General features: G+C 35.5%; 1 protein-coding gene across 2 annotated transcripts; it reads left to right on the forward strand.

Annotated features, from left to right (window-relative positions):
* The first annotated feature begins 28,421 nt into the window (after nucleotides 1-28,421).
* LOC120081330 (hydroxyproline-rich glycoprotein family protein) lies at nucleotides 28,422-42,373 on the forward strand. Of its 2 annotated transcripts, none has more exons than XM_039036083.2 (9): nucleotides 28,422-28,787; nucleotides 29,026-29,713; nucleotides 30,648-30,770; nucleotides 31,011-31,108; nucleotides 31,249-31,366; nucleotides 40,435-40,554; nucleotides 40,683-40,795; nucleotides 40,882-41,036; nucleotides 41,143-42,373. In XM_039036083.2, the coding sequence occupies exons 2-9, from the start codon at nucleotides 29,086-29,088 to the stop codon at nucleotides 41,873-41,875; spliced, it is 2,088 nt and encodes a 695-aa protein (XP_038892011.1). In that variant the 5' UTR covers nucleotides 28,422-28,787; nucleotides 29,026-29,085; the 3' UTR covers nucleotides 41,876-42,373. The 2 variants fall into 2 exon arrangements, with proteins under 2 accessions (XP_038892011.1, XP_038892010.1); XM_039036082.2 differs by having other exon boundaries at nucleotides 28,423-28,787; nucleotides 40,671-40,795.
* The last annotated feature ends 29,716 nt before the right edge of the window (nucleotides 42,374-72,089 follow it).

A 72,089-nucleotide genomic window follows, 5' to 3' on the forward strand; every position in this document is an offset into this window, starting at 1 on the left:
TCGGGCAGCCCATGGTTAGCTGTGTGGGCTGTGGAGATCCCCATTCCTATGCTGATTACCTACAAAACTCGCAATCAGTATGCTTCATTAAAAACAACCCATTTTCCAATACATATAATCCTGGATGGAGGAACCATCCAAATTTTTCTTGGACAGGAAACCAACAGGAGCACCACCCAAGGGCGAACCAACAGCAAAGGCAAGGACCGCCACCTGCATTCCAACCAACGCATCAGCCACACCAATATTCCTTTAATAGAGGAGGTCAGGGGTCGATTTCAGGATCTCCGCTTGAGAACCTATTGAAGGAGTACATCGCCAAGAATGATACGTTGTTGAAAAGCCAGGCGTTGTCTATCAGAAACCTGGAGATATAGGTAGGGTAGATAGCGAGCGAGTTAAAGAATAGGCAGCCCGGAGTTTTGCCTAGTAACACTGAAACTCTTGGGAACAACAATGGAAAGGAGCAATGTTACGCGGTGACATTGCGAAGTGGCAAAGCTCTTGAAGAAAGAAGAATGAATCCAAGAAACAACAGTCCTTCAAAAGAAAGCAACACACGTTCAATGGCACTAGAAGATCAAGAAGAAAGAACGCCTGAAACAACAAGCCATTCAGAGCCAAGCACGTTTAGCATGGGAAAACCTGTGGTGCCGCTGAACGCACCATTCCCTAGATGCTTGATGAAGAAAAATGATGAACAACAATTTAAGCATTTTCTTGAACTCTTGAGGAGTGCAATGCGTTAGTAAGCAATAGTCTACCCAAGAAACAGAAGGACCCTGGGAGCTTCAAAGTCCCGTGCTCGATAGGAGGGTTGGATGTGGGACATGCGTTATGCGATTTGGGAGCAAGCATTAATCTCATGCCACTCTCAATTTTCAAGAAATTGGGAATAGGTGAAGCACAACCCACTTCTGTTACTCTTTAACTCGTTGACAGAACAATCAAGTACCCTGAAGGAAAGATTGAAGACGTTCTGGTAAAAGTTGACAACTTCATATTCCCAACATATTTTATCATCTTAGACTATGAAGCGGATAAGGATGTACCAATTATCCTTGGATGCCACTTTCTAGCCACTGGGAAAGTTTTAATAGACGTGCATAAAGGAGAATTGACTATGCGCGTAGACAATCAAGAGGTGAAGTTTAATGTGTTAAACGCATTAAAGTTCCTGGTCAGTGAAGAATGTCAACTGAATAGTATAGAGTTGCCTGAAGAAGTGACCCAAGTGTGCAAGGTCGTCGTGTTGAAGGAAAGCATGAAAGAACCTGAGCTGCCAAGTTTGAGTGAGCGGCAGACGAAACCAACACATCCATCACTAGAGGAACCACCAGAACTTGAGTTGAAACCGTTACCTAGTCACCTGAAATATGCCTTCCTTGGAACAAACAAAGCTTTACCTGTAATTATTTACGCGAATCTTACTGAGCCTAATGAACATTCTCTTTTGCAGATGCTGCAAAAGCACATGCGTGCAATAGGTTGGACGCTAGCAGATATCCGTGGCATCAACCCATCTTATTGCATGCATAAAATCAGGCTGGAAGAAAGGAAGTCGGGATCGATTGAGCCTCAAAGAAGGCTGAACCCCATAATGAAGGAAGTGGTCAAGAAAGAAATCTTAAAATGGTTGGACGCAGGAGTGATCTATCCTATATCCGATAGCAGCTGGGTAAGCCCAGTCCAATGCGTTCCCAAGAATAACTGTGATAGTCAATAGAAATAATGAACTCATTCCTTCAAGAACTATCACGGGCTGACGCATTTGTATGGACTATAGGAAGCTCAACGCGGCAAACAAGAAAGACGACTTCCCTCTTCCTTTCATTGACCAAAGCTTGACAGACTTTCTGGAAAAGAATTTTATTGTTTCCTTGATGGATACTCTGGTTATAACCTGATTTTGATTGACCCAGAAGATCAGAAAAAGACAACATTCACCTGTCCCTTTGGAACATTCGCGTTTAGACACATGCCCTTTGGGCTATGCAACGCACCTGGAATATTCCAAAGGTGTATAATGGCAATTTTCTTTGACTTCTTGGAGAAGATCGTTGAAGTCTTCATGGACGATTTCTCAATCTTTGGAGACTCATTCCAATCATGCTTAGATAATTTGGAGGCCGTCCTTGCTCGATGCGAGAAAACGAACCTTGTGCTAAATTGAAAAAAAATGTCACTTCATGGTGACTGAAGGAATTGTCTTAGGCCAGAAAGTATCTAAAGCTGGGTTGGAAATTGATGAATCCAAGATAGATGTCATAGCTAAACTTCCACCACCATCAAATGTTAAAGTTCTATGAAGTTTTCTAGGACATGCTGGCTTCTATCGAAGGTTTGTTAGAGGATTCTCTCAAATTGCGCGACCTCTGAGCGCATTACTAGAAGCGAACCAGCCCTACGATTTCAATGACGACTGCTGTGACGCATTTGAGACATTGAAATATGCATTGACTACAGCTCCGGTACTAATAGCACCGAATTGGACGCAACGTTTTGTTCTCATGTGCGACGCGAGTGATGTTGCAGTAGGTACCATGCTGGGGCAGAAGAAAGGAAATTTGATACATCCCATCTCTTACGCATCCAAAACACTGAATGACTCTCAGGAACACTACACAATCACGGAAAAAAAATGTTGGCTGTAGTGTTTGGCATCGAGAAGTTTAGATCTTATTTAGTTGTTGCGTCAGCCACCATCTATACAGATCACTATACATAAAGTTTCTGATGTGTAAAAAGGACGCGAAACCAAGATTAATAAGATGGGTGCTGCTATTACAGGAATTTGACGTTGATATTCAGGATAGAAAGGGAACTAAGAATCAGGTGGTTGACCACCTGTCCAGGTTAGAAAATCAGGAAATGCAAGATCAAGAAAGTGAAATCAAAGATTCATTTCTTGATGAAAGCATGTTCAGAGTTGAAGGCAGGGAACCTGATATGCAGACATAGTTAATTATTTAAATACCAAGCAATTCCCTGGGAACTTTAACTCTCAGCAAAAGAAACGGTTAGTACACAACAGTAAATTTTATTTTTGGAATGAACCATTTCTCTATAAACAAGGCCCTAACTCCATAATGCGTCGATGCGTTCCAGAAGAAGAGTCACAACACATCTTGGCTGAGTGTCATGACTCTCCTTACGGAGGGCATTTTGGTGGGCAAAGAACTGCTGCGAAGATCCTTCAAAGTGGATACTTTTGGCCCACCCTCTTCAAAGACGCGAGGGAGTATGTTTGTAAATGTGACCCCTGCCAACGCACCGGGAATATATATCAAGGGACGCAATGCCCTTGAACAATATTCTTGAAGTTGAATTATTTGATGTTTGGGGCATTGATTTTATGGGACTTTTTCCCCTGTCCTGCGACCAACAATATATCCTGCTTGCAGTAGATATGTATCAAAGTGGGTTGAAGTAGTAGCTTGTGCTAGAAATGATGCGTCCACTGTTTCTAAGTTTCTTACTAGGAACATCTTCACACGCTTTGGAACGCCAAGAGCCCTGATAAGTGATGAAGGTACGCATTTCATTAATCGCATCATTTCTAAATTACTTGCCAAATATAATGTTAGGCATAAGATCGCTACCGCCTACCACACATAAACGAATGGTCAAGCTGAGGTATCCAATCAGAAAATAAAATCTATCTTGGAGAAAGTTGTCAATGCATCGCGAAAAGACTGGGCACAGAGGCTGGATGAAGCACTCTAGGCTTACAAGACTGCCTACAAGACCCCTATAGATATGTCTTCATACTCTTTAGTATTTGGAAAAGCTTGTCATTTACCCCTAGAATTGGAGCATAAAGCTTTTTGGGCAGTAAAGAAGCTAAATTTAAACTTGGACGCCGCGGGCGATCAACGCAAACTTCAGCTCAATGAGCTTGAGGAGTGACGGTTGAATGCATACGAGAACAACAAGCTCTACAAGGAGAAGATCAAACGCTGGCATGACCAACACATTGGTAAGAAAGAGTTTGTTGTTGGCCAAAAAGTTTTATTATTCAATTCACGATTGCGTTTGTTCCCAGGGAAGTTAAAGTCAAGGTGGTCAGAATCATTCATCATTAAAACAGTCTTTCCTCATGGAGCAGTAGAATTAACGCGGGAGGATGGCACAAACGCGTTCAAAGTAAATGGCCAAAGAGTGAAGTCATACTTCAAAGATGGCATAGAACGTCAAAAGTCATCTCTCGTACTACGCGAAGCCAGTTGAGGCTCGCGTCGAATCATCCCTGCGTTCACATCGACACATATTCCAAGGACCCTTCCTCTTTTCTAATTCCTTTTGCATTGCGTATTTTATTGCTGCGTTTGAATTTACTTTGTTTGTTTGTCTGCGTTTTAAGATTGATTGTTCATTGTTATTGCCTTCATAGTTAGAGATTTACTTGTTTTAAATAAAAAAAAAAATGTTGTGTATAATCGGGATAGGAATAAACGAACACGTTAGACTTAAGTCTAACGCATGGCCCAAGTCGAAAGGACGCGTCTCAAAAATGCAAAGCACTCGAGTGCTTGGAAACCTAAGAAACATCCCTTCGACTTTGCATTAATTGCAGACGTCAGGCACTGCCTGACGTCACCCTTCTCTCTCTCCCCAGCTTATAAAAATCAAGACCCTTCATTTTCTTCTTCTTCATTGCCCTCGAGCACTTTGTGAAAGAAAAAAAGAAAAACCCTAGCGCCTCTCGTTTCTCTCACCGTCGTTCGCTCAAGCATTTCTCTGGCCACTCTTCAACCACGATGTCGTCAGCGTCTGATAGTCAGAATCAATCAATGAGCTTTGGGGACGTCTCGTTGGTAAGCTCATTTTCCTCCTCGTCTGTTTCAACATCGCCTCCCCCAAGCCCTCGACAGACCTCAAAAACCACTATCCCAATCAAACTTCTGCTTAGTGGAGCATTCTCCACTTCCCAGCGACCGTCTTGGTCGAAGCCTACCAAAGCCATCATAACCCTTCCTTCTAAGACCACCCAACAGCCTAAAACCACCCCTAAACCAAAACCTAAAACTCCTTCAAAACCAAGGCAGCGTCCTTCGTCATCCACGGCTGCCAAGAAGCCATATACCAAGCCCGCCCCACCACTATTCATTCCAAACATCACTCAGGTGGGTGCGACGCATGACCCCATCCCAGTCTACCTCCATAATGCCCCATCGCCAGCAGTGCGTCCACCTCCTCCATTGTCAATCCAACCTTTGGCCACCATCTACTCAATTGAAGTAGATGCGTCCAGCCAACCGTCGCGTTCACCCATCATCATTTCATCCTCTGGGTCACCGCATACCCCATCAGGCACCCCACCAATTACTCCACCTCGGCCCAGCTCTGACAGTCCTGCGTCAGAGCATAACCTCGAAGAATTAGCGAAATTGGCTCGACGGGACGAGCAAGAAGTGTTTGGAGCTATCTTGGCAAGTCTGAATCAAGGCCAAAAAGAAGAGCAAGTGATGCGTTCCGACCCACCTAACGCATCACTTGAATTGGACGAAGTAGAGCGTTACGCAATGATGCTCAAAGCAGAGTTATAAGAAGAAGATAAAGAAAGAGGATTTGGCCCAGCGCGTCGCAATCATGTTAAACTGACGTGAATGAAGGGCCCTCAAAAGAAAAGAGAGTGACAAGAAAGAGAAAATTAATCTTGGAAGAAGAAGATGAGCAGTCAGCATCCGGTCTTGAGGATGCAACGCGTGGGAGCTGCTCAAGGCACAACGCATTAGAGAAGGAATTGGAAGATTATTAGCCCTCAAGGCAGGGGGCGAAGGAAGTCAACTCTCCAAAGGGAATTGGAGAACGAATTTAGAGAGCTGGCACAGGAAGCCAAGGAACATGTTGCGGGCAAGCGCAAGGTAATCGACGCGTTACCTAAAAAGACCACGGGAAGGAAGCGCCAGTTCAATGATATTCTTGCAGAGAAAGGCTTCTTTCCCGAATGCAACCCACTACCAGCATACATAATTGAAACCATAGATGCAATGGGTTGGGGTCAGTTCTGCGTTGGGCACACAAGAATTTGGCCAAACCTTGTTCGCCAGTTCTCAGTAGTGAGTTCGACATGGAGAAGAATTCAACATTTGTTGACGGGGTATTGGTGCGCTTCTCATCCGATAAGATCAATGAAATGTTCAACATCAGGAGTAATCCGGACGCAGAAGGCAACCGCATCTTGGAACAACCAACACCGAGCCAACTTGAAGATACGTTAAAAGTGGTAGCCAAGCTTGGAATGGAGCAAAGATGCTATCTTCCAGGAACCTAAACCCTGACGCGAATCTATGGTATTATCTGATTAAGAGAAGCATCATGCCTACAACGCATGATGAAACATTGTCGAAAAAACGCGTCTTGGCTACCTATTGTATCATGCAGTGCATCTCTTTAGATGTTGGGAGAATAATAAAGGATCAGATCAAAGCCATCAAAACCAATCCATGTCTGATCTGCGCATTGTGTGAACACGGGGGCATCCCTCTGGGGGATGATCATGAAGAGATCAACGGTCTGATGGACATCAAGTTAATCAGGCATTTACTTCGCGGTTCGCCATATTAGCCTGCTTTACCTCCCAAAGAAGTGGCAGCCAGACCTCGATCATCTAAACGCACCCCCAAAAGAAGACGCGTCTGGATAATTGAACACAACGATAAAGCTTCAGAGCATGAAGATTACGAAGTAGAGCTTGAACTTTCGAATGAAGAAGCACGGTCAACCCTAAACCTCACTCTCCAAAAATCACCAGTGGCCCCGTCAGAAGGGAGTCTTGATCCAACGCACCAAGAACCTACTGATATAGATCAAGACATCCTTTACCCCCTTCCTTCGCCCTCACCAAGTTCAATTTCTAATTTTGTGCCTCCTCGAACCGTTTTTGAACCAAGTGGGTTAGGGTCGAGTAACGCAGTAAATTTTGAAGACCCAGTTGAAAGAAGTGAAGAGCCAGCACCACTTCAACGCAGCACTGACATTGAAAAGTTGAAAACTTTCATCAGTGATTAGCTCAGACCATTGGCCGCGTCCATTGATGGTCTTCAACAACAAAACAGGGTTCTAAGAGATTACTTAAGGCAACAAACAAGAAGGATGCAAGACCAATTTGTTTATACAACGTAGTACATTAATGATGTCTTGGTTGGAATGTTTGCCCTGCCTCTGCTACCTGCTCATCTTAGAAACCTTTTGCGCTTTATGGATGAAGACCTTGCAGAAGAACACAAGGATGATGCGCCAGCACAATAAAGTTTTGGAGTGTTGGTTATTTTGTATTTTGATCTATTTGATGATCTTTTGTATTTGTTTGACTTGTTGTTTATTTCATGTTATTCTATGAAAATGAATGAAAAATTTCTATCATTTTTTTTTCTTGCATTTGACCTTAGCATACTTTTTTTGTTCTTTAGCTATTTTCTAGTCTTGTGTTTTGCCTTACCTCAATGATATCAACAATATGAAATCTATAAGTATAGAGTAGGCATTAGGAAAATCAACAAAGCCTGAGCTTCTCTAAAAAGACTACATGTTTTCTTTCTAACGCATGCAAGCTTTAATTCAAAACTCCTTTCGGAATTCTTAAAGCCTTTTCGAAATTTTGTTTCTCTTTTAGCAATGAGGATTTAGCTCATCTCCAAATTTGAGGATGAGGAAAATCTGAGTTTAGACGCATTGACTGAATACATAAAAAAGAAAGGGAACAAAATAGAAAAATGTTAAACGCAACTTCTCTGTCATTACTTCAAAAGAAAAACTTTAAAGTGACTTGAGTTAAAAAGTTAGAATAGGCACTTAGCCGTAGTTGGATTCTCGCATGACACCCATGGGGGCAAGCCAAAACGAAGTTAAGCCTTCTAGACCAATGCGTCCCATAAAACTCCTCTATCTAGTCTAAAGAACTTGTGTCTTGAAATGAATGAATATTAGATATGAGTTTAGTTGTGAAGGATTCTCACCCGTAGTTGGTTGCTCACATGACACCCGTGGGGGCAAGCCAAAACGAAAGTGGGATACTTGGAACAACGCACGGGTAAAATAAAATTCATATTTTTTCTTTTTATCCGGCATCTATCTTAAGAAGAGCATCTAACGCATTGTTGGTTTAGAAAAAAAGGGAATGTTTTGAGAAACGAAAGAAGTTGTTGATAAAAGGCTTACTGCACCTGAAACTAAACATTATTCCTTTTAGAAAAGAGTCAATCTGTGTTACATTTTCCAAACTCTTGTCTCAAGCTTATAATTGAATATGATGAGAGGCGAACTCTACACATTAAAGATAAGGGAGATAACAAAGAATTATTTATGGAATGCTTGAGGACAAGAATTGTTCAAATTTAGGGGTGGTGATAACTTGTAGAAATATAAGTTATTTTGGCTCTTAAGTTGGAACAACTCAGGTTTTTAATGATAAAATCTCCTCATTTTTAGAAGAAACGCATGGAATTACTCAAACATTAGCAAACTCATGCAAAAGAATGTTTATTACTAAATACTGCGGCACTAACGCGTTATATTGCAGGATTTCAACAAGAAGCTAACGCATGATTAAGAAGTGTTGCAGGCAAAGTTCTAACGCATGGGCCATGCGTCGGAGGGATTTAACGCAAAGAAGATTCATTGATTTAGGATGTTTGTGTCAAATCACCACTTGCAAGTATGGGCACCTGCAGCAGGCGGCGTCTGAAAAGCTTCCGAGTGTCAGGCGGCTAACAACGGCATGGACTTTAATGCTGCCCATCACCAAGCTGGAGATGACCAACGCCTATAAATAGATGAAATCCCTCCAGAGTTTGAAGTACACAGAAAATTTCAAGTTCTCACTCTCATAATTAGCGTAGTCATAGTGTTAGATCTTTAGAAGTTGTGCTGTAGTGCCAAGAAGAGCAGAAGGGTAGAGAACCACCATCACCGCCGGTCAAGGAGCGGAGGAAGCCAAGCTTGAGAGAGACACTTCATCCAATTCTTATACAAGTGATTGTACACAACTAGAATTGAGCCAAAGTGATACAAGAGATTGTACTCTGCGTCTTGACTCAGTTCCTTTCATCTCATTTATCGGTTTCATTTCATCTAATTAAATATTGCTTTTGTAAAGACAATCTGCTTCTTTATAAATTCATATATTTGATCTATCACACTTTGCCATTGTTTATTTCTTGTTTATGTTGAATGCATCTATGCTTTATGCAAAACTTCATTTCAAACGCCTAAGCTAACTTGATCAATTGGTAAAAGCATCCTTACCTTAGACTATTCGAAAGAGTAAATAAGCCAGCATCAAGTAGGGCCTAATACATCTAAAGATAGACTTACTGGTGTTTATTGCATTTTGTGTTTGACGCATGCATCCTAGAGATAGGTTTTGTATGTTATTCGTATTGAGAAGTGTTGAATAAAGTCTAACGCATTAATAAAGATAAACAAATCATCCACATCACATTCTAGCTCGTGTACATTCATCTTAGATCGACGCATACCACGTACATTAAAATCCATTTTCACATGATCCATCACTCACTACTCAACTCTTTTGTATCTTCTTGCATAAGCATAACACCTTTGTGTAAATAATACATTTCTTCATACAATTAGGAAATCCCTACAACAGCTACAATGCAAGGTCTGCGTTAGCTTAACCTGAATCTCTGAGTTTGACCCTGGACTTACCAGGAACCTAAATTGGATTTATACTTGGGTCTGATTTAGGAAAACTTGAACGTCAATAGTGGAGTGTCATACATTCTGTTGCACATCTATAATGCACCAACGCGTTACAAATACATAAACGCATCAACACATTAATGATATATTTGACCCATCCCATATAACAAATTTTGATGTGGCGGACTTCTTTGAATCTCCTAAAGAGAAGATTGACGCAATTGATGGAACATCAAGTATTTTTTTTTTTTATTTTGAGACTATTGATAACTGGTATAAATACAAGTTATTACAGCTCAAAGAAGTAAAACAGTGAGAGAGTGTGATCAGTAAAATAGACAATATCATGTCCGAAAGTGCTAAACTGAAAGGAATTGTGATCGCAAGCGCTCATCGCATAAAAACAGTTAATTTACTTATTTTGTGCAGGTACAATGCGATGACGCATATAAAATTGCGATCCAAGGGCACAATGCGTCAGCGTGCTTGAAGTTGCGATCGCAAGACATGCGATCGTGAGAAGTTTTCTTGAAAAGGAAATCGCATAAAGACATCGCATCAAGGTGACAGCATAATAAATCATGATGGGACAGAAAGCTAATAACGGTTGATTCTGAATTTAGTTGACAAGTTGTTAAAAGCCACACTGTAGCAAGTACATTCAACTTTCAGTGACTATTAAATGGCGCAACAGAATAGGGGAATTAATGCTGCCCATCATTGCAATCATTAGCAAGAAAAGCTACTTCACCTTGAAATCTATAAATACCGAAGGCCACCAGAGAAAAAAGGGGGGTTAGTTAGTTAGTCTGTCCACGCACATATTCATACATATACATAGAGGACAGAGAGGGAGCAAGGAGATGAGAAAAAGCCAAGAGAATCGCTCTCGGACAGATCGAGAGACTGTCAGAAAGCAACACAAAGGAGAGAGGGACAACACTTGCGAGAGCAAGAATACACACGAGAATAGAGTTAAAGTGACAAAGAGCAGTGTAAAAGGCCATGGGAAGCAAGACATTGCTTACCCGGGCTTTTCATTTCTCAAATCCATTTGTTATTTTGTATTCAGTACTTTGTTTGTAGAAAATGGAAACTTCATTTCAATCTATGTTCAATCTCTCCATACCACGCATGAGTAGCTAAATTTCTGAATGGGTTGAGAAGTACTTAGCTAGCATGACTTAAGATTTTTATTTTATGCGATCATCTTGTCTTATGTATGCATCATTCACCCTTCGGACATACTTAAGAGAGTAGTCTAAAGATAGAATCTAGGCTTGAAAGAGTCAGATTAGAATCTAGGCTTGAGAGAGCCGGATTAGAATTGCATAAGCAAAAGGTAGAAACTTCACATAAGTTCTATTGCTATTTACACATCGCATGCGCCCTAGAAATAGGATATGATGGTATGTGATCATCTTGTTTTATGTATGCAGCATTCATCATCACATAAGCAAGAGTAGAGACTTAGAAATAAGTCCTATCGATTGTTTCACATATATATCGCATGCATCCTAGAAATAGAAATTGAGGCATTCTGCATTGAGAAATGTAATACTGAAATTTGTGTGTAGCATGATCGCATAACTTGTACACAATCTTAGGAAATGTTAGCTAAAACCCTTCTCAACCCCTTCATCGCATACTCATTGTAACTCTACGCTTTCATCACTCCATATTCTACTCCGTCACATAGGAAAAATCTGAATCAAAATACTATCCATTTCATTTATTTTTACCACCACAATAGAATCAAAGTGTTATCGCATATCTACTTAGTAGTCCTTGTGTTCGACCTTGGACTTACCAGGAAACCTAAGGAGGCTTATACTTGGTCCTTGTTAGAAAAACTTGCATGATCACCGCATAACACACATCACCGCAAACTCACACCATAACACATCATAATTTCACGCATCAACTATCTAGACTTAGTGTTATTGTTTTCTTTTACCTATCTTCATATTTTTTTAGTAACTTTTGTATATTTTAATTGTTTTTCTTATTGTAATTATTTTCTTTTAATGAAGCAACATGGATCATTTCATATGTTGGGTGATTAAAAAATAAGTAAAGAAGATCTATGTCTGGCAGATAGTGCAACTACATATACAATACTTACAAATAAAAAAAATACTTTTCCAAATTGACAATGTTGAAAGCAAAAGTAAATACAATATTAGATTTTGCAAACTTGATCGAAGGTTTTGGAAAAACAAATATTATTTTTCCTAGAGGAACAAAATTTACAATTGAGAATGTATTGTTCTCTAGTCAATCAAAGAGAAATCTTCTAAGTTTTAAAGATATACGTTGCAATGGTTATCTTATTCAGACTGATAGTAAGAATAATGTGGAAAATCTATATATCATATCCACCGTCTCAAATGAAAAACATATATTGGAAGAGTTGTCTGCTTTATCTTCGGGATTGTATTATACTCATATACGAGTAATTGAAACATATGCAACAATAAACCTAAAGTTCATGAATCCAGATATATTTACAATTTAGCATGATCGATTGGGTCATCCAGGATCTATAATGATGAGGAGAATTATTGAGAATTCAAATGGATACCCATTGAAGAACCAGAAGATTCTTCAATCTAATGAATTATTATGTGATGCTTGCGCTCAAGGAAAATCTATAATTAGACCATCACCAACTAAAGTGAGGACTGAATTACCTACATTTTTTGAACGAATTCATGGTGATATATATGGACCCATTAACCCACCAAGTGGACCATTTAGATATTTTATGGTATTAATAGATGCATCCAGCAGATGGTGACATGTGTGCTTATTATCAAGTCGAAATCTTGCATTTGCAAGATTACTTGCCCAAATAATTAAGTGAAGAGCACAATTTCCTGATTATACAATTAAGGCCATTCGTCTTAATAATGCTAGTGAATTTACATCCCAAGCTTTTGATAATTATTGTATGTCAATTGAGATAAGTGTTGAACATCCTGTAGCTCATGTTCATACACAAAATGGTTTAGCAAAATCATTTACAAAACGTTTGCAATTAATTGCAAGACCATAACTTATGAGAGCTAAGCTTCCTTCATTTGTATGGGGACATGCTATTTTGCATGCAACGTCACTTGTACTCGTTAGACCAGTTGCTTATCATAAGTACTCGCTATTACAATTATCTTATGGTCATAAGCAAAATATTTTCCATCGGAGAATTTTTGGATGTGTAGTATATGTATCAATTGTTCCACCACAACGTACTAAGATGGGTCCTCAAAGGAGGTTAGGAATATATGTTGGATATGATTCCCCATCAATTATTAAATAACTTGAACATCTGACGGGTGATGTATTTACTACATGATTTGCTTATTGTCATTTTAGTGAAACAAATTTTCCAACATTAAGGAGAGGAATTAAGAAGTTGGAAAAAGAAATTACATGGAATGCATTTTTATTATCTCATTTAGATCCCCGTACAGATGAATGCGAACTTGAAGTTCAGAAAATAATTCATTTGCAAAATATAGCAAATCAATTACCAGATGCATTTATAGATGAAAAGAAAATAACTAAATCACATATACCAGCTGCAAATGTTCTAGAAAAAATTGATATCTCAACACAATAAGTTGTCATTAATGAGTCTAGAACATGCTAGAAGCGTGGTAGACCAATGAGTTCCAAAAATAAACATCCTCGGAAAAGAAAAATATTTAATAATCAAGCAAACTTGGCTGAGGATGTAAATACCCATAAAGCAATTCTTGATATGACTAGTGAGGAAGGTAAAATACCTAAAGATAATAATGAGATTTCAATAAACTATGTCATGACAGGAAAAAGATGGAATCAAACTAATGTAATTATTGACAACATTTTTGCGTATAATGTTGCTCTTGATATTATATCTAAAAATGAGGATCCTGAACCAAAATCTGTTAAAGGATGTCGACATAGAAAAGATTGGCTTTAGTGGAAAGAAGCAATCGAGGCAGAATTAAACTCACTTTCAAAACCTCAAGTTTTTGGACCAGTAGTCCGAACACTAGAAGGTGTTAAACCTGTGGGATACAAATGGGCATTTGTGAGGAAAAGAAATGAAAATAATGAGGTCACAAGATATAAAGCAAGACTAGTTGTACAAGGTTTTTCACAAATACTTGGTATTGATTTTGAGGGGACGTATTCTCCGGTGGTGGATGCAATTATATTAAGATATTTAATTGGTTTGATTGTGTATAAAAGTCTGGATATGCATTAGTCACAACATATTTATATGGATCTCTTGATAATGATATTTATATGAGAATCCCAGAAGGATTTAAGGTACCTAAAACATATACATCAAATTCTCGGGAATAGTATTCAATAAAGTTACAGAAATCACTATATGAATTGAAACAATCAGGGCACATGTGAAATAATTGTCTAAGTGGATATTTATTGAAAGAAAGATATCAAAATAACCTAATATGTTTGTGTGTTTTTATAAAGAAATCACAATCAGGATTTGCAATTATAACTGTATATGTTGATGACTTGAATATAATTGGAACTCCTGAAGAGCTTTCAAAGGCAATAGAATATTTTAAAAAAGAATTTGAGATGAAAGATCTCAGAAAATAAAATTTTGTCTTGGTTTGCAAATTGAGCATTTAGCAGATGAAATATTTATTAATGAATCAACATATACAAGAAAAATTTTGAAAAGATTTTATATGGACAAAGCACATCCATTAAATATTCCAATGGAAGTCCGTTTATTGAATATAAAGAAATATATATTTCGACCTCGAGAAGATAATGAAGAAATTCTTGGTCCTGAAGTACTATATCTTAGTGTAATTGGTGCACTTATGTATCTTGCTAATAATACAAGACCAAATATTGCATTTTCAGTAAATTTATTAACTAGATATAGTTTTTCTCCAACAAAAATACGTTGGAATGAAATTAAGCATATACTCTATTTTCTCCGAGGAACAATCGATATGAGTTTGTTTTATTCAAATAAATCAAATTTTGATCTAGTTGGTTATGCAGATTCTGGATATTTATCTGATCTCCACAAAGTTAGATCTCAAACAAGTTATTTGTTCACATGTAGAGGAACTGTTTGCTAGAGTAAATTAACGTGCAGTGGAGAAAAACATAATCAATAAGCACGTTAATTATACTTAATTTGAGTTTGAAACATGCTTTAAAGTAACAGTTACGGAAGAAGGTTTGCTAAACACAATATCTTTGAAGAATCCTCTTCAATACCAGCCGAGTTCCATGTGAAAGAGTTTCAATCTTCAAGTAAACCACCACCAAGATCTTTTCTACTATTCTCTTGCAAGCATTTTGTGATGGAAACACTAAATTGAGTGGGAAGTATATAAGATTTGAAGAGGGTTTTGAGGTTTCTGCAGAGTTCTTTTGAAGTTCTTGTAAGCGTGAATCATTATTCAGCTCAACACTTTAATTTATAGAGCTTTCACCATGCACCTTCATGGCTTACATGAAGGGCAGCTCCTACTTCATGGAGAAAATGGAGTTGAGTGAATAGGATAGTAAATCATAGTGGAGATTTCCAAATCTTCACTTTGATTTTCATTTTCCAGATGTTTTTCCAAAAAATGATTTCCAAAATCATTTTTTTAGATTAAACTTATTTAATTTCATTTATTAGTTTTATAAAAATTAATTCAATTAATTAATTTTTAAAAATACTAATTAATTAAACCTTTTAATTAATTTGATATCTAATATTAAATTATTAAATAAACAATTCCATCATAATGAAATTAATATTATACAATTAATATTTAAATCATATTTTAAACATTAATCGTTTCTCCAATTTCATTTAATTTCGATAAAATTAAACATTTTAATTGTATCGAGTACAATAAATAGAAACCCTAACTGAATTCGAACATTTCAAATTTTAAACCCTAATTTCAAATCTTATCAAGACTACTCAATTTACTAATCCAAATTACGAGCTAGTAGAGGGACCTTATGGACCTACAGATCATGAGCTCCAACTACTTGTAATTAATTAGTTAAACTCTTTAAACCGAATTAATCACTATTCGTTAACTACCAAGACATTCCACTATAGCTCAATAGTTGCACTCTCCTCACTGTAGATATATTTCTGTCCATTTTAACCATAATCGGTAAGTCAATCTTTCACATGTCGTTCGTATTTACAGTTGGGTCAAAGATTACCCTTTTACTCCAGTAAATGCATCTTGTTCCTTAAGCTCTCACTGATCCTCCATTAAATAATTTATTTATAGTCCAACTTATAAATCATAATTCTCTCTTCCATGAGAGGGTAGGACTCCATTGTTCAAGACAAGGCATCAACGCTTAAGTGAACAACCCATCTACTAACCCTAAATTGGGTAGGAGTGAATTCCATATCGCAAAGCTATGTCCCCAGCTATCTATCCAATATTATCCCAAAATGGGAGGCTTATTAAGCAGTGCTGTTGAACTACTCTCACCTATGCAGATCAAAGGATAATCCTGAATAAATAGAAGTTCATAGTTAGCTCAGGATTAAGATCGAGTTACCTAGGTCATTGAGTTTGAGATCAGTTTCAACAGTAAACGGTTGTTATAAAGAAAAGTGACTATTTCGAGGTCTGATCTTATACAACTCAATGCACAGAATGCCCACTCACATGTCTTTATATGAATGATTTTTGGATCACATCATTTGTATCGGTATACAAAATGGGCCGCATCCAATTGTGTCACCAGGATGAGGTACCCAATCTCATCCATATACTTATAGACCATTTTGGCTACACACTAAAACTTAATCCATTTTTATGTCACCACATAAAGTTAAAGTATTCATGTTATAACCATGGATTCGTTTATTGGATTTTCATAGAAGGATGCAATATCAATAGTAATTCATTGAATAAAAAACTCAACAATATTTTTATTGATAAATAGAATATGTTAACAACATTTACAAACTGCGAGTTTACGCCATTCTCAACACTGTTATATCATGACGATTGGTGAAACAGACTATAATGGCCATTTCCTCAAATGATGTTGAAATTCTTGCAATTCACGAGGCTAGTCGAGAATATTTATGGTTAAGGTCAATGTCTCAACATATTCGTAAAATGTGTTACTTGTCTTCTAATAAAAATCTTCCAACAATATTATACGAAGACAACACAGCTTGCATAGCCCAAAGCAAAAGATAATATATTAAAGGAGATAGAACAAAACATATTTCATCGAAGCTTTTCTACACTCATGATCTTAAAGAAAATGGCGACATCACTGTAGAACAAATTTGTTCAAAGAATAATCTAGCAAACTTATTTATAAAGGCAGTACCAACCACAACTTTTGAAAAATTGGTGCACAACATTAGAATGCGGAGACTCAGAGATTTTAAGTGATGTTTTCATGAGGGGAGTAAATATATTGTATTCTTTTAGGAGTATGTATTATATGAAATATGTACTATTTTTCCTTCACCAGACTTTTTTTCCATTGAATTTTTCCTAGTAAGGTTTTAAGAAGGCAAATTCATATATATATATGGGCATCTAAGGGGGAGTATTATGAATATTATAATAATAAATACATGCCCATTGCTTAGTATCCTAAAAGTCATGTGTCACCCTTCATGTTATTCATGTGCCTGTAATTATTCATACTTGGTGTCCATGTAAGTCTACATCCTACTTGCCACTTTACCTATAAATAGTGGCATTTGGTGGATCTTAAAAATACATATACATTGGTGAGAATTCCACTTCAAATTCCACTAAATTTTTTCGTTATCCAATTTTATGTTTTTAGTTATTTTATGATTTTGTTTTATATCTTGAATTATATTTTATTATTATTATATTATATTTTCTTCATATTTGTGTTTCCGTTGTGCTTCTCAATTTCACAACATATATATATGTATGTATGTATATATATAATCCTTTTTTTCCATCACCTCAAATTATCTCCCAAACAATTAAATCCACCAACTTTAAATTTCAATCCTACAATAACTTATCCAATTTTTCTTAAACTTAATTCAAATTTCCAAATCCTTTGTCCTCTACAATTTAAATTTTACCATCTCTACATAATAACTCAATGAAAATAACAATATCGCCCAATTTATTCAAGATAAATAAACTAAAATTATCTAAAAATCTGGGATGTTACAATATACCTCAACAGCTATGGTGGGCAACGTGTCAGTTGACGAAGCAGATGGGATGATGTAACCAATCCCTAACAAACAACTGAGCTAAAGCCTCAAGGCAACCACCCAAGCCATTAGAGTTTATCCTATTGTTATTTGACACCCAGAGACGTAGCATCAGACAAGGCTGGGAGTTATGAGAGGAAAGCTATTATAGCTTTTCTAAAAAACAACAAAAACATGTTTGCATGGTCGACATATGACAACCCCATAATGGACCTATAAGTGATGGTGCATCAAGTTAGCATTGATCCAAGCTACAAACAATTGCAGACAAAATTCATTCGAGAGGTCCATTACCCACAATGATTGTCCAATCCGGTATTCATAAAAAAAAAAAAAAAAAAACCAATGGCAAGTGGAGACTATGCATTAATTTCATCGACCTCAGTAAGGGTGTCCAAAAGATAGCTTTCCACTTTTGAGAATAGATAAACTTGTTAATGCTACTGTTGGCCATGAACTGTTGAGTTTCATGGATGCCTATTATATTGTTTTTAGTGTCTTAATTCTCGTGGATCTCGTAGTTTATAATTTGTAAATACAAATTATTTATTTAATAAAATAAGAATTGTTTTACTTGACATTTAGATTGCATGAACTCAATCCAATGAACTAAGATCAACGGTTACTTAATGTTGCTTGAAAAGTATGTGGTAGACATACAAGTAGCTTATGTTCAAGTAATTGTTGGGGTTGATGCCCTAAATCTCGTAGGATCCTGTAGTTTGTAAACCTTGTATGGACAAACATTTATGTGATTAATAATATATGATATTTTATTCACTTCTATCTATGAAATATATGATATTTTAGTTGCATTAACCACAAACCAATAAACTAAGATCTATGGTTATCATTGTAACTTAAACATGTATGTAGAGACATACAAGTGGATCATATTTAAGTGATAACCTAAATGATTTGTAGTATATGGATAAGGCTGGGTACCTTATCCTGGTGACATTACGAGTATGGCCCGCTTTATAGGTGTTACAAATGTTAAAGTGCTACAAATGATCTGATCCTGATCATTCATGTATTAGACATGCGAGCGGGGATATTCTATACAAAGGAGTTTGTATAAGACCAAACCACGAAATGTTTAGTTTTGTTATATAACATCGTTCATAATTGAGATTTTCATTTCACTAAGATAACCATAAGTAACATGACCTTAATCCTGAGTGAGTTGTGAACTCCTGCCTATGAGGGTGGTCCTTTGATTTGCATGGATGAGAGTGGCCAGATTGCCGACTCAACAAACCTACCATTTTGGAGATTCGTCTGATTGGGGAGCTGGGAACTCAGCTACACAAAAAGAAATTCACTTCTTCCCCGAAGTAGAGGTAAGTGGATAAATTGCTCCATTAAGGGTTGATTCCGGGTCTTAAAACAATGTGGCACCATACCCTCTCTTTGCCAGAAAAGGGTTTAGTCATAGTGGGACTATGATATATTGTTCATTAGAGGGATTAGTGGTACTTAAGGAGTTAGATGTAACTACATGGGCAAAATGGTAATTTGGCCCAACTATACTTACAAGCGATTTATGAAGAGTCATCATACTAACGGATGGTGGATAATGTGATTAAAGAGTTAATTAGTTATTCACATACCGTTGGAGCTTCAAGCTACGGGTCCATAAGGTCCCCTTGGTAGCTCAATGAATTTAAGTTGAGAATCAGTTTTTGGGTTAATTTAAAATGTTCAAATTAATAAGACGATATTTATTTATATATGATATAATTAAGTTAATTCAATTATATATGATATAATTGATATAATGTATTTGATACATTATTGTTTGATTAGAGGAAGTAATATTCTAGTATAATTCAAATATATTTTCTATGAATAAGATTCATAGTTATTAAATTTAATATAAATATGATTATATTAAATGTCATAAAATAGAGAAAAAGAACTATGGTTTATAACTTTATATATTGTGTATGATGCAATATTAAAACTATATGTTATAAATGTAATATGATAAGTTAGTTATCATATTTATTTATAATTTACTAATTATTTGATAATTAACCCTTTTTCTCTATAACCACCCTCAGTGGGTAGTTATTGGAAAAAATGGGATAAATGAAAATTGGTTTTTATTATTCCAGAAGAGACAAACATTAACAATCAAGTTGCTACACGATTACTTAAGAGACTAAATGATCGAGTAACATTGTCTATGTAATAGACTTCATCGTCTACACTACTGCATTGTTCCCTTCTCGATCGTCTTCCTCCTCCACATCAAACTTCCCCTCTAACCAAAATTAGTCAAAGCCCACCACTCCTGGATTCTCACATCGAGAATACCAATGTCACCAAGTGGTAGTGTCCATGTTGGTTCGAGGATCGAGTTTTTGCTTGTTGCTTGTTTGAGGAGTGTTCGAGTTGTTCGACGCGTTCGTAAACGAGTTCGTTAGAGGGATTATCTTGAAAAACGGTTCTTCAAAGGTATAATCTCTAAACTTTGTTTTTAATTCAGAAGCATGCTGTAATTTAGTTTTTGATGCATAATTTGTTATGTATGACTACAAATGTATGCGTTCAATCACGATGGGATTTGGACGATCCGCTTCCTCTCAAAGGTTCTCTGTAAATAGAGTTCCTTCAGTAATACCTAAAAGGTCTGCAGTATATGAATAAGGTTGGGTGCCTTATCCTGGTGACTTAACCGTGAAATTATTAGTTTCTCTTTATAACACCGTTACTTGAAGAGACTAACATACTTGAGACTAACATTTCACTAGAATGACCATAAGTGACTTGACCTTAATCTTGAATGAGTTGTGAACTCCGGTTTATGAGGGCAATCCTTTGATCTATATGGGTAAGAGTGGCCAGTTTCGTCGACTCAATAAGCCTATAATTTTGGGATTTGTCTGAGTAAGGAACTAGGAACATAGTTATACAAGATGAAACTTCCCATCTTTAGGGAAAGTAAATGAAATTTGACCCGACTGTAGTTATGAGCAATTTATGAAGGATCGACTTACTATTGATTGGTTATATCCATGGACACATAAATATAAATATATCTATAATGTGAGGAGTGTAGTTATTAATCTTTAGTGGAGTGAAGAGTTTAATTGATTAATCTCGTATCATTGGAATATGTAGGTCCATAAGGTCTCATTGTTAGGTCACTAAGGATAAAACACAAGGAATAATTGTTTTTGGAATAATTTGAATTGTTCAAATTATTTGAAGGAATTTAAGCTATTAATTATATTAATATGACCAATATAAAGTATAATGTATATTGATACATTATAATATAAAGTTAATTATAAACATGATTTACAGTTAAAACTATATACTATGTGAGAGATAAATATTTGAATAAGATTCAAATATTATTTATATGAATAAAATTCATATAAATACTATAGGTTAAAATTAATAAGAATATGTTTCATATTAAAACTATAGGTTATAAGAGAAATGTGCATTTTAATGTGATTAAAAAGCATATATAATATAATTGATCAATTAAATTAGTTATTTAATAAATCATATTATAAGGTTTGTTATTATAACATAATATAATTTTATATTATATTATAGTATAAAATTAATAACTCCCCCTACATGAGAGTTATTCTTTATGTGGATGGGAATGAGAGTAACTTTCATCCCCTCCCTCTTCATTTTAGTCTTTATTGAGAATACATACAAGGGAATAATTTTTTTAGAATGTGAAAAAAAAAAACAAAACAATTTCTCATTCTCTCATCTTCTTTGTATTCACTCCCTCTGCCAAAAACAAAGTTGGAGTCCACACATCCATCATTCCTTGTGTCTTGAGAATAACGAGGTGGTTGAGTGGTCGTGTCTTCAAGAACTTGTTTTACTAAGATCATGTTCTTGTCGGTTCAAGGGAAGACTTTTCTATTCATTAGTTAGGCTTCATGGCCAACTAGAAAGGAACTAAAGCAAATTTAGATAAGATACGAGTTGTGTTGGAGATGCAGTATCCTAAGACACCAAAGTAACTATAGAGCTTGAATGGGAAGATAGCTACCTTTAATTGATTTGTCATAAGTTGAGCTATTGATTAGTGTCTTCCCTTCTTTAAGGTAATAAGAAAAAAACCTAATTTTGAGTGGACAAAGAAATGTAAGCAAGCTTTCGAAAAACTCAAGAATTATTTGAGCTTAGTTTCGTTCCTTTTCAATCTTATTTCTAGGGAAGAGCTTTTTCTATATCTTGTTTTGTCAAATTCTATAGTCAGTTACATCCTAGTTAAGGAGGATGAAGGTCAATGATCACCAGTATACTACACAAATAAGTCAATGGTGGGGGTATAAACAAGGTATGCCAGGTAGAAAAGCTTGCCCTTACCTTACCAATGTTAGCTAAAAACTTACGCCCATATTTTCAAGTGCACAAGGTAATAATTTTAACCAGTTTTCCCTTACAAAACCGTTGTAAAAGCTAGAGGCATTGGGTAGATTGATGAAATGCGTAGTCGAGCTGAGTAAGTAAGACATCCGAGTCCATCCTCGAACTATAATGAACGTTATGCGGTAACTGATTTCATCGCCAAATTCACTCCACATGCCTTCCCTAGTGATAACATAGAAGTGTGCATGAGACTTTATGTGGATGGTCATCTAATAGAAAAACTTGCGGACCTGGTTTGCTATTACTGTGACCAGAAGAAGAGTGACTTGGATATGCTTTGAGGTTCAAGTTTGAGGCCTCTAATAATGAAGTAGAGTATGAGGCACTAACTATGGCTAGCTGTTGGAATTGGGGTCACCACCTTGATTAGTTTCAGCAACTCTCAACTAATTTTCAATCAGGTGAGTGAGGCATATCAAGCCAAATAGCACCTAATGAAGTTGAGCTTGTTTAAGTTGTGAGGCTTGTTTATGAAGTTTGAGATTCAGCAAATCCCACGATCTCGAAATTCCAACGCTGACTCCTTAGCTCAGAATGGCAACAACTTATGAAGTTGGACTTAGTAGAATTGTACCTGTGGAGGTTCTAGATGCACCTAACATATTGAAAAAGGAAGCCATGGAAATAGATGACCAAACCCAGGTCGAACATCACAGCTTGACCCCTTTATTCAAATATTTAGAATGAGGGATATTGTCGAATGACAAAGTTGAAGCTTGATGGTTGAGATGCAAGGTCACCCACTATGTGATAAATAATGGCAGGCTGAAGTATGCTGATTCAGATAAGGCAAATTACATAACGTGAAAAATTCACGAGGAAATGTGTGGCAATCACTCTATAGCTCAATTCCTTGCGAAGAAGGTAATTTGGTAGGGTTATTATTGGTCCACCAGGCTGGAGATGCATGTAACTTCACCACTTCTTGTGATCGATATTAGAGATTTACATCCTGAGTTAAGAATCCCTCAAAGTGAAACCCTTCATGAGGAAATATTAATGAACAAATAGAGCTCTACTGACACAATTCCAAGCAGATAGGACTGTGATCATAAGCATACCAATTTAAACGCACCGATTTTAATTGTATAAATAACTTATAGAACGAGACATTTCCCAAAAAATGATCTAAGTGTTTAAAAATTACCGTACCCTTTTGTCATTTATTGGACAAAGTAAAAACATTTCCCACATATCACGAATCCCTTAGATATAATTCATTCACCACCTCCCTAAATTGTTCCATATTAGGGGAGACACATGACGACCCCTTTTATATTTGCTCTCCCATAAACATTCATTCAAGTCTCTTCCCACTCACCAAGAAGAATCATCATTATTGCTCAGCTGAGTAACAAATCGAATAGATGTCTGAAAACCTCTACCTTTTTCCTTCACTAGTAACATTATAATTCATATGATTTGGAGAAAAAAAAATCTCAACATAACCTCCACCTCAAACTTCCATAACAAACAAAATCCTAAATTACAGGTGAGAAAGAGGCAGACAAGCCAACAATAGAAACTATACCAACATCCCCCCTCCCCCCTCCCTACTATCCACATTCAAAAAATCTTAAAATTCATACATCTCTTAATACTTTCCATTGTAGAACTACTACACATAGTTTCTATTAAGAAAATTACCTGGGAATTATACCGATGGACAACGTCTTTAAGATCATAGGTTTAGAATTCAACCTCCACTTGAAAGAAAACTGAAAGCAAAAATTGAGAGTATGAGAGAATGTGAACGATCCCTTAGTAAATCTGGTATATTAGGTGCCACTTGAGATATTTTAAAACTTGGGGGTAAATATGATATTTCACTTTGCAAAAAGGTCAGACATAGGTAAATATTTAGAAATGAGTTAGTCATAGAAAAGTTTTTTTATTTTTGGGTTACTTTGTGAAATTTTTCTTAAGCTTTCCTCCCACACTATTGAGAAAATGAGCGCTTGCCACGTGTCTATCACGTCTTGTTTAGCTGGCTTGAATTTCTGTATTTTCCTTTGAATTCCATCCCCGAATATTCGTAACTTTCCTCTTTCCTTTTTGGAAATGTCAACTTGGAGAGAAAAAAAATTTCTTTTCTAAATTGTAGTTAAAAAACATAATTAATAGATTTGAAACTATTAGTAATTAATGAGAAAATGTGAACTAAAACATTTTATTCAAATAAAGAAGTTTAATTTGAGAACCACATCCACTAGATATGTTCATCCAAAAGGAACATTGGACTTATTAGATGTTTATTGAAACAAAATGGAGGAGACATTCATAAAAAAGATACATTGAATTTTATATAAGGTTCCACCTCCGCTGACATTCTTGACAAATTAACTTCACACACAAATTTGTAGGTGTTCCAAGATCCGAAACTACAAAATGGAAAAAAAAAAAAAAAAAAAACCCAAATTACACAGACAAATTGCAATGGATAACACTTTTGAGGTTAATATTCAATGAAGTATGTACGGCTCCAACTTGAAATTGGTGGAATGGATTATTATAACTCATTCCATTTTTGGACTCTAATTATATAGGTAATTGCAATGAGCTAATAATTAAATGTGTAGCAATATTTATAAAGAACGTCAAATTTAGCAACATCTATTAGTTATAAACTTTGTAGTTGATAAATTCTTATCGGCGATACAACCAATAGACTCAGAGAGCTGGATCTAAATTTTGCTATATCTACAAATTTTTTTGCATTGTACTATATTTGCTAATATTTTGCACATAATTGCTATATGTGCAACTGCTCCCAATTACAATAGTTGGTGTTTTCAACTATTATAACCTGCAATTAACTACACTATTACTATTTCAAAACCCTCTTTGCTATATGTTTACTATTTGTTAAATTGTTTACTAATTTCTACTCATTCTTCCTCCTTTATACCGTGTTTATTATCAGACTATTATAACCCAAACTAAAGTAGTTTACACTCCAAAAGACATACTATATTTACATATTTTTTTGCATTGTATTATATTTGTTAGTACTTTGAATCTAATTGCTATATTTGCACTTGACCTATTTATTTAATTAAAAAATGAAAAAAAAATGGTTCCTAGTTTTTGGGTCTAGTTTCCATTTGATCCATAAATTTTAAAATGTTATATTTTAATAAATTTTGAAATTACGAACATTTTAAAACATAGGACTAAAAAGAAATTGAAACACACAAACTCTAGATACCAACAAAGTATTTTTTCTTTGGGAAAATATATGATTTTCATGAATTTTTGTAATACCATAACTCAATTGAATTATCTTTCCCATTAACATTTTTTAGTTTAAAATGAATTTTCACTATCATATAAGATTCACTATGCATAGAGAAAGAAGCTAAATAATTTGGTACCTTTGACATATTGATCAATCTCTTCCTCAAGCACTCTATAGTTTCTAAAGTTTCCAACCTAAACCCAATAAATATAAAAAGATTTAAACATAGACTAAAGTGGAAGAAAAGATCATGTTTCTTTCAAGTCATATACATATACTTACCACAAATATTAAATTTTCATTAGGATGAACCAAAAATCTCAAAAAATCATGAATGTTAATTTCTTGTCTATTTCCATCATGGTCATCAAGCAAACAACCTGTTGATATTGGGAAGAACTAAATCAAGTTAGTTTCAATTCTTTTAAAAGCTAATTCAAATAACGAGATCAAGTGAAACTTTTAATCATTCATCATCTAAAATCCGTTTTTATTCTTTCAAAATTAATTTAATAATCAATTTTCATAAAAACAAGATTTTTAAAGTAATTTTATCATCTTAAAACCATTTCGAAACACATAAATAACATACCTATTATTCGACGCTCTTGAGGAAAACGATTAAGCAAAGATTGAAAATTTGTCCTATGCCAAACAATTGCATCGTTCTCTTGTGGAACCCTATGTTGATCACTAAGTACCTCACCTGCATTCATTAGTCACAATAACCAAATAAATCAATAATCTACTAATAGTCGGATCATAGAAAAGAATAAAAAAAAGACAATAAGAAAGATTAAGGATAAATAAATAAATAAAAACTTGTCAAGAAAAAAATAATGGTTCCCATCAAGGCATAATAGTTCCAAATAATTAGTTCTAATGGGATTACTTTAACTAAGATGTTACTTTATATTTTTCTCCGAGAACAAATCTGTTCATGCTGTTGTAGTTTCAATATCCTTCTAATGTTGTTATTTGACCTGAAAAATCATATTTTTTTTAAATAGTATTCTCCTCATCATCCTAGACGAAAAAATCTATTAATGGATAAACTTTTCGATAATAAAATAGAGAACTTACGCAACATTTCTCGAAATGAATCAACATCCCAAAATGCTCGAGGAGAATGAATTTGAAGATAGCCTTGACCTCTTAGATTAATATAAAGACCACCTAATCTTCCAAAAAAATTCAAAAGGCTTGTGAAAATCACATCTACTACCTGCATATCAAGAACAACTTTTATGATAATTAAACAAAATCCTAAACTAAAATAAACTTTAATTACTTAGAATAATCAAATTTAGGTCAATTTTCACCGACATGTCGATAAGTAGCATCCAAATGTTCTACTGGATTCTCATTCAAAGGAGGGATAGCCTGAAAAACAAAAAGGAAAAAAAATTATAGTTTGTCGAAATAATTAAATAAAAAAATATAAATATTAATTCTAATTAACTTATAATAATCTTTAAAATGAAAAAAAAAAAGAGAAAATTTTGAGATTTAGAGACCCAATAATCAGGAAGAACATGACGAATATTATGAAAAATAAAAAATGCTTTTGGCTGATCAATGTGATCATTGGAGCCACTCCCTTCTTCCATAACCATGGTAAATTGAATATCTATTTTTTTTTTTCAAAATTAAGCCAATATTTTATAGATAACAAACAAACCATCAGAATCTCAACCATTTAAATATTTATTATTATTTTTTCTTTCAAAAACTAAAATTTAGTTAAGATTCGAAGATTGTTGACAAAATTAGATAAGATTTTTTTTCTTTTTTTCTTTCTTTCTTCTTTTTTTTTTTTTTTTTTTGTCAAAATCATTGGGTATGTGTGTGTTTGGAATTACTTTCCAACAAAAATACTTAAAAAATAAAATTTCTATAAGTAGCTTTGAAAAAAATTAATAATTTAAGAGGAGTTTTCTTCCGTTCAATAAAGGTTGGTGGATTTGAACGGATAGATAATATCTGTTGAGTTTTGGCTAATTTAAGGTGAATAGCAAAATTCCAATCTTTTTGACAAAGGTTGGGAGAAGTAGTGTCTATAAGTATTTTCTTTTGCTATTTCCGTAAATAACTTGACATTTTTTCTTGAAAATTTTTCTAAATAAGAAATAGTATAAAATTTTGGATTAATCTTAGTAATTTTTTTTAATCAGTGGATTATGAAAATGGTTTAAAGTGATTATTAACCAAGTAAGATATAAAAAGATATTTAGATGTATAGAAATCACTCTTGTTTATATAGGAAATCAAACAAATTACTATTTGAAATAATTTTGTAAAAAAAAAAAGGAAAAATAATACATTTTTATTGGAAAAAAATATATTTAAAAAAAAAATGTTTACTCCAACTTTCCAAGAAATATATATTTTCTAAATTAAAAAATTTTATAATTTTTTTAAAAGAAAATTTCAATACAACTTTCAAAAGTGGATTTAAAAGAAAATTAGATAAATAAGACAAAGGATAAAAAATTGGATGAATGTAAAAACCTTTTTCATACTCAGAAAACAATGGACTATAAAAAATGATTTAAAGTGATTAACAAGGTAAGAAATAGAAACATATTTAATTAGGAAATATATTTAAAATATATTTTTTAAAAAATATAAAAAGTAATAAAAATTTTATTTAAAAAATTAAAAAACAGTTACTTAAAAGTTTGAGAGTAAATTCAAGATGAATTAGATTAAGGGAGATTATCCAAAACAGTGGAGATTATTTAGTTAAAAAGATCAAATCTTTGAACTCCAAAGTCCAAAGACAATAAATTCAGAACCCTAAATGAAATTACCAGAATACCCTTTTGAAGCTGATGAATTTGAGAGTATATCCTACGTTGGTCCCAGTTTTTATTTTTCTCAGCAGTGGAGAGAGAGAGAGAGAGAGAGAGAGAGAGAGAGAGAGAGAAGCCACCATTTTAAAGGAAGTCTTAAGAACCTATGTAAATTCGTGTTCATTAAAACCATCTCCAGTTTTCACTTTCAAAACCCTAGATCTTATATTCCTAAATTTCCCTCAAATCCCACCTTTTTCTTTTGTTTCTTCTTATTTACTGAATTTCACTGTGCGTTATTCACAAGCACAGTCTAAAAAGAGCTTTTCTCAAACCCCATTTTGCAGATCTGATAATTGGGGTCCATCGCCGCCCAAATTCTTCTGTAGCTTGTTATTCAGTTCTCAGAATTTGGATTCTTAATTTTTCGGTTCAGGTAATCTCTTTTGATCGGTTGTGAATGTGTAGATATCATAAAAAGATTATAACCCAGTTGGATGGATGTTGTTTTTGTTTGAGCATTGTTATTGACTTCTGTTCATGATTGATGGGTAGTGATGATTTTAAGCAATTCTTGTGGTATTTGAGTTTATGACCTTTAATTTAGCATTTGGACTGAGTTTTTGTTTGTTTTTAAAGACATTCATTTGTACTGCTTTTTTATTGGATCTCAGATTTGAGGGTATATAACTGTATATGCGGGTTTAGTGTATTTTTCTGGTTAGAAGATTCTCATGGCAATGCCATCGGGAAATGTGGGTGTACCGGATAAAGTTTCGTATCAGAGCGGTGGTGGTGGAGTTGCGGTGAGTGGTGGCGGTGGCGAGATCCATCAGCACCACCCACGCCCCTGGTTTCCTGATGAGCGTGATGGGTTTATCTCATGGTTGCGAGGAGAATTCGCTGCCTCAAATGCTATAATTGATGCCCTTTGCCATCATTTGCGTGCTGTGGGAGAGCCTGGGGAGTATGACGTGGTTATTGGATGCATACAGCAACGGCGGTGTAATTGGACGCCGGTGCTTCATATGCAGCAGTACTTTTCAGTGGCAGAAGTGATGTATGCCCTTCAGCAGGTCACCTCGAGGAGGCAGCAGAGGTATATGGATCCTGTGAAAGTGGGGCAGAAGTTGTATAGGAGACCTGGACCAGGGTTTAAGCAGCAGCAGGGTCATCGGGTTGAAGCCACAGTCAAGGAAGAGATCAACACTTGTGCAGAGTCATGTAATGGTGCGAATTCTTCAAGTCTTGTAGGCTGTAGGAAGGTGGAGCAAGTAAGTAATACGTGTGATGAAAGTAAGGCCTCAGGGGAGGATGGTAAATTGAATGATAAAGATTCAGAGTCAGCTGAGGACAATAAAGGTAATTTTTTTGTTCCCCTATCAATTTGTAATAGCGTGCGAAAGTTATATTATAAGTTTAATCTGTGGACCGTTTGATCCTGAACTTTGAAAGTTTAAGACCTATTAGACAACATTTTTGAAAAGTTTAATAATCTATAGGATACAAGCTTTGGAAATGCTGGGACCAAACTTCTTATTTTATCTTGGTTCTGTTTAAATATATACTCTCACTTATTTATTTATTTATTTATTGCTTTCATGCTACAAGTTATATATGTTGTCACGGATTGACATTTTCCTTTTAAAGTATAGTATGGCAGTATGACTTTGAGTTTAATACATGACCTTGTTAAAATAACAATGTTTAATTGTTTCCTCATCTTATTATCATCTAATAATTCATGGAAAGGAATAAATAGTATTACATAGTTGGTATTAACTGTTCAAGGCATTGCCCTGCTGTGCATTGATAAAGAAAATTTAAAACAGAAAGGGATTGATATTTTGATTGTAAAATCTGTTTGTGTGTCTTTTGGGTTACATTATAAACTGTTTGTATGAATGTTTTAATTTTTATATGGGTTATAACTAAAAAGTATCTTTAGGACAAAAATTGAATTTCAAACTAAGATCGACGGATAAGATTATAGTAAAGGTGAGGATAGAGGTTTTCTTGAACCTGGAAAAATCTTTGTTGCATTGCACTTGAACTTGATATGCATGGTTGCTAAAGGCCTTGTAAGGTCCTATCGAGGTAATGAAAATGTCCATGTTTTCATTCACTTTTGATTTTAGTTCTACTTTATATTTTGTACCCTGCATGTATAATGTTCATGTTTCTTGTCATTTCTATTTCACGCATAGAGGTTTGAATTACTTTAGATGTAAATACTCATCAATGAAGAAGAAATTATGACGATATCTCAATTTTGACAAACTTGCTTGTTGGCTAGATACTCATGGGAAGGACCAAAGTAATAGCAAACCAAAGTGTGCAGAAAATTTAGAAGACAATGCAAGTAATAAAGAATCTCAAGTTGAACCTACTGATGATGGATGTTCTTCAAGCCACAGAGGTGAGTACTTCCTCTTTAATCGTTGTTTCAATCTGGAAAACTTAACTTATATTTAGTGGGAGTCTGCTCTTTAAGCATTGTCGGTATAGTTAGAAATCACAAATGGCCGTGTCATAATTCAAAACTAATATTAATTTTTAAGCTTTATCCTATTTGTTGTGATGAAATTATCGATTTTTTTTTTTTATCTAAAGAAAATGACATCATTGTAATTATATTATCGATCAACTCTTTCCCCAGATAAGGAGTTGCAGTCTGTTCAAAGCCAGAATGGAAAGCAGTATGCTGCCAGAACCCCGAGAACCTTTGTTGCCAATGAGATGTTTGATGGAAAGATGGTATATCTGTTTAGTTTTGCCCTAAATTTGGTTCTTGGATTCTTTGTTGTGAGATACTTTGAAAAAAAAAAGTGTTTCATATTTAGCTTGACATGGTAGACTGATTGACTTCATATTATTTTATTTTTCTTCAATTTCAGGTTAATGTGATGGATGGATTGAAATTATTTGAAGAATTATTGGATGATGCTGAGGTTTCAAAGCTTCTTTCTCTGGTGAATGATTTGAGGGCTTCCGGAAAGAGAGGGCAATTCCAAGGCAAGTTCTTGTTCTTTTCAACTCTGCTTGACAATATTCATGTTCCATGAAAAAAAAAAATGATTCTGTTTATTTAAGAAGTTATTAAAAGAAATTTCAATTAGTTTGATTTTGTGAAGGTTTATACGGTGAAACATTCATTCTGTTCGCAATTATGTTACTTATGGCTTCGAGATTATGAGTTTATGAATTGGAACAATTACTTAAACATGGTTGTTGGAAATGTTTCACAGAATTGGGCCTTGTTTGGAAATCTTGAATGAACTTTTTCTTTCTAAATAAGTACTTTCCATTGAGAACTTGATTTTCTTTTTCCTTTTTGGATAAGAAACAACTTTATTGATGTATGTAATGACCCAAAGGATGTACAAAAGTTCCCTATCATTGAAAACTTGAATTCAGACCAAAATATTTGTAGTGCTCTTGTTAGAATTGAAAATTTGGACATTTTGAATGTTCTTTATAAAAAATCTTAGGCAGCTTAGGTGATTGGTACATGTACAGGTACATTTACCTATACATGTACAGGTACATTTACCTATACATGTACAGGTACATTTACCTATTTTTAAAGATAAGAAGCCAGATTGGTACATGTACAGGTACATTTACCTATTTTTAAAGATAAGAAGCCAGATTATGTTAAGAAAGGAGAAGAAGATGAGATATCTACCCTCAAATGCCTATGAAGCTAGCTCAATATTTCTGTGTAGTTCAATTAGCATTTTTTTTCCATTTTTGGAAAAGAAAGTTTGAGGCTCCAGCCATTTTAGTTCTGCAATTATTAGGTCAGCGTAGATAGATGCAAAATAAGAGTGAATATGTTGATAACAGAGCATTACTCAAAGGTTAAGGCATCTACTCGTTTTGAAGTTAGAGGTTCAAATCTCCAACCATATTTGTTGTAAAGAAAAAAGAAAAAAAAAAAAAAAAATTAGAAAGAGTGAATATGCTGATATTTGATTTGTAGTTTGTATTCTAACCAAAGCTAGGTTCCACGGGTTCTCTGCCATCCATCTCCCTCATCTCTTCCCTATGTTCTTGGAGTGCTGCTGGTTGTCTAAAGCTGTTCTCGTTGGCCCTCATGTCTTCCCCCCCCACCCCCCAAAAAAAGACTTTTGATTGATTCATCAGGACTTGCAACGAAGAACAAATTTGAAAATCGGAACCTTCCTTCTACACTTACAATAAGACCTATGGTCTGATGGGGTCTTTGCCCTCCGAGGTTGTGGCTTGAAAGAAACTCTAGAATTTTTTGTGGTCAAGAAACTAACATGGACATTTTTGGAATGTGGTTACTTTTTTTGCTTCTACTTGGTCTTCTACTTTAATTTTCTTTTTAGTTGTAGCTTATCTCATATTTACACTAGCTGGGCTTCTTTTTTCTAGCCTGTCGGTGTGTGGGGATATCTCATCTCCTCCTTTTGTAATTTCTCCACTGACTATGAAGGTTATGTTTCTTATAAAAAAAACTTAGTTACACTTGCAATAATACCTATGCCCTTAACTGCTCGTCCACTCCCCATATTCAAGCGTAATCCATAAACTATTGTTTAAAGTTTGAGAAAGCCACTCCAATTAATGTTAATTACATCCGGAGTATCAGCAAAAACATACTCAAGAGTGAGGTACATAGTATTTTGCTATTACCGTCCCCTCCTCCCAATTTGGATGCATTTCTTCAATGGTTTCTTTTATCCATTAATCCGAAGAACTTTTAGCCCTTTTCTTAAAATTGTGCCACATAACGTTTGATGACATCATCCCTGACTGACTTTTCGAAGACCCAAGGACAACCAAGACGCTGAAACAATAAACCCGGTACTTCCATTATTAGGAGTAGTGAAGAAATAGATGTGCCTGGTCCTCCCCAACCTTCAAACAGAGATCAGCAGAAATTTGGACTTTGCCACCCCTTTTCAGTATTTGGACCTTCCTGACAAAGAATCCACACGATGATCTTTACCTTCTTAGGATCATTCATCTTCTAAATAAGCGTCAATAAAGCTCTACTCAATATAGAATGTGGTTTAGTGAGTTTCTGAAATTGAAATTTCACTAAGAATATGCACCATGGAAGTAAGTTTCTAATTTTCTCTCTTCTCCTAGCCAATATAAATTCCATTTATCTTGTCTGCCTGGGACCTCTTAAATTTCCTTCTCATCTAAGTAGTAATTCTTCAGAATAAGTACTTGCCTCCAAGTTTATTAAGTATACAATGTTGCTAAGCCTTTTTGTAGTTACCCTTGATTCTTATTTTACTTGATTTAAAGCCCTTTTTCTAGTTTACCTCCTTTTGTGGGCTTTATTTTAGTATGCCCTTGTATTCTTTCATTTTTTTCTCAATGAAAATTTGGATATTCATAAATAAATAAATATATACACACAGTAGATTTTTTTTGGCTGAAAAATGGTATGAAATTTGGGAATTGAGAATGTAGTAACTGACTTCAGGTTTTTTTTTTTAATGCCCTTTGTTTATTAGGAAAAAATCCTTATTGGGTAAAATAAATAGAAGTTATGATTTGTTTATTCTGTGTTGCAATAGGTGATAAATGTAGAAAAAGATTTCTTATCTTAAAAAAAATGCAGAAGGGTTGAATTTTGAGTTTTCACTTTGAACTTCACCATATCATTGAAATTTTACGTTTCCTTTTCAGAAAAAAGAGGAAGAAATAATACATTCTTTTTCCTGATGTTATCTGATCTGAAGTCCCTGTCATCATTGATTGGACCACCTTACTCCAACCAAATAAGTGTTTTAATTTCCACTCATTGTTTCCTTCCCAAAAAACCTTCTCAATTGATTGCAACACTCTCCAACCAGGAATGATTAGTTCAAAAGTGGTTTCCCTTCTTTCTTCAGGAATACATCTTGAGTAACTTCTTTAGAATATAGTCTATTAAAAAAAATTGAATTTCTTCATCAGTATCACTATCTTCCAAAATTCTAATTTTCTTTGAAGCAATTTGTGATTTTTTTTAAAAAAATTATGAAAATAACTTTCATTGAGGAAAAAATGAAAGAATACATGGGCATACAAAAAACCAAGCCACAATAAGGGAGCTCCCTCTATAAGAAGGGGCTCCGACTATGTAACAAAATGCCTATTGGATAATTACAAAAATCCTTTGAAATCGAAGCCCAGAGATAAACATGGAAATGAACGAAGGACCTCCAGTATGTTCTTTCACATGGAGCAATGTGAATGAATGTCCTCCACTTTTTGTATGGTTTGGTATTTACAGTAGTTCCTCTTTGGACGCAGAGACAATGTGAAAGAAAATAGTATTCTTGTCCCCTTGCTTCAGCCAAATCTTTTAACTTGTTTGATTCCTACAACACTCGTCTTCTCAAAATTGACCAAACAACATTTCGATCGTTTTATCATGGTTTGCTTCCGTACATATTTTGGACCATGGTTCCCCCACATGAAGTTATTGGACCAACATATATTTCGAACAGGGTTTCTCCTCATTTACCAAGGGATGTTATGGGGCCTGCAACACTTGTGCTGTATTGTTCTAAGCTTTGAGATAGGACTGCTGGTCTCATCAATGATATTTCAATTCTCCAGGGATTTAATGAAAGGTCTGAAAGAGAACGTTGTTCTAGGAGGGATGATACCCGAAAGAGGCCTTAGACCAGGCTTTTTTAGGACGGGCAACGGGGAGCCCGGGCCCTCGATAACCCCCGTGGAACGGGGGAGCACTCCTACAATCGAATGACTTGAAACACTTCTCCGTAAGTCGCAATCAACTTGATGCACTTTGTTGGACGGACTCATGAGTCACCCACGGGCACCGGGGATACTAGAATATTCCGTCGACTCTGTACCGAACTTGGCTTATACATTCTCGTACTATACTGCATCCGGTGGGCCAACCGACCGAGTTAGTTGGGCAGGGCGTCCATGTCACAGAACCTTTCTTCTTATAGATTTTCCTTTATTGCTCTCTTTTGTTGTAAGCAAGGACAACCCCACCCCTCAAAATTCACTGGTCAATCTCTCTTGTTGCTCTTTGATTTCTCCTTTTGTACTTTGATAGGTATCGCTAGATGATAGTAGGAAGTCTTATTGAATTGAAGAAATGCCTCGAGGCAAATTACAATCACATGGAAGTAAAGGTCCCTTCTCTCTCTCTCTCTCGAGTAAACTCAACTGAAAGATGAATAACTGAAAATGTACTGATGCCCTTTTCCCCCACGTATACTCATTCCTTTCTCCTTTTTAACTAACTGTGGGGCCCACTCTATTGCTATTGGATGAAGAAGCTACACTCCCCATTATATAAGCCATTCCCTTTTTACCCCTCCTTTGGTATTGCAATATGATCAGTGGCCTAACTTACCCATATTAAAGGGCTCTCATTTTGTATCTCTTTGGATAAGCTAATATCGTTTCTTATCCCCCCACCCCACCACCCAAAAAAGGGTAAACAGACCGAACAAATCCCCCAATAAGTTCTACCCTTTGTATTGCCAACTAATTGGCCATCTCCGTGTTTTCATATCTCAATTAGGCTTTTTCAGCATGAAGGAATTTAGTAGTCAGACCTATTTTTTAAACTTCCCGTATATAGCATATCACTGTCATGAAAACAAAATCTGTTCAACGTAAGAGTTTTCCCCCAAGCTATTCTAGTGAACCCCTTATTTTTCTTCTTTCTAACTTTTACCTTTGTTAGGAGTTCTTCCACCCTTTTCTCAATATGACTTTTCATCACTTCTAGACGGATATCCTTGTCACCTTCTACCCCTCGAAGCTACCACCTTTTTCTAGATACCCTTTTTCCCTTCTTTTTGGAACCTCCTTATTTTCCCCTTGAGAAATGGCTAAGTTTTTTCTTCATGCCTTTGGAGTTTGGATAGAGTTTATATTTCCACATATCAACCGCTTTGGTTGGAAATCTTTTAAACCTAAGAACTCCATAATCAAACCCTGTTTTCCTAAAAAAAAAAAAATTAGGTTATTTTATTATTATTATTTTTTGGGATAAAATCAACAACTTTTATGGAGAAAAAAAATGAAAGAATACCCGGTATCAAATTAAAAAAAAAAAAAAAAAGCCCACAAAACACACCACTTCCTATAGAAAGGGGCTTCAACTATGCAAAATAACTCATATAGAATAATTACAAAAGGTCTTTGAAATCGAAACTCACAAAGAAAAACGAAAGTAAACAAGGGACCAAACTTCACTAGTATCCTTATCCACCCCTCTAAAGTCATACCATTCCGCTCACCCCACAAAACCCACAAGATATAACACATCTCAGCTAACCGCAAAAAGTGCCCCTTCTCCCCACAAAAAGCGTCTCTCTAGCGAACAAATGAAAAGCCAAATGTTTGGCAAAGATGCTCCCAAATAGAACTAGTAGACTTGCACCACCAAAGAATATGATCTAGATCTTCCTTCGCCTTCCACAAAGGATACAACAAAACGGTCCAACAAGCGAGGGGAGCTTCCTGGTGAGATGATCCATCATATTCGCATGGCCATGTAAAACTTGCCAGGTAAAGAATTTCAATTTCCTAGGAACCTTAGTCCTCCAAAGAATTGAAAAGACTGACTCTAAGGGAGAGGGATCCACGAGACTATGAAGAAAGAAATGGAAAACCCCTCCAAAGAATTGAGACTCCAAACTCTCACATCCCTTCTCTCACACCTAAAAGAGTGACCCTCAAGCAAAGCAAGAAGGGAAGTCACATTAGTTGCCTTCCTATTGGAAAGGGGGAGATGAAACCCAAACAAAAAGGAACAAGAGCTCTCTGATCACACAAGGAAACCAACACCAAAGTGATTTTTAAGAGACAACAAATGAAAAAGTCTAGGATATAAAGCACAAAGGTCGCTAACCCCACCCATTGGTCCTCCCAAAAGTATCTCTCCCCTCCACCACCACACAAAAGTATCTCTCCCCTCCCAAAAGTATCTAGGAAGCATGGACAATAGATATTGTTGGTTCTAATTTTAACTTGTAAACCTTATTAGATAATAGAGATGTTGTTAGTTTCCTCTCACCTTTACAACGAATTGTTTTGAGTAGATTGAAGTATTAAATCTCTTTTTCAGTATTCATTTTTAGAAAAGGTCATAGTAAGCAAATACATACATACATATATATATATATATATATAAAAAGAACTAACATATCCCAAATGTGTCGTCTATTAATTTTTTAGAAATTGACATGCCTCCATGATATGTTCATGTGATGTCCGGTTTCTATAGAGAAATTAACCTCATTTACAATAAACCTTTCGCAGCTGAATAATAATAATGAAAGAATCCTGGTGATTTGGCCAATGGTCCTTTGCTATCGTGTAAACTAATGGCTTGTGAGAAGGAGAGCTTTTAGGGATATGGACCATATGGTTAGAATGTTTGGAATGTGGCACGTAGTAATTCTCATTGCTGGGTGTCATCAAGAATATTTACCTATCAAATGTCTTCTAGGTGTTATAGGCTCTACTTGGTAATGGATTTAGCACCATATTTTCATTTTTTAAGGTACAAATACCATTTTGGTCCCTGTACTTTGAATTTTGTTCTATTTTGGTCTCTGTAATTTCAATTGTTAAATTTTAGTCTCTATACTCAATAAATGTTAAAATTAGGCTTTCAATCCCCTTTACAAATTGTGAAAATATATTTACAATATTTAATCAATTTTGATAAAGTTAATTTTGAAGGATTAAATTTAAGATTTATTGAAAGTACAGATGCTTAAATTAGATAACAGATTGTGTTGGGACCAAATTGGAATAAAATCCAAATTATAGGACAAAAATTATATTTTATGTTGCTACAATTTTAATTGAAGCGTCCATGGAAGAAAGTTTTCTGCACTCTTTAAGTAGTAACATGTTTTAAGTTGTCTGCCAAGATAAAGAAGATTCCGAAAGATGTCGGGTAAGGTGTACAAAAAAGTTGGACCTCATTTGGTAACCATTTCGTTTTTGGTTTTTGAAAATTAAGTTTGTTTTCTCTAAGTTTCTTATAATGATTTGTATCTTTCTTAAGTAAAAGAGTTGAGTTCTTAGCCAAATTTCACAAACAAAAACAAGTTTTTAAAAATTATTTTTTTAGTTTTCAAAACATGGCTTGGTTTTAAAAACACTTGTAAAATATAGCCAACAAAACTTGAAAACTAATGGATGGAAGTGGGATTTGTTGGAAAATCTTTAATTATTCCTCGAGGCTCTTGAAGTCTTTCTGGTTGATTTCTTGAAAAACGGGTCTGAATGGATCGTTGAGCCATTTGGTTATATTTTTGCCTTCATATTCCATTCCAAACTGCCTTTAGAAATGTCATCAGAGTCACTAGAACAGTAGAGTCAAATTTTCGTTGTGGATAATGATAGGTTCTTCGAGAAAATCGGGCATGGGTAAAATTAGTATGTGGGAATTCTTCTTCTGAATCACTTGAATCAAAATTTCAGCACTATTTTTTGGAAGTGCAATTGATTTTCTTGCCCATACCAATTGTATTTTTTCTTGATGCCTTCTTTGGTCAGTAGTAGTCCATTCTTGCAAAATCTTGAAAAATCTTTCGTTTCTTCTTTCTTGGAATTTCAAGGGTTTTCCCTAATTAGATGTGTGTTGTTTGGCAATGAGCATAACTCACGAAGCTCCCTCTTGTGATTGGTGTCGTCAAGAGTTTATTGGTCTTCCACTGACGGCAGTCAAATCTTGGCCCAGGCAGTTGCTCTGATACCAATTTGATGTAGCCTAAATGCTAAAAGGAGAGAAATCTCCAAGAATCAATCAAAATCTTTATTGTTAATTAAAAGTTGTCTAATACAAGAGGGAACTCTCTATTTATAGAGAATTAGAAGAATCCTAAAAGGATATCTAAAAAGAAACTAAAAACTAATTGAGTAACTAAAATGTAACTAATCAAGGATTAATAAGATTAATTTGAATTTACCAAATTATCCCAATCATATTACATCGCTGCTAGAGGAGGGCGAACACCTCATTATACCAAAGGATCTTTGCTTGCCCTCTAAAAGATGTGCCACCAATGAGTTGAAATAGGACCTCAAATGCTTTGCGAGGCCAGCACCACACAAGGTTCAGGATGTCAAGGAGGTCTTCCCAGCATGCAGCTGCAAAAAGACAAAAGAAGAACAAATGCATCATGGTTTCGTCGCTTCCTTTACAAAGAACACACCAATATGGGGAGAGAGCCATATTCAGAAGGATTCTTTGGCGTCAACAAGTATTCAACATCTCATAAGAGAAGATCCACAAGAAAACCTTTACCCAAGGGTTTTATTTTATTTTATTTTAAAGAAACCAAACTTTCATTGAGATAGATGAAAGAATATACAAGGGCAATACAAACACAAGCCCAAAAAACAAAGCAATAAGGATTTATGCCCTTATCATGAAAACTCCCATTATCTGGAATGACATATGATATACAAAAGGCTCTCCAAAGTATACACAATCTTTGAGTTAATTTAAATCAATTATGAACAGGAATGGTGGAATTCATATTTGAAATTTGATTTTTCTCACCTATTCCTTGTAATTTGCAACGTATGAAGAATCTTGTTATCTTTCCACTAGTTAAGATTGTAAAAATAAAAATATAAGTGCATGTGAAAATTTCTTAGATCTCGAAGATGTGGAAAGAGTAGCACTAGCATTAGCATCATAATGGTACAGTTAATTTTATAGGTTTTTTATGAGACATTGTAAGCTTAGGTGTTTATACTGATTGTATAATAATAAATAAGGCGTCTATAGAATAATCTAGTTGTTTCCCAGTCAAACCAAAAGTTGAATCGCAATTGGCCCTGTTCCTTCTGATGCATGTTTACCTTATGCACACTTTTTCTTCTATTCCTTTTCTCTTTGTTTTCTGTCTTTGGAAAAATCAATGAACTAACTTTCTATCTTATTGCCCTGCAATTGTGTTAATGAATGATATGTGTAAGATGGACAATGTTTTTATATTTTATCTTTATTGAAAAACAATGTTTTTATACGTGATAAAATTTGCTTAAGAATGAACTGAATGATATAATATTTTGCTCTTGCACATAATCAGGTCAGACGTATGTGGTATTAAAAAGACCCATGAAGGGACATGGGAGAGAGATGATCCAACTAGGCTTTCCCATTGCAGATGCTCCTCATGATGATGACAATTCTTCAGGGCTCTCTAAAGGTATTTATTCATTTGAGGTTTCAATTTCTAAATTTAGTTGAGCTATGATATAGCAATATAAATATAGCTCTTTGTCAGTTTTTGTTTCATGGGGTAGTTTAGATCTTCCTTTTTAGTGAACTTTACAGATAGAAGAATAGAATCCATTCCCTCATTACTTCAAGATCTCATTGATCGTTTGGTTGGGGAGCAAGTGATGACAGTGAAACCAGATTCCTGCATCGTTGATTTTTATAATGAGGTTGTTAATTACGTTCTTGTTTTTAGCAGGTTTTAAATAGTGTATGTAAGTTCTAGACTAATATTCTTATTGGTTGATGTCCTCAGGGTGATCATTCTCAGCCTCATGTCTGGCCACCATGGTTTGGGAGGCCCGTTGGTGTCCTCCTCTTGACTGAATGTGAAATGACTTTTGGTAGAGTGATTGGTACAGACCATTCTGGCAACTATAGAGGGGCTATGAAGTTGTCTCTCACACCCGGGTAATCGTTCTATCCTTTTATCCTCGTCCTGACATGTGCTTCTTAATTTACTGTTGATCATCCTCTTCCTGATCTGTACTGCTTTTCTTCACCTTTTGAAACACAGAACCCTACTAGTGGTGCAAGGAAAATCTGCAGATTTTGCTAAGCATGCAATTCCCGCTATCCGCAAGCAACGTATACTTGTTACATTGACCAAATCACAACCAAAAAGAGCTGTACCAGCTGATGGGCAACGCACATCTCTGAATATAGGTTCATTTTCCAGTTGGGGCCCTCCATCTGTTAGATCGCCCAACCCTCGTCTTTCCCCTGGACAGAAGCCCTATCCTACAGTTCCATCGACTGGGGTGCTACCAGCGCCACCCATTCGTCCCCAAATGGCACCACCAAATGGCATCCCTCCCTTAATTGTCCCACCTGTAGCACCACCTATGCCTTTCCCTCCCGTGCCAATCCCAACTGGTCCATCCGCGTGGCCCACTGCACATCCAAGGCATCCTCCACCTCGTCTCCCTGTTCCCGGCACTGGAGTATTCCTTCCCCCTCCAGGTTCATCCAGTGCTCCAGCTCCATCTCCTCAACAACCGCCAAACTCCGCAGTTGAGACAGGTTCCCTTTCAGAAAAGGAGAATGGTTCGACGAAATCTGATCACAATTCAGGTACTTCTCCAGGTGAAAAACCAGAAGCAAAGCCGCCTCAAAGACAAGAATGCAATGGAAGTATGGATGGAAGTGGGAGTGATAAAGTGAAAGAGGAAGAGCAGCAGCCGCAGCAGCAACAGGAGGAGCAAAATGAGAATCCGCAGGCCCAAAATGCAGGAGGTGGAGCAGTTTAGAGAAGAAAATACATTATTTAAGAGAAAAGAGAGAGAAAGGAAACCAGGTAGGCTGCAGAGTTGAATGAGTTACAAGCAAAATGTAGAGAGCGGCAACATTCAAGACTGATGATTTTCACACACTAAGACAATACTACTACTACCAAGGAAAACAAGGGGAGTTCTCTTTCAAAATCCTTTTAGTTCATTCCTTTTTTTTTGTCCTGAAAAATTATTGGTTAGATGGGAAAACTCATTCCTAATGGAACTTTGGATCTTACTTATCATCTTTTAAAAAAGAGATTTTTGAGAAGTCAGAACCAGTTGGGATTATTTTTTGTGTTTAAACAGGTGAAAAGAGAAGGAAAAAAGCTAACCCCTTGAATTATCATGGACTGGATCTTCCCCCCTCGGATATGAAATTAATCAATAGTTCTATACTTTGCAAATGTAGAGAGACAAATCTTTGGCCTTTCTTGTTGATCAGAATATAATGGATTAAGATTAGCTTCTCTTTAACGCAAGTGCAAATCATCCCATTTATCCTGGCGTGGCATTTGTACATTTTTAACTAGTTGAGTTTTACTCTATGATGATAATATGAGGTCTTGTTTATTAAAGTAGGAGGTTGTTCTAACTATTTAGATGCTTTTAGAAGTACCTATATAGAAAGCTAAAATGTAAGTATTAGATATCTCTAGATTTATTTGGAAGATTGTAAATAAGTATCTCAAATGAAAAGAAGTTAGAGAAACAATAGAGGAAAAAAAAGTGAGTGAGCAAAGGGTAAAAAAATTCTCTCAAAAGTGTTATCTTGGTATTTAATACAAGCTTCTTTCTTTGAAGTGTTTCTCTTCTCATTTTGTGTTAATTTCTTCAACGAATAGTATCAAAGCTAAGCTAGCGGAGCGAAGATTAACTATTCTTTAGGACTGTGAAGCTTGTTTGGGACACTAACTACTGTCCAGGCTAGTGGGGGATGTCATGGAGTTGTTGGCTATTAGGCTATTAGGCTCTTGCTCTTGATGTTTTTGTTGATAACTAATTTGAATTTATTTACTAAACTTTTTTTTGGAGTTTTGAAGTGTTAATTGAGTATAACTTTTGAACGAGGATGAACCAAGTAATTTGGACACACGTGGTAACAAATGGAGAGCTGAACTTTTTGATTAAATATAATATTATTGTTTTGCAAATGTTAAAGCATTTTTTTCCCTTTTATTAGAGTACATTGGTTTTTTTAGTACCATCTAGAGTATAGAAATACGAACCATAGACTTCGTGATTGCTAACAGCTTGTATAGTTCAAAACTTTGTGATTGCTAACACGCTTATATGCTCATTGAACTATGCACACTTTGTTGGCTATTAAAATTAATTAATTACACATTTTTTGTTTAATTATTTATTTTTTAAAATTTAATGATTAGAAATATTTTTTCTTTGGTTTTAAACTTTTAAGAATGCCTCTATAGGGAAGCACCCGATTTTTTTTCTTTTCTTTGCTAATGTTTTTTTTTTTTGGGAAATTGCCAGTAATAACACTATTAAGTTTTTCCTTTTCAAAATGATTTAGTTAAAAAATTAACTTTTTTAATTTATTGATTGTTTTGGATCTTCTCGTTGTAATCTCAGGCAATATCAACACCGAGATTCTACTAATTTTTTAAATATTATATAATTTTTTCAAATCTTATACCAAATTTTATATATTTTCAAATTTTCTCCAAGGTCGATTATTTTTACCAAATCTTATATCAAATTTTTACATAATTTTTCAAAACTTTACCTTAATTTTTGTTTCCGCAATTATATGAATTTTCAAATTTACAAATGAATTAACCAATTATGATTTTTTAGATGGATCTCAAGTGCATTGTTTTTTAAATTTTGTAAAAGATCAAATTTTGTAAATAAAGAATTAAGATTTGAAAAAATATAAAGAAATTTTGGGGTTAACATGAGATTTCTTCCACAATATTTAGAAAACTTGATAGAATCTCGGTATTAAGTGTCCGAGATTTCACTGAAAAAGCCCAAAACAATCGATAAAGTTAGAAAAAAGTTATATTTTTGTGGAATTCTCGGGTGGGATGGATAAAAAAAACTATTGTAATAATTTTCAAAGAATATGCTAGTTTTGAAAGATAAAAATTTAGAGGCTATTTTTGACAATTTTATCTATTTTTCCCTTTTTTTTTTTTTTTTTTTTCGAAAATCTTAAAATTTTAATTGGTTTAACTATTTTTTTTTAACCTCTTTCATTGATCTAATATGTAATATCGGCAATTTTCTTATATGATTTTTTTTTCTTTTTGAGCTAATTTGTCCTCTCTACCATGTAAAATAAAAAATATAAATCACCATACTTTGAAAGATTTTAACAAATTTGTATGGATCAAACACTAACTTTAGAAACTAACATATTATAGACATAATAACCAATGTATTAAACATCAATGTCAACACAATTTGTTATCGGTTAATTTGTTCATAGGTCAAATTTCTTTTCGTAAAAAACTTTATTTTATTGAAACTAATAAGTTCAACAAAAAAATTTGCATTTTTTTTTGTTAAACGAGTAGGTGAATTACCTGAAATGAAATTGATGTTTAAATTGTAATACTTAAGTTGATAAAACTAAAAGTTCAGCTTCCAAATTGATACAACATGATAAGTTTAGGGGCAAATATGATGTTTTCTAAAAAAAATATGAAAAATTGCACAAATCCTCAATTTTGGGAGAGATGAGACTAAAAAAGTAATTTTTGCTCAAAGTATTCTTTTCAAAAAAATCTTATTAAAGTAACAAGAAAAGTTATCATGTAACTCTTTATAAATTGAGAAATGCAAGAAAATAAAAAATTGTTTACTACTTCCTAATTTGATTATTTGATGAGATTGGTCTTTTATTTATTTATGTTTTTTTTAATGAAAATTATACAACTTGACAAGTTTAGAGGTAAAAATTAATTATTTTTTAAGAATTGTTAAATTTATTTTTTCTTTAGAAAAGAGTAAAATTATTATTTATTAGTTTAAATATTTTAATATAATTTTTTGGGTTAAATTACAAATTTGGTCCCTATAGTTCTGGAGAAAGTTAGCATTTAGTCCCTATAATTTTAATGTTGGAATATAGTCCTTTTTATTTGATAAATCCCAACCATGAGGCTGAATTTCCAATTTAATGATTCTTTTGACATCAATATTTAATACATTGTTCATATGTTTATCAGGTAGTTTCTAAATTAGCATTTGATCCATACAATTATGTTAAATCTTTCAAAATATGATGTTGTGTAATGTTTATTTTAATATAATTGGATGGGAGATTCGAAACACAAATCTATTGATCATTAATACATACTTATACTTGTTGATCTAAACTCATTTGATATATGACGTTATTAATGTTTACTATAATTTTCTTATCTAATACATTCGTTTAAAATAGTGGTTTATATTTTTCTTTTTACACGGTAGAGAGGACAAATTAACCTAAAAAGAAAAAAAAATCATATAAAAATTTTGTCTATTACATATTAACAAATAAATAAACAAAAAAAAGCATTTAGAAAGAAAAGAAAAAGAAATGGGTGCTCTCTAGCACTCCTTAAAAACCAAGAAATAATATTTTTTTAATAATCCTAAACATATCGCTTTCAATCAACACCCTTTAATAACTAAAATGAGCATAGCACAATCGATATTAAGTATATACATTAACATTGAGATTAGAGATTCGATCCTCCACCATATATATACATACACACACGAACACACTCGAGTAAATTTTGTCTTTACCTAATTAGTTTCAAATCAGTTCTATTTCACAATTTAAACACTAATATTCATCTAATTCACCTCTCTATTTGAATCCTAAGAATGGAAGAAAAATGGAAAAAAATAATAAAAAAATACAACATCTTGGAAGCATTATTTTGAGCTTTTCGAGCTTCACATTTTATTTTTCATAGCCATTTAAGTAGTTTTATTCGTAAGATTTTTTCATATAGAGTGTGTAAGCTAATTTGTATACCCACCCCTAGAGAGAGCTATATATATATATTATTGAATAATTAGAATGACGAAAATACAATGAAATAAAGAATAAATAGATACCAATAGACCCAACAAAGGAAAGAAACAAAAAAGGAAAAATATTGGAAAGGAAAAACTAGATAACAAAAAGATACAAGAACAATAATAATTGAAATAAATCCTAATAACTTTAATATTTTTCATCTTCCAATCTTAAAATTTGCTCTTGATTAGAAAAAAGGGTTGTATTATATCAGCTTGATTCTCAATCATAAAGAGGATTGTATTTGTTCTTGCTCTTAGGAAAAAGAAATATTATAGTTGTTCGATTTCTAAGTCGTGAAAAGAAGTTTCTAGTGAAATACTCAAGATGTGCTTGGAAAGTGAAGTAGACTGTGTTGGGGTTGCTACCCTAAATCTCGTAGTCCTATAGTTTGTAGTTGAATTGTATAAATATATTATTTATTTAATAAAATATGAGATATTTTATTTGATATTTAGTAGCATTAAACCCACAAATCGATGAACTAACATCAAAGATTATCTTCTATAGCTTAAGCATGCATGTAGAGACATATAGATGGATCATGTTTAAGTGATAACGTAAATGGTCTATAGTAGATGGATAAGGCTGGATACTTAGATGGATAAGATGGATAAGGCTGGATGACATAACGAATACGACCCACTTTGTAGATGTTACAATTGTTGTAAAGTGTTACAAATGATATGATCCTGATAATTCATGTGGAGACTTGTGAGCTGGGGTATTCTATACAAAGGAATTTGTATAAGACCGGAGCATGAAATGACTAGTCTTATTATATAACATCGTTCATAATAGAGACTTACATTTCGTCAAGATGACCATAGGTGACATGACCTAAATCCTGAGTGAGTAGTGAACTCCTGTCTATGAAGGCGGTCCTTTGATTTGTATGGGTGAGAGTGACCAGATCACCGACTCAATAAGCCTACCATTTTGGGGATTCATCTGATTGAGAAGCTAGGAACACAGCTAAACAAGACGGAATTCACTTATTCCCCAAAGTCGGGGTAAGTAGATTTCCCTTAAGGTCTGATTCCAAGGCTTGAATAATGTGGCGTCACACCCTCTCTTGGGCCAAGAGGAGTTTGGTCATAGTTGAACTATGACTTATTATTCATTAGAGAAATCAGTGGTACTTAAGGAGTTAGATGTAACTACAGGGGAAAAACGATAATTTTTGTCTAACTGTACTTACGAGTAATTTATGAAGGATCATCGCACTGTTGACTGGTTATATCCAATGGACACAGAAATGTATCTGTAGTGCGAAGAGTGCAGCTGTTGGTCTTTAATGAAGTACTCGATAGTTAATGGATGTTGAATAATATAGTTAAAGGAGTTTAATTAATTATTCAAGTATCATTAGAGTTTCAAGCTACAGGTTCATGGGGTCCCTTCTGTAGCTCAACAAGGATTCGATGAGAATCAATTTCGGATTATTTTGAATTTTTCAAATTAATTGAGGGAATTAGTTATATGTGATATAATTAATTTAATTTAATTATATATGATATAATTACAATAATGTGTTTGATACGTTATAATATAAAATTTATTTGAGAGGAAATAAATATTTGAATATGATTCAAATATTAATTATGTGAATTGGATTCATATAATTAAATTTAATATAAATGAGATTTAAATTAAATGCCATTAATGAGAGAATTGAAACAACAGGTTATATTGTATTTGAAATGATGTAGAAACTATAGGTTATATGGTATATGTGATATAACATATAGTTATGTATACATGTATAATAAATAGTTATTGTGTGTGTATACAATAACTAATTTATTATACATACATACATACATACATACATACATACATACATACATACATACATACATACATACATACATACATACATACATACATACATACATACATACATACATACATACATATATATATATATATATAAATTAATTAAAATTAAAATTATTTTATTTTTTAAATTAAAATGAGGGAAATAACTTCTCTCCCAATCAATGTACGTGAGTGGGTGGTTGGGAAGTTATCATCTTCTTTTCATTTTGTTTTTTCATAGAGAACAATCTTACAAGATTTTCTCGAGAAAAAATTCTCAGTTCTCAACCTCTCTTCTTCCTCTAAAAAATAATTATCTTTCCCTTTCTCAAAAATCACAAAGCTCACAAAACTCTTGTGATTCTCATCCTAGAGAATGCGGAGGACTCCTATTGGTAGTGGCCATTTGGGTTAGTTCGAGGGTTCCAAGTTCGTAGCCATTTTACCGAGGAGAAATCTTATGAAAAGAAAAGTTCTTCAAGGGTTAGTGATTCTTCTTCATCTTCTCCTTTCTTTATTGATATAAGCATGTTTTAATTTATTTTGATGCTTAATTTATAATAATTTTGTAAAATTGTGCATTCTGTAAAAATTGGGATTTGGGACCAATCCTTGTTTCTGCTCAAGAACCTTCACCGGTTCCTTCAATTGGTATCAAAGCAGGGTTTTTTGCCCAAAATTTTCCAAATTTACAGTATGAGTTTAACAGTTTCATGGTGTTCATTCTGTTAATTAATTCATGTGATGAATATGTTATTGATGAATGATTGTGATTATTGGATGTTTTCGGAATTGACAGTTAGTTTTTAATTGCTTTCATTTTACAATTTAATTTATAAGGGCCCATGTTTTGAGGCATTTTGTTTGCGATCGAGTCTATAATTTAAAGTTTTGAGTCATTCATGGCTGTTACGGTGGATTTCTGGAGAAGACGGGGCCAAAATCGGAGGAGTTTCGAAGAAGTCGTGGCTGTACAGTGCTGTCTGTAATGCAGTGTTGCAACGCTGTGCCCTAGCGTTACAACACTGCAATAAGGAAGAACGATTTGTTCTTTTTGTAGCGTTGCAATGCTGGGCACAACATTGCAATGCTCCGAGATGGAAAGAACAAATCAATTCTCATTGGTTCCATTCTTGATCCATTTGGTTTGCTTGTGGTTTGGTCAGTTCAAACGGTTTGAGAAGTTCGGGTCTGGTTTGGAGGTTGGGCGGTTCGATTTCAGCGGTTCAAGGCCCGGTTCGCTTGTTTTGAACTGTAGTTATTTTGATTAATTAAATTAATATAAGTGTTATATTAATTGAATTAATTGTTTAGGTTTCTAATCCCGATCCAATAATTGTTTTAATTATGCATATGATATATGATTTTATTTTATTATATATATGTCATATAGTATAACATCCCACCATAGGTTATGCATTTAATTTCATGCATCATTTATATTATAAATGTTATAATATATAGTTGCATGATTTAATTTTTATAGCATGCTCATGCATCATATAATATAAGTGTTATAGTATATGTTTGCATGCATTAATAACATTGTCATGCATCATATATATTATAAGTATTATAATATATAGTTTTACATATATATGGATGGATGTTATTAATTATTTCATTACCTTATTATATAAGTTTTATATATAGTTAGTAATGAAATGGAATTGCATGAAGCATGACATTACCTTAGGTAATTTATAATTGTTATAATTTACTAAGTATGTCAATGAATGTAATTGCATGATTTTAATTTATTTCATTTGTTTATAAAAGTTATATTTAAATGAAATTAAAAATTAAAATCAATAATTCAGAATTCCATTTGAACCTTAGGTCAAAATCATTTTTTAAAATAGTTTTAAAATATGATTCACATAGACCTAAGATTACTTTTATAATAAGATTAAAAATTAAGTTTAATCTTTTGATCAGTTTAATAGGATTAAATTGATTCTTAATTAAAAGATTAACTTCGTAACAAATGTATCTATAAGGGACCTTTTTGTCTAAGGTTAGTTCTGTCTAGGCTGAGGTATTTAAGTTGATAGAAACATAACACCCTTACCTGAGAATTTACCTAGAAAGGTGAATTAGATAGATGTGTTACAAACATGCAATGGTTGATTGAAGTTTATTAAAGTGTTTAATAGACATTAATCAAAGTTGTTTACCCATCCAAAGTAAGTGTTACTTTTGGGCAAATTAAACAAACACTTAGTTAAAAATCAGTAGCTGGATTTTCCTAAGTTAAATAACCCTAGGTATAACACTCAGTGGGAGAAAAATTGGATATATGATACTTCATTTTATCTTTTCATGTTTCTCCCTAAAAGTTCACACCGTGAGATCTACACTCGGCCTCGAAACACCTTTTCTTGTGTCCTTCTACGAATGGTGTATAGATCAATAACAAGGTGAATGGAAAGAGTGTTTATAGTAAGTAGGAGCGGGACGTGTGTCAACATATCTCACGGTCTCTCCGATTAGTTTATAGTAAAGTTTCATGCTTGGCCTCAAGGTACCTTTGCTTGTGTCCCTTTACGAATGAAATTTGCATGATTCTTTACCTCAAACTCCAGAAATGGATAAGATTACTTTAGTTTTTGTCCCGATCGGTTTTTTCCTACGGTTGGCTAATTTGGAGCGGAACTCTAGAATAAAAAATGAGGGGTTACACTTACAAGAAATTTTTAGTGAGTTTAAAGATTTTTGGACCGACCGATGGTGACTGATAGTTACAATAACAAGGAGTTGTTTTGTTTATTGGTTGAGGTAGTCTTATTTACGTGAAGGGGCACCTGATCATCCTACAGTGGTTTTTGTCCTATCTCACTGAAACATCATTGCAAAATAGATATCACTTAGGGTGCATTAGATTATTTTGCTAAATTTGATTGATTTTTGTAAATGAGTTAATGCATAGATTACTAATATAAATCATTTGTATGGTTTCAACAATTTATTAATTATGACTTCCGTGACACTTAATTTGCTTGTCGTTGACAAACTTATGGGAAAAAATTATATAACATGGAAAAAAATCAACATGATTTTAATCATCGATGACCTCCGTTTTGTCCTTATGGAGAATTTTCCTCCTATTCCTGCTCAAAATTCCACTCGAAATGTTCAAAAGGCATACGAGCGTTGGACAAGGCCCGAGCATATATCTCATCCTCCGTAGGGATCCATGATCTCACGAGCAGTGATCATGGGTTCATATATCTTGGCAAACCTTTCAGAAGTCTTGGCCAAAAAGCATGAGTCCATGATCACTACTCGTGAGATCATGCAATCCCCGTGGGGGATGTTTGGACAATCGTTTGCACAACTCAGGCACGACGCTCTAAAACACATCTTCAATGCCCTTATGCAAGAAGAGGCATCTGTTAGAGAATACCTTCTCAACATGATGGTCCACTTCAATGTGATGGAGATGAATGGGTCTATCATTGATGAAGCTAGTCAGGTTAGCTTCATTTTTGAATCTTTACCTAAAAGTTTCCTATAGTTCCGTAGCAATGCTGTTATGAACAGGATTAACACGGATGATCAGCTCTCCCTTCTACACATCTATCAATGCTTGCCTTGTGGCCAACAATGGATACCCTAAGATGATGGGAATTTCAGCATCTGCCTCGTAATCCAAAATAATGAAATTAGTAGGGAAAATAAATTTGTCTACTTGAACAAGCACGTCTTCGATTTTCCTTTCAGGATGCGTTATGGATCGATCAGCAAGCTATAAAGTTATTGTGGTGGGTCTAGGCTCACCTATTCCTAACTTCTTGAAAATAGATAACAACATCAAGTTGATGCTTGTGCCTAAGTCACATAATGCATGGCCGACTTATTTTCCCCCAATTGAACATGACAAAGTGAAGCTTCCTAGATCCCTTGGTTTTGCAGGGATGTTATTTTTAAACAACACACTACATTCATGCATTAGCGCAACTGTTTTGAATTCACCCAACCTTCGTTTGTTCAAAAGAACATCTTTTAGGAACTTCACATAGCTCGACATTTGTTCCAGAGCTTTGATGAGAGGAATGTTGATGTAAAGTTGTTTCAAAACATCCAAGAATTTCTTGAACCAACAACTTTCATCTTTCTTTTTCAGTCTACTAGGGTAGAGAGGTGAGACTTGCAAGACTTCACTTACTTGTTTTCGTTCTTTTGTCGCATCAAGTGCTTGCGGCATATGTTCTGGACTAGTTGGTTGGGAAGAGTTTCTGTTTTGAGAATTTACATTATCGGGAGTTTGATCTAAGGATTTAGATGAAGTTACTGGAAGGTTTCTGGTTGAAGTCGAGATATTTGAGTCATGGTTGTCAGTTCTGTCTGAGGCAGATGGTGATTCAATTTCTTTTGTTGTGGGAGTATGTGATTTTACTGGTCTATCTTTCTTGGGTTCAACTTTTGCATTAGATGTTGTCTTCCCACTATACAGTGTCAATGCTTCATATTGCTCTTCCATTTCCATGGGGAGCTATAGAGTGACTTGGCAGGGTGCCTAGTTTCCTGCTTTTCAAATCGTTGGCAATTTACCCCACTTGGACCTCTAAATTTCATATGCATGAGGCTTGTGATTGGATTAGTGCATCATTTTTCTGAATGTACTCCTTGAGGAGTGCTTCCAATGATGACGATGTGTTGGAATTGAATGCCTGATTTTGATTATATTACTATCGATTCTGGTGCTGATGATGGCCTTGAGGATGCTAACTGAATCCTGGGGGATTCCCTCTATGCACTTGCTACTATTGATGCATGCTCTTTTGCCCAGACTGATCTTGGTTTCCACCCCAAGCAAAATTAGGATGGTTCCTCCAACCAGGATTATAGGTGCTATTGAACGGGTTATTGTGGATGGAAAAAACTGTCTAGGGATCATGCAGGCAAGCCTCAGCAGCGTGAAGTTCCCCACTTTGTATTCTGCTTGCTGGTGCAACTTGTGTCATGGTATTCAGCTGAGCAACATTCTTATTCAATGCACTTCGGTTTATTGCCATGGTCTGCAGAAGAGAAGTAACCATAGCCATTTGGCCAGTTAGTGCGTTCATCGCATCCGACTGTACTATTGTTCCTTCCATCTTCCTTTCTATAAGCGTTCCTGTTTCCATAACCATCATCAACCCAATCATTCGTATTCCTTAGGTCTTGTCCATAAATCCACTTGCTGCAGAGGCATCTGCTACTGTCTGCGTGGCTCTATTCAGCCCTTGTAGAAGGTCTCCATCAAAACACAATCGAGAATGCTAATGTGCAGGTAATTACGAACAAGGCACCTGAATCGAACCCAAGCGGTGCTCAGAGTTTCTGATTCTCCTTGCTCAAAATTCAAGATGTCCCTCCATCTCTTTGTGTTCACGGTCGGAGGGAAAAACTTTTTCAAGAAGAACTCAATTAACTAGTCCCAAGATAAAATTTCATTTGGTTCAAGGGAATAAGCCCATTTCTTAGCTTCATCACGGAGAGTAAGAAAAGAAAGATAGTCAAATTTCTTCTGGTGTTACGCCTGGAATGGAAAATGTGTTGCACATTTTCACAAAGCTCATGAGATGGGCGTGCGGATCTTCACCCTGCAACCCTTCAAATTGCCCGACATTTTGAATCATTTGTAACATCACTGACTTAATCTCGAACCTTGCTTTCTCATCGACGGTTGGCCTCATGATACCAAGTGAGAAGTCATAAAGATTCGACACTACATAGCTCCTCACTGGAATGTTTTGGTCAGCAGAAAAGAAGATAGGGTCTTCCTGCCCTGTCCAAATGCTCCATTTCCCCTAGCCTGGTTGTTCGGTTTATTGTTATTAACCATATTCCTTCTACGTCTATTCTTGTTTTGTCTTGCTCTATGATGGAAAGTTCTTTCTATTTCGGGGTCAATAACAAATTTAGGATTCGTACCCGTACTCATACACTATTTTTGCTTGTCGCTTAAGCTTGCAATACTCTTGAAATAGAAAGGGTGCGTGCGAAACCATAAAATTCAACACTCGATTAGTTTCCAAATCCCCAGCAACAACGTCAAAAACTTTTTGTGTTGTTAATGATGCATCTATTGAGAGCTACACTGGATTGAAGATGCGATATCAATATTATACATTTAGTTGCAGTAATCATGTGCTAATCACAAGTTTTCTCGTCATCAAGCCAAGTACAACAAGATTGCAAGTTTCTTAGGACAATCGTGAGATAGATTCTTAAAGAACTTAAGAGAAACAACAGGCTTAACGTGAAAGAAATATATGAAGAAGGCATGGTTTGGGGAAGATCAACATTGCATCATTAAGCTTATAGTGAGAATTTTTCCTGGCTCGCATTTCAGGTTATTGCACACCTCTCGGTGGTCAGCTACACTTAATATTTCTATGATACATGGATAAGATTGCTATGAGCGCAAGGTTGTTTCTATCTACAAAAATACTTCTTGCTTTGCTTAATGAGATCCACAACTACTTTCCTTCTCAGGTAGTTAGTCATGGCTACTTAACTCAATGAGTTCTCATAGGCAAGCATTTTAATACTCATACATTAAGAAAATAGGATAACTTCCACAGATTCTACCTAGAACATGGTATTAATCTTCCCCTTACTCCATTAGACTTAGCTACTCATGACAACAGATAAAGTGGAAGTGAAGATAGAGAAGATGATGAAAGTGAACATGATGATATTGAAATAGAAATACTATTGTTGGATACATAGATGAGCAATCTCTTAAACGAAATGCAATACAAGAACTAAAGAATTAAAGAGATAAGGTAAGGACTATTGTTAGTAATAACGGGCAAAAATGCACGTTATTACAACGCAAAGTCATAAAACAATACAGGTTTGTGATAATAAAAATATACAATATTGCGTCCAAAAACATTAAGTTCACAACATTGCGATCGCATGCATCCATCGCATTAAAATAGCTAACTTATGTATTTTTGTGCAGAGAATGCGTTGACGCAAGGCAGAAATGCGATCCAAAGAAATTAACGCCCGAGCACATTAAGAGATTGCGTTGATGCAAAGCTATGCGATCATTTGCGCTCGCGAATATCTGCTCAAGAAGGTTTTTACATAGAGTCGGCGCATCATGGTGAGCGTATCTGGGTGAAAAGTTTAATAAATCACGATGGACAAAAAGCTGATGACGGTCGATTTCGAATTAAGTTGACAAGCCATTAACGACCTATTGTAGGAAGTACACTCAGCTTTTTAGGGACAAATATTCGGCGCATCAGACAGAGAATTAATGCCATCCCATTAGTGCAATCATAAGAGAGAAGAGGCCTTTCACCCCGAAGCTCTATAAATATCGAAGGCCACCTTCAGTGAAAGAGTTTGCCAGTTTTGAGAGTTCACCATTTAGACGATACTTAACTTTGTTCTTAGTTTCATATACTTAGAAGGCAGAGCGAGAGATGGGAAGAGACGCCGGAAGATCGCCCTGGTCAGCTCGAGAGAGTGCCAGGGAGCATAGAAAAACAGAGAGAGGGCCGACTCTTGCGAGAGCAAGAATATCTTTTGAGCAGAGTAGAGAAGAACAGTGTAAAAGCAGGGAAGCAGGAAATTGCTACCAGGCTCTTTATTCTTATTCCGCATTGTCATTCTGTATTTCAATTATATAACTATAAAATGGAACTTGCTTATCTACATCTGTTCACTCTCTTTAAAACACGCATGAGTAGCTAAATCTATCGAATGGGTTGAGAAGTTCTTAGCTAACATGACCTAGGATCTTCATTGCATGCGATCATCTTGTCTTATGTTGCGTCCAACACCCCTTTAGAGCTACTCGAGAGAGAGTCTAAAGAAAGAACCTAAGACTTAAGAGAGCTAGGTTAGAATCTAGACTCGAGAGAGCAAGATTAGATCTGCATAAGCAAGAGATAGATATTTAGAGATAAGCTCTGTTTGTCAACATGCATCACATGCACCCTAGAGATAGGTTATGGTATTATGTGGTCGCCTTGTATGTGTGTGTGTCAATCGTCATCACATAGACAAGAATAGAGGCTTATGTGTAAATCCTATAGACATCATCGCATATATCGCATGCGTTCTAAAACTAGAAGCCGTAGCATTTGCGTTGAGAGATGATTTACTGTTGTATGTGTGTAGCATGATCGCATAACATGGATGCAATCCTAGGAAGTGTTAGCTAAACCCCTTATCAACCCGTTTCCTGCATATTCATCGCATCTTTCGTCATATTAACTATTTTCTTAACTCCGCCGCATACATTTTATACTGTAAACGACAAACCAACCAACTCTTTGATTTATTGTTACCGCAAAGTGATCTAAAAAATACCACCGCATATTATTTTTCTTAGTCCCTGAGTTTGACCCTGGGCTTACCAGGCAACTCAGTAGGGTTTATACTTGGATCTTACTGAGAAAACTTGCATGCTCAACGCATTTTCCATTAACGCAATCCCTACCATTATTCCATCGCATAAAATAACGCATCAAGTTTTTGGCGTCGTTGTCGGGGATTTCGACAATACATTGTGCTAACGGTAACTTTTTTTATTTTCTTTGCATCTTTTAATCTCTGGCAAATTACGACTCGAAGATTGAAAGAACGTTTCGATGAAGATTGAGAGACAGCCACCAACAAAAAGACAGATCTCCAAGAATGGTGGAACAACCGGAAGAGAGGGCCGCAAACGCAAATAATGTAATGGCCAACCCATCCTTCTGGTGAATGACCGCAATAGACCCATTTAGAACTATGCGTCGCCTAACCTATATGATTTCTCCCCAGGAATCATGAGGCCAGCGCTAGACGGTTCGAGGTTTGAAATGAAACCAGTTATGTTGTAGATGATTCAAATAGCCGGATAGATTGGTGGAAGGCATGGCGAGGATCTGCACGCCCATCTCCGGAGTTTTATTGAAATCTGCAACACTTTTGTGCTCCCAAATATCTCTACCGAGGAGGTTCGACTGACGTTGTTCCCGTTTTCCTTATGCGATCAAGCAAGAAAATGAGTTTATTCTCTCGAACTGGGAGAGATAACATCGTGGGAACAAGTCGTAGAAAAGTCTATGAAGAAATACTTCCCTCCAACGGAGAATGCAAGAAGGAGGAAGTTAATTACGAATTTTGAAGAGGAAATTGACGAATCGCTCAGCGACGCTTGGGTGAGGTTTAAGAGGCTGGTAAGAGATTGCTCGCATAACAACTTACCAAATTGTTTACAGATGGAAATTTTCTACCAAGTATTAAACCCTGCATCGCAGACGGCTGCCAGTGCGCCAGCAGCTGGTGGTCTGCTTGATAAAACTTACGAAGAGACAAAAAAACATACTTGATCGCATTTCAAAAAATCACGAAGACTGGAGAGAAAGCGATCAAAGATTAAGAATTAAAGACAGTGACGCAAAAAAGGGGGCCATCGCATCCCTTCAGAACCAAATGACTGCTATGATGAGTTTGATATAAGGCATTGCAATTAATAGCACGGGAGCGCAAAAAGGGTAGGTCAACGCAATTGCTCAAACATCCATAAATTGTGTCATCTGTGGAGAAGCACATCCGATGGAAGGATGCCCAGGAAATCCGCAGTCAGTATGCTTCATAAAGAACAACCCTTATTCGGATACGTACAACCCCGAGTGGAGAAACCACCCCAATTTTGCGTGGAAAAATCAATAACAAAGCTTTCAACCAGTGGCGCAAAAGGAAGGGCTACCAGGGTTTTTCCCGCGAATAAACAGTCAGATGCAGAACCAAGCCAGCAGTTCGTAGGCACCACAATCTTCATCCTTAGAGAGCTTGCTGAAGCAGTATATCGAGAAGAATTAATTAGTGCTTCAGAATCAAGCAACATCCATAAAAAATGTCGAAATTCAGCTAGGAAAAATTACGGGTGAACTCAAAAATAGACCACAAGAAGCATTGCCGAGCTCAACTGAGCTCCGTCGCAACTCTTAGGGTATAGGAAAGAAACATTGCTTAGCAGTCTCCTTGTTAAGCGAAAAAATGACAGCGGAAGTAGGGGAGGAACCCATCGTGACCAACTTGAATGCAGTAACAATCGAGGACCCGTTGACTTATGATTTAGAAGAGCCTAAGAAGATAAACCCAGAAGTTGTGTCCACCGTCAAGCCTTTAGAGTGCGAGATAGAAGAAGTTCAGCTACCACCATTCCCGCAAGATTGAAAAAGAAACAAAATGATGAAGAAAAGATCGCGACGGTGGCAGTAACGCAAAGTGCTATGATCCCACAAAAAATATCGACCCAGGAATCTTCACGATACCATGCTCAATTGGAGGAGTTTACATTGGTCAAGCACTATGCGATCTTGGGGCAAGTATAAACGTAATGCCACTATCAATCTTCAAACGATTGAATATGGGCAAACTCACGTCCACGACGGAGACTCTCCTACTTGCGGACAGATCCCAAATACATCCCGAGGGAGAGTTGAAATATGCTGCAATCTCAATTGACAAATTCATCTTGCCGGCAGACTTCATTATTTTGGACTATAGAGCGGACGAAGATGCACCCATCATATTGGGACGACCATTCCTCTCGACCGGTCGCGCTCAAATTGATGTGTACAAGGGGAAAATGTAATGAATGTCAATAAGAAAAAGCTCCAGATTAAGGCAGTCAAGATCCCAGAAGACCGAGAAAAGAAGAAAAAGCTACCGTGGACCTAAAAAAGTCCAGCTTGAAATAAGCAGTCCCTGAGTTACTATGCGACTCAACCTCATTAGGGACACAATCCTTTTGAATATCCTTTTTTTCATATCAATGCTTCATGAACTTTCATTACCTTGCTATTATCTGTTATCGCATATTTGCTTCTTTATAAAAAAAAATAATAATAAATAATGCGATCGTGTTGAACGATCGTGGTAAACGATTTTGCTAACTCTGCTATTATTTGACCCTCTCAATGTTTTTTTGCAACGATTGAGATGAACGATTGCGGAGGCGCTACACGAAGACGTAACTACTTTATTTCATCACCGCAACAAAAGAAAGCAGATTGCCGTAAAGCAGGATGAGTCCACAAATAATGCGGGCAACAACACAAATTTGGGGGTTGTATCTTTCCTTGACTTTATTCCAAAATTTGCACTATCGCATTGCATTTTAATTTTGAAAATTTTATCACTGCATCCTCTTTGGTTGGTGCAATTATTTAACATTGATTAATTTAGTAAGTCACCGCATTATTTCTCTTTACCAATTATGATTTCAATGATGAAACGCATGCCTCTATTTTTTTTTTTCATATATGCTAAAGTCAACTTAATTTTAGGACAGTTACCTCATGAAATATTTCTAGAAGTTAGTGGTTTGCTAGCTTTCTTTTAAACTGACTTTTTACGAAACTTCTTAAGAGCATCGCATGACTTCTTTCAACCTTTTAGCAATGAGGACATTGACGCATTTTAAATTTGGAGGTGCGGTATTCATTTTTCGACCTTGCTATTTTTAGCCTCACAAAAAAAAAATCATAACGTTGCAATCGGATCCTACTAGTAGTTGGATGTCCGCATGACACCCATAGGGGCAAGCCAAAACGAAAGTTGGAATCGTGATCAATGCATAAATAAATGATCACAAATCCGCTGTCAAATAGGCATGAGTTTAGACTGAGAAAGAGTGCCTTGCTTGTAGTTGGATGTCCGTATGACACACATGGGGGCAAGCCAAAACGAAGGCTAGGCCCTTGGATCAGCGCAAGGTCATAAAAAAAAATGTCTAAAATATGCAAGGATAAAAATCATTTGAAAACACCCTAGTGAATTTTTTTTTTTTATGAAATAAATCATTTGATGCCCTGGAATCTGGTAAAGTCTTTTTGAAGGTTAAACTTGCGGTCCCTAAATTTTAGAAATATTTTAAGAAGAGACCTGGATAAAAATTAAGGAAATTTTGGTGCATAGGATTTGAATAAGGCATCCTCGAGAAATCTAGGAAAGAGAATGCGGTCGACTTTCTAAAGGAAATCTTTAGCTTATGCTTGAGGACAAGCATTGTTTAAATTTGGGGATGTGATAACAGGCAGAAATGCACGTTATTACAGCGCAAAGTCATAAAACAATGCAGGATTGCAATGATAAAAATATACAATATTGCGTCCAAAAGCATTAAGTTCACAACAATGCGATCGCATGCGTCCATCCTATTGAAATACCTAACTTACGTATTTTTGTGCAGAAAATGCGTTGATGCAAGGCGGAAATGCGATCCAAAGAAATTAACGTCTGAGCGCATTAAGAGATTGCATTGACACAAGGCTATGCGATCATTCGTGCTCACGAATATCTGCTCAAGAAGGTTTCCGCATAGAGCCGGCACATCATGGTGGGCTCATTTAGGTGAAAAGCGTAATAAATCACGATGGGGCAGAAATCTGATGATGGTCGATTCCGAATTAAGCTGACAAGCTGTTAACGACCTACTATAGCAAGTACACTCAACTTTTTGGTGACAAATATTCGGCGCATCAGACAGAGAATTAATTTCATCCTATCAGTGCAATAATAAGAGAGAAGAAGCTTTTCACCCCAAAGCTCTATAAATACCAAAGGCCACCTTCAGTGAAGGAGTTCGCCAGTTTTGAGAGTTCACCATTTACACGATACTTAGCCTTGTTCTTAGTTTCATATACTTAGATGACGGAGCGAGAGACGGGAAGAGACGCCGAAAGATCGTCCTGGTCAACTCGAGAGAGTGCCAAGAAACGTGGAAAAACAGAGAGAAGGCCGACTCTTGTGAGAGCAAGAATATCTTTTGAGCAGAGTAGAGAAGAATAGTGTAAAAGCCTTGGGAAGCAAGAAATTGCTACCAGGCTCTTTATTCTTATTTCGCATTGTCATTCTGTATTTCAATTATATAACTATAAAATGGAACTTGCTTATCTACATCTGTTCACTCTCTTTAAAACACGCATGAGTAGCTAAATCTATCGAATGGGTTGAGAAGTTCTTAGCTAACATGACCTAGGATCTTCATTGCATGCGATCATCTTGTCTTATGTTGCGTTCAACACCCCTTTAGAGCTTCTCAAGAGAGAGTCTAAAGAAATAACCTAAGACTAGAGAGAGCTAGGTTAGAATCTAGACTCGAGAGAGCAAGATTAGATCTGCATAAGCAAGAGATAGAGACTTAGAGATAAGCTCTGTTTGTCAACATGCATCGCATGCACCCTAGAGATAGGTTATGGTATTATGTGGTCGCCTTGTATGTGTGTGTGTCAATCGTCATCGCATAGACAAGAATAGAGGCTTATGTGTAAATCCTATAGACATCATAGCATATATCGTATGCATTCTAAAACTAGAAGCCATAGCATTTGCGTTGATAGATGATTTGTTGTTGTATGTGTGTAGCATGATCGCATAACATGAACGCAATCCTAGGAAGTGTTAGCTAAACCCTTTCTCAACATGTTCCCCCGCATATTCATCGCATCTTTCATGATATTAACTCTTTTCTTAACTCCGTCGCATACATTTTATACTGTAAACAACAAACCAACCAACTCTTTGATTTATTGTTACCGCAAAGTGATCTAAAAAGTACCACCACATATTGTTTTCCTTAGTCCCTGAGTTCGACCCTGGGCTTATCAGGCAACTCAGTAGGGTTTATACTTGAATCTTACTGAGAAAACTTGCATGCTCAATGATAACTTGTAGAAATACAAGTTATTTATACTATTTTGTTTAGATATTACAGCTAAAAGAAAGGAAAGTTGAGTCGATAGTATAGAAATTTGCTAAGAAATGCGAAAATTATAAAATGTCGTCAATACACCTACTAACACCATTGCGATGGTAGAATAGAATGTTTCAGTTTCTATTTGCAAGAAATCAGTCATTGCATGTGTTCATGGCTCAAAGATAAAGTGATCAACGCATCTACGTCGCATTGCGCCCATCAATCAAGAACGAAAAATGATCAATGCAATGACGGCGCATGGAACAATCGATCAAGAGCTCTAGTGATCAACGTAATTTCAACCGCATGCGGTAATAAAAATAACAACGCATGCAGCGATCGATCGAAGATGTAAAGAGCAATGCATTTGCGGAGGATTCTGACAAGTGTACAACTTTCAGTTGTGCTTTTCTGGCGAGTTGATTACGTAACAGAAGAAATTTCTCATTATGCCATTTTAGAAACTACCATAACCATACAGTGGGGACCACACATTCAAAGAGCCAAGCCACACCTATAAATAGCTTCTGCAAATTCACTAAAAGATATACATGAATACATAGAGACGTGCATATACTAATTCTGTGAGAGAGGTTGGTCTGAAGCGCCTTACAGAGTAGATCCGGGCGAACGACAAGACAAGGCCGAGAGTGAGTCTTCAAGTAGAGAATCCTTTCAATTCCCGTAGCTGAAGCTCTGTACGAAGGTCAATTCTACCAGGAAAGCAAGCCTGAGAGTGGAGCTTTCCTCTCCACTACTTCCACATGCCGACAAGCACAACCTCCGTTTAGGATCTATGTCAAGACGTTGACACTCTTTCTATATTTATTGCTAATCTCTATTTCATCATCTGTATTCATCTTCTTTACTCTTTCATTCACAACATGTATTAGACGCTTAATTTTAGTATTAAATGTTATGAAATTTCAATTGCCATCTCTCTGTCTCTTTTCGTACATCCATAATCCATTTTCTCCATGATCTGTTCTTAATCCTATGGGTAAATAGCAAGAATTAAGCGAGTGAGTTAAATTGTGTTAGGGAAATAATTAAGTTTAGCTAAAGCATGCTCGACGACATCTTCACCTGTGAGAGCAGAAGTGAAGATGTTATTCCACCTATTGAGAGAAGGTTGGAAGAATGCGTTAACTAAAGCAAGAAGTATTTCCAGAGATGGAAACAACCTTGCGTTCATCACGTTCATCCCTGTTTCACCATAGAGATATGGGAACGCGGCCAATCACCGAGAGGTGTACGCCAAGGGAAAGCGGAACCTTAGTTGCATCTTTAACGCAATTGAAAAACTTGCGATGTTTTTACTATTTACTCTTTCTGTTCCTGCTTCATTCATAAAGACTTGCGATCGCATACATTGAATCTTTGTACAACTTCACAGTCAATTCTCGACCTCAGTATTGTGTATCATGTATCTTGTATCGTGTATCATATTAGTTTAGGATTTATTTTATTAACACATTTTTACTTTCTCCGCAATCTATATTTCTGTATAAACCCAAATTCTTTATTCATTGTTAAAAATCGGTCGCATGTATCACAATAGTAGTGCATTAATGAAAGCAATCCCTGTGTTCGACCTCGGATTATTTTGAGAAACTTGCATTGGAATTATACATGGTTTCAACGTAAGGAAACTTGTGACACGCACTACTACATCGCATACTACGAACATATCATTAACAACGCATATACTTAGACGTAGTATCGCATAGAAATTCTCTTTATCCAAAGCACTTGAGAGCAAATAGAGCAGTGTTAGAGTTAGATAAAGAGACTAAATTTTATGTCATCAAGTTTATGGCGCCGTTGCTGGGGACGTGAGCTTATAGCACATTATCTATCATCACAGTGCATGCATAACAAGGAAGTAATTTTTATGTCATCAAGTTTATGGCACTGTTGCCGAGGATTGGTAATGGTTAGTGTTGAATATTTTTGTGGTATGTTGCAGAACAGATCTCTTTGTATTGTCTGTTTATCGCGAAGAGCAGATTGACGGTTTATGAGTATTGAAATTGATCCAGAAATTCTAAGCTGACCCAGTGATCAAGTGTATTTTTCGCGCAGGAACACATTAGAACCAAATTAAGTGCCGAAATTTTCGGAGGTCTACGAGGAGAAGACCTGTATGCTCATTTGACCAGCTTCGTAGAAATGTGCAATGCATTCTCCATACCTGGTGTGACTCCCTAAGGAATTAGATTGTATCTCTTTCCGTATACACTATGGGATGAGGCAAGGAGGTGAACAATGTCCTTGATGACATTATGCAGGCAAGTTTGACCGCATGTAGAGGTGTGGATTGCAGTAATCGTGAGAAATTTCTTTCAATCGGTATCTCTAAAATCTATGTTTAATTGCTTTCTTAATTGCTGTCCTTTATTACTTTATGCATTACGTTATTTATTGCTTTCTTAAACTAGCTTTTATTGCTTTATGAATTTACTTTTCATTTAATTCAATTGCGTTAATTTTCGTGCTTTATTTAATTTGCTTACTTTCTGCATTAATTGCATTATTCTTAATTTTCGTGAATGATTAATAAGAACGCAAAGTCCTAGTGACTTGCGTTTGTAAAAAAAAATAAAAAATAAAAAAATAAAAAATAAAAATTTTCATACAAACTCCAAAGTCAGCGCAAGGGAAAATCAAAATCCCAACCTGATAAGAGTTAAGTCATGAAAGGAACTTGCTCGTAGTTGGATGTTCGCATGATACCCATGGGAGTAAGCCAAAATGAAGGTGGGTTTCCAAGAACGATGCAATATGAAAAGAAAAAAAAAATGAGAGAAAAATAAAAGAATATAAGAGACAACTCCTCTAATTAGCGAAAGTTAAACTTAGTTGAAGTTGAGATTGACACACAACCGTAGTTGGATGTTCGCATGACACCCATGGGAACAAGCCAAAACAAAGGGTGTAACCATGATCAACAGTCTCTAATAAAATGACGCAAACTAGACCACCGCATACAGACACACCAAGTTGTTTTTGCATGAAGAGGTAAACATTTTTTTCAAAACAAGAAGGAAATTTTTGAATAGAGATTTGTTGTATAAAAGAATAAAGTAGGGTATGTTTATGAATTATTAAAGGATAGAAGAAAATTGTGTTGTTAAGTAATGTTGCCTAGGTGGAGCATTCGGAGCAACTAATCAACGCAAAGTAAGGATAGAAATTGAACAATATTGCCTTAGTTGAAGATATCCTTGAGGACAAGCATATATCTAAATTTGGGGGTGTGATAACTTATAGAAATACAAGTTATTTATACTATTTTGTTTCGATATTGCGGCTAAAAGAAAGGAAAGTTGCGTCGATAGTATAGAAATTGGCTAAGAAATACAAAAAGCCCATTAACACCATTGCGATGGTAGAATAGAATGTTTCAGTTTCTGTTTGCAGGAAATCAGTTACCGCATGCATTCATTGGCTCAAAGATAAAGTGATTAAAACAGCTACGTCGCATTGCATTCATCAATCAAGAACGAAGAAATGATCAACGCAATGATAGCGCATGCGACAATCGATCAAAAGCTCTAGCGATCAATGCAATTTAAACCGAATTCAGTAATAAAAAATAACACCGCATGTGGCGATCGATTGAAGATGTAAAGAGCAATGCATTTGCGCAGGATTCTGACAAGTGTACAGCTTTCAGTTTTGCATTTCTGACAGGTTGATTGCGTAACAGAAGGAATTTCTCATTACGTCATTTCAGAAACTACCATAACCATACAGTGGGGACCACACATTTAAAGAGCCCAGCCTCATCTATAAATAGCTTTTGCAAATTCACTAAAAGATATACATGAATACATAGAGACGTGCATATACTAATTCTGAGAGAGAGGCTGGTCTAAAGTGACTTACAGAGTAGATCTGGGCGAACCACGAGATAGGGGTGAGTCTCCGAGCAGAGAATCCTTCCTATCCCCGTAGCTGAAGCTTTGTACGAAGGTCAATTCTACCAGGAAAGCAAGCCTGAGAGGGAAGCTTTCCTCTCCACTACTTCCACATGCCGGCAAGCACAACCCCCGTTCAAGATCTGTGTCAAGACATTGACACTCTTTCTATATTTGTTGCTAATCTCTATTTCATCATCTGTATTCATCTTCTTTACTCTTTCATTCACAACATGTATTAGATGCTTAATTTTAGTATTAAATGTTATGATAATTTCCATTTTCATCTCTCTGTCTCTTTTCGTACATCCATAATCCATTTTCTCCATGATCTGTTTTTAATCCTATGGGTAAATAGCAAGAATTAAGGGAGTGAGTTAAATTGTGTTAAGGAAATAATTAAGTTTAGCTAAAGCATGCTCGACGGCATCTTCACCTGTGAGAGCAGAAGTGAAGATGTTATTCCATCTATCGAGAGAAGGTTGGAAGAATGCGTTAACTAAAACAAAAAGTATTTTCAGAGATGGAAACAACCTTGCGTTCATCACGTTCATCCCTGTTTCACCATAGAGATATGGGAACGCGGCCGATCACCGAGAGGTGTATGCCAAGGGAAAGCGGAACCTTAGTTGCATCTTTAACACAATTGACAAACTTGCGATGTTTTTACTATTTACTCTTTTTCTTTCTGCTTCATTCATAAAGACTTGCCATCGTATACATCGAATCTTTGTACAACTTCACAGTCAGTTCTCAACCTCAGTATCGTGTATCATGTATCTTGTATCGTGTATCATATTAGTTTAGGATTTATTTTATTAACGCATTTTTACTTTCACCGCAATTTATATTTCTGTATAAACTCAAATTCTTTATTCATTGTTAAAAACCGGTCACATGTATCAAAATAGTAGCGCATTAACGAAAACAATCCCTATGTTCGACCTCAGATTATTCTGAGAAATTTGCGTTGGAATTATACTTGATTTCAGCGCAAGAAAACTTATGACACACACTACTATATCGCATACTACGAACATAACATTAACAATGCATATACTTAGACGTAGTATCACATAGAAATTCTCTTTATCGCAAAGCACTTGAGCGCAATTAGAGCAACGTTAGAATTAGATAAAGAGACTAAATTTTATGTCATCAAGTTTATGGCTCCATTGTCGGGGACATGAGCTTGTAGCACATTATCTATCATCACAGTGCATGCATAACAAGGAAGTAATTTTTATGTCATCAAGTTTATGGCGCCATTTCCGGGGATTGGTAACGGTTAGTGTTGAATACTTTTGTGGTATGTTGCAGGATAGATCTCTTTGTTCTGTCTGTTTATCGCGAAGAGTAGGCTGACGTTTTATGAGTACTGGAATTAATCCAGAAATTCTAAACTGACCCAGAGATCAAGTGTATTTTTCGCACAGGAACACATCAGAACAAAATTAAGCGCCAAAATTTTCGAAGGTCTATGAGGAAAAGACCCGCATGCTCATTTGACTAGCTTCGTAGAAATGTGCAATGCATTCTCCATACTTGGTGTGACTCTCGAAGGAATTAGATTGTATCTCTTCCCGTACACACTACGGGATGAGGCAAGGAGGTGAACAATGTCCTTGATGACATTGTGCAGGCAACTTTGACCGCCTGCAGAGGTGTGGATTGCGGTAATCGTGAGAAATTTCTTTCAATTAGCACATTTCAATCGTGAGAAATTTCTTTCAATCAATACATTTCTTTCAATTAGCACATTTCAATCAGGCAAGTTTGATCTCGTACACACTACTGTTATCATGGTCAATCTTCTTAATACTTGCGAGGCTATCTGCTAGTGCCGGCTCAAAGATCCTGAGGCATGCGGCCAATTGTTTATTCACTGGATAAGTGTTTCGCACATGCGATGAAGTCTTGCGATTAGTATGAAAAATAGACACTTTGGCGCAACATAACTTATGGTATGCTGTCAATGGGTGTTTATGAGATACTTCAGTGCAAGTTTAATATGTAACATGAATTCTTAACAAAATTGGCACATATTCTTCTTATCTATCCTTATTATTCTAAGTAAAACACTATAATAACTTGTATTTCTACAAGTTATCAGACAACAAGCGCAACATAAGAATCTCACGGTTCAAACTAATGGAAGGGACTGGGATATGTTGACACATTTCCTTCACCCACTTACTATGAACAACTTCCCTTCACTTTGTTATTGATCCATGCAAACACTTCCTAAATGGAGCAGTCATGGTAAAAGTGACACGAGTCGAGCATGGATCTCATGGTATGAACTCTTAGGGATGTGAGAACTATAAACAATATATCATATATAATGCTAATCTCCCACTGAAGTATTCTAATGGATTGGGTATATTCATTTACTTAGGTATATGCTGGCTAAAACATCCCATGTCTAGGTGATTATCAAAGTATAACGATTATATTTGGATTCAACCTACAATATCTAAGTGATAAAACCTTTTTATTACCTTACACTGGTCATAAATGCTTATATAATCGGGTTAACAATGCTCAATAATTCGGCTATAATTTCCAAATAGTAGATGTTCCGTAAACCGTCAACTTAAGTACCTTAAGCCTTGGATAGGGTTATAGTGTTGGGATTAGTGTCTTAATTCTCCCGGAGTCTTGTAGTTTGTAAATTGTACACATTATTATGAATAAAATAAGAGTTATTTTCATTTACTCATATCCAATAAACAAAGCTCCATGGTTATTGTATGTAAACTTAAGCATATATATGAGATATACAAGTGGATCATGCCTTAAGTGATAACCTAAATAGGTCTGTAGTATAAGGATTAAGGAGGGATACCTGATCCTGGTGACACTATGGATACGACCCGCTTTGTAGAAGTTTGCAAATGTTGTGAACTACAACATATGGCAGATCCTGACCATTCATGTAGAGACATGCGAACGGGGGTGTCCGATACAAAAAGTTTGTATAAGACCGGACCACGAGATGATCCGTCTCTATATATAACGCCATTGATACTAGAGACTTACATTTCATCTAAACAAGCATAGGTGACATGACCTCAATCCTGAGTGTTTTGGGATCTCCTGCCTTTGAGGGTGGTCCTTTGATTACTATGGGTGAGAATGGCCAGATTGCCAACTCAACATGCCTACCTTTTTTAGGACTTGTCTGATTTAGGAGTTGGAAACTTAGTTACACAAGATGGGATTCACTCCTTCCCCAAAGCAGGGGTAAGTAGAAAGATTGCTCCCTTAAGAGCTGATTCTAGGTCTTGAACATAGTGGCCACAACTTCTCTTTGGAGGAGAGGACTTAGTTATAGTAGGAATATGACTTATGTTCATTAAAGAGATCAGTGGTACTTAAGGAGTTAGATGTAACTACATGGGCATAACGGTTATTGGCCCAACTGTACTTACGGGCGATCTTGAAGGGTTATCGCACAGTTTATTGGTTAATATGGACACATAATATATTGTGGTAAGAAGAGTTCAGATGTCGATCTTTAATGGAGTGTCTGGAAGTTAACGGATGGTAGATCTCGTGACTAAAGAGTTTAGTTAGTTATTCACATATCGTTGGAGCTTCGAGCTACAGGTCTATAAGTTCCCCTTGGTAGCTCAATGAATTCAAGTTAAGAATCAGTTCTTGGTGTTGATTTTAAATGTTCAAATTGACATGAGACAATTCGATTATATATGATATGATCAGTGTGATGTGTGAAATACATCAAGTGGACGATTAATGTAAATGAGATTTATATTAAGTACCATGAAATAGAAAAAGTGCTATGGTTTATATGTTTCATGAGATGAAATATTAAAACTATAGGTTATAAATATACTATGGTAAGTTGGTTATCATATATATTTATAATAATATTAATTATTGGATAATTATCTCTTTTTCTCTAATAACCAATTGAGTGGGAGGTTATTTTTGGTTTCGTGGTAATCGTGAGATAAAAGGAAAAATGTTTTCCTAGATTTGCTAAAGTGGTTGAATTGAGGTTTTCCATTCTCAGAATAACTCACAGTTGGTTGTCTAGTGGATTAGATTCACTAAACGATAGCTGAAGAGAGACTAAACAATCGTGGAGTGACATTACATGATAGTTCACTTAGCTGGTCTTTAGCTAAACGATCGTAGAGCTTTTGCTAAACGATCGCATAGTATTTGTTAAACGATTGGGCATCGTCTATACGATAGATTTTGTCATCTCCCACTTGCTCAATCGTTACACGATTTTTCTTCCTTCGGTCTCTTCCTCTAACCAAGTCCACACAAAGCCCACACTTCTGGATTCTCACATCGAGAATACCAAGGTAGCCATTGTGGTGGTGCCGTACTCAACTCGACTAAATCGAGGTTTGTGGAGGCCGTTCGCTGTGTTTGTGATCTTGGAGATCGCTGTGTTCATGGTCGCTGTGATCGTGCTGTGTTGTAGTCGTAGTGTTCGAGCGTTCGTGATTGTTGTCTTGTTGATTGTACGAGCGTTCGAGATCGAGGATATTTGAAGATGATTCTTCAAAGATTTGTATAATTCTATCCCTTGATCTTATGTAAAGCATGCTGTAATTTCGTTTTGTGCATGACCGATTAGTTTCCGTTTGTGTACTGTAATTGTTGTTGTTCAAATACGAGTGGAATTTGGAACGATCATTCCATTGCTCATGGAAATCCTTATTTCTGATTTCCTTCAAATAGACCGGTTGAGTTTGTAACCAAGGTTTTACAAGATAACGACCTATTTCTATCTTTGTTACAGATTTTAAATGTCTAATTCATTTTATAATACTTTATAAAACTATAGACATACTATAACATAAATCAAGCATTTCATATTTAATATAACAACTTATATTAAATACATGAATTCCTAAATCATGCATATTATATATTATAACATATTATAACATACTTTCAATGCATGAAACATATTTCCTATGGTGGGATTTTAAATCTACATGGCATACGCATATACAAGATTTAATTTAATTAAACATACATTCAAAATGCATAAATAATTAAACATACATTGAAATAGACTGATTTCGGCATTCTAAGCAAACAAAAGCCTAAAATTATTAAAAAATAACTTGATACAAGTCTTGAACCGCGTGAATCGACTCTAAACCACCTGAACTAGACCTCGAAAGGAGAAATTTGAGATGAACCAATTTGAAACAGGTTAAATCAAACCTCCAAGAAACGAACCAATTGGACCGGTCCAGTTGAACCACTGGTCTGGTCATGCACGCATTCTGGGCTAGGATGAACAACATTGCAATGTTGGGATATGAGCTGGCTGAAAAATAGCGTTACAATATTCCAAGGGCAGTGTTGCAACACTGTAAGACAACAGCTTGACTTGCTGTTGATGATGCTTCCATTCTTCTTCAATTACAACCTAATTGTAACTCTATTGACTCTAATAAATTTACAGACTCTTAGTTACACATTAAGACCCATAAAAAAAAAGCCAATTACAACATGTTCGTCTAGACCGATCTAATTGAACCACCGATCAGGTTGCGCACGCATTCTGGGCTGGGATGAACAGCGTTGTAAAGCTTCATCCTAACGTTGCAACGCCATGAGAAAATCCTCTTTATTTGGGTTGGCTGAAGAACAGTGTTGTAATGCTCCAAGGGCAACGTTGCAACGCTGTAAGACAGTAGCTTCACCTGTTGCTGATGATACTTCGATTCTTTTTCAATTACAATCTAATTGCAACACTATTGACTCTAGTAACTTTACAGACTCTTAATCACACATTAAGGCCCATAAACAAAGATCCAATTACAACAATTACTTCATAATTGAAGACAAATCTAGTGTCAAAACCATAATATATCCATTTCAGAACCCATTTCATGCAATTCGTGAAAAACACCCACCAAGCTAAAATTAACGTAAATTGAGTGCTTAAATCATGCTCTGATACCAATTAATGGAGTTGGCATTCAACTAACGGAAGAAATTAGGATCTTAAACACTCTACTAACATTAATTTTAGCAAAAAAACATGCATGTTCATAGTTTTTCCAAAATATAAGGGTTCAAGAAAATACATTTGTAGAATCCACAGAATTCCTCTAATCAACTGTTGGTTTTTATGTCCTAAAACTTGTGGTTTGTAAACAATAAACTTATTCTGTAAATCGATAAAGTTGTTTATTGATTATATGAGTTGCTTACTTTGTTTTAGAAATAAATCCAATAAACTAAAAGATCCATGACTATTACATGAGTACTTGAACTTTATGTGGAGACATAAAAGTGGATCAGGTTCGAGTAAATAGTCAAAATGATCAATAGTATACGAATAAGGTTTGGTGTCTTATTTTGGTAACACTATTGGATGCGGCCCATTATGTATTTGTTATAATTTATTGTATAGTGCTACAAAAGAAGTGATCCTGATTCATTCATGTATTGACATGAGGAGCAGGGTCGTCCTATACAATGAATTTGCATAAGATCAGACCAAGAATTAAGTCACTCTTACTTTATAACATTGTTTACTGTTTAAGACTGACTTTTTCAAAGCGGTGACCTAGGTAACATGACCTTAATCCTGAGCTAACTATGAACTCCTATTTATTCGGGATTATCCTTAGATTTCCATGGATTAGGTTGGCTCAACAGCGCCGACTCAATAGGCCTCCCATTCAGGGGTAA

Source organism: Benincasa hispida, chromosome 7 (genome assembly GCF_027475165.1).
Source record: "Benincasa hispida cultivar pf3 chromosome 7, pf3_genome.v1.1, whole genome shotgun sequence".
Lineage (NCBI taxonomy): Eukaryota > Viridiplantae > Streptophyta > Magnoliopsida > Cucurbitales > Cucurbitaceae > Benincasa > Benincasa hispida.

Excerpts from the sequence above, each read along its gene's own strand:
- LOC120081330 (XM_039036082.2), top strand. The coding sequence starts at position 29,086 with ATGGCAATGCCATCGGGAAATGTGGGTGTACCGGATAAAGTTTCGTAT. Across the intron at positions 31,109-31,248 it reads AGATGTTTGATGGAAAGATG|GTTAATGTGATGGATGGATT; the intron begins GTATATCTGTTT and ends CTTCAATTTCAG. Across the intron at positions 40,796-40,881 it reads TCGTTGATTTTTATAATGAG|GGTGATCATTCTCAGCCTCA; the intron begins GTTGTTAATTAC and ends TGATGTCCTCAG.